The sequence below is a fragment of the Aquarana catesbeiana genome, linkage group LG01, assembly GCF_042186555.1.
Source record: "Aquarana catesbeiana isolate 2022-GZ linkage group LG01, ASM4218655v1, whole genome shotgun sequence".
In the NCBI taxonomy this organism is placed as follows: domain Eukaryota; kingdom Metazoa; phylum Chordata; class Amphibia; order Anura; family Ranidae; genus Aquarana; species Aquarana catesbeiana.
Window position 1 is genome coordinate 851527650 of NC_133324.1, and position 72089 is coordinate 851599738.

Sequence of the window (72089 nt, forward strand, 5' to 3'; positions counted from 1 at the left end):
TGGAGCAAAAGACAGCCATCCACAATCTATCATCCCGCCACAGCATCGGGATTGATTCCACACAGGAACGTGATGACTGGTGTATAATTGGGCAGCTCGTTTATGTCTTAAAACCCTTTTGGAATGTGACGGAAAACTTGAGTCAGAGCAATGCCAGCCTAGGACAGGTCATACCCTTGTTTACCTACCTCATAGATAAGATGGGATCGTCCCTAGAAAACAGTGAGCCTGTTTGTGGCAGCCCACTTCATGCCGATGTAGCGTCTTTCATCAGAAAGCTACAAGCTAACTTAAAAGATCGGCTAAATGACTGTGTCCGCAAAAGCCCTGAACTCATGCTGGCTTCCCTGTGTGATCCCAGGATCAAAGGTAAACTGGCACTCAGAGACAACAGCCTCTCCTACAGGAAAGAAAAATTGATTGAAAGGGTCCGGAATTTGCAGCAACAGAGATGTATGACGGATGAAGCCGGTTTAGAAGATTCACCTGCCATGTCTGCTATTCCAAGGCCTGGCACCATCACTCAAAAACAACAGAGTGGAGGATGTGCATGCTGGGTAGAGGCACTTGACAATCTGGTGGATGCAGGTCAAGCAGCAGGTAATCGAGAGGAGAGCAGTGCCTCTGAAATGGTCAGGGCCTACATATATGAAGCACCTTTGCTTCCTACAGAGTACCCTTTGACCTATTGGGATGGTAAGAAAAGTTTGTGGCCTGGTTTTTGCCTGGTTGCCCAGCAACTTCTATCCTGTCCTCCAACCACTGTGCAAAGTGAGAGAGTTTTCTCTATTACTGGAATATCCTTAACCCACACCATTCACAACTAACACCCCATTTGATGGAACAAAAAAAACTTTCCTCAAATTTAACCTCCCCATGGGTTACCCTACCCTACCCCGACCTGAATCATTGTTACCATGTGAAGATAGATGGGTCTAGAGTGACTTGAGTGTGCGTGATTGCATGAATGTATGTTGTGTGAATGGGCAGTGAAGATAGATGGGACTCAGAGGAACCATCCAAATGTTGAGGAAAATAATTTTTTTATTTTCTTACCACTTGACACAATAGCAGTTGTCTACTTGACTTTGGTGTGACCCCAAGATTTAAATAGAATTATATTGTTTTAAGCAATCCAAATTTTTCCCTTTATTCCTTCCATCACCCTTTTTTGTAATGAATGTTGTGTAGAGTGACTAGAGTGTGCGTGATTGCATGAATGAATGTTGTGTGAATGGAAAGTAGCAAGGGTTGAAGCCTTGACGTGGCGCTACTGCTCACGTGTTGCTATCTTTGTAAATACAAATAGCAACATGTGCTAATTTAACCATTTTTGTTTGATGGTCTGGAAATAAGAGACAATGATTAAAGATGACCTCAACAGCATGACAGTTCCTCTTGATGGAGAGACTGTCAACTCAAGGATCAGAATATGTTACCAACACAACATAGCACAAAGAAGCATACAGTTGGAAACGTGATTCTATGCAAGATAAATTAGTTGGTCATGGTCACTGCTGAGCTGCATCCAGATGCCCAGGACCCCTCCCATTTACCATCTCAGACCCTGGGGACACCAGGGCCCTCTCTGATCCTCCGCCTGTTTCATGACCATCTGCAATTGTCCAAAGTCACCAGTGTGAGTGAGTAATCTACCCTGCTGCCATGTTACTCAAGCCCTGGATATGATGACTGCCTGTCAGGTCACCTTGAGGCTAGATGACAGATGCACTCTGTAGGAATCGGAAGTGCACCGCTAGGTAGTGAACCCTAGGACTGACTGCTGTGGATTGAACAATTTTATAAGGAAAACCCACGCTAATGAGCAAAAAACGTGAATAAAAGTAAAATGTTTGAAATACAAAATGCAGCTGCAACAAAAAACTTCAAATATCAATAAAGTGTAAGGATCATATATAAACTAAAATTGTGCGCTAGCATAAATATATCATATATAGTGAAACAAATCTGCGACTGAAAAGTTTCTTAGAAACATACCAGAAGCTGTAGTATATATTAAAATAAACCACAGTGCAACAAAATAACAAATGGCAAATAATGATACATCTCTATGGAAGAAAATATATGAAAAAAAGAGTGAAAAAGTTCAAAGGTGCAATTGATATCCAGGCCGCTTGAAAAACGCACCATTCAGTTCGTAAAAAATAAAATTACAAGAAAAGGTATGTGAGAAGGGCAAGCCGTTCCTTTGGTGTATCTCATCAGATTGGAAAGGTGAAAGATGTAAGGACACTCCCCAGCCACCGGTAGTCCCAATGAGGATAGTTGCAGGAGAGCAGTAATGCATGTACTCTTACCAAACTTGTTGGACCTCCTATATAACGAGGTACGAGCTTGCAGATATAACCGTCTGCAGGGACAGATGGATATCGATGTCCTGGTCCCGCTCGCGAGCACCACCCGCTCAAAGATGTTATCTCTGCTTCAGCGCCAGGGGGGAGACTCGTTTCTCAGAGGTTCCATAGCAACTATTATTGACCCCTTATGTCAATAAGACGGTCAAACTGCACATAGATATACTCCAAAGCCTCCTTTTATCCAGTCCCACTGCAGAGTATTACGGGAACATCATACCCAATCATAGGGAAAAAAAAAAGCAAGGGAACCCCTAGCGTAATATGGTTTATTATAAAAAAAAAAAATTGCAATAAAAGGAGTGCACTTAAAAATCTTCGATGCCTTCCTTCCTGGCACCTGGATTTACCTCATTTTTGCACCATTCTCCAGCCCTTTGCAAATAAACTGTCTCCTGCTACAGCCAACTATTTCAAATATTGACTCGGATTAAACCCTGGGAGGTTCAGGAAGCAGGTCTACTGGATCACTAACACAGATCCCACTGGGAGCTAGAGCATAGATTCCCCAGGGTGTGGAGTCTAAAAGCCAGCAGGTGTTCACCAGAGCCCCTAGTGGTGAGGATGGACTGTGCTGCAGTCTGGCTCCAGGTCACGGCCCCCAGGGTCTCACAGCTCATGCTCACGGTAGACTACAGGAGAAGAGGAAAGAGGCAGCAGGCTGGAACAACAAGCAAGTAAGGGATAAGCCAAGGTCGGGGCCACAAGCAGACAAGGACAACAGAGTACACGCCAAGGTTCAGGGTCACAGGCAAACAGGGATGGTCAGGGACACGCCAAAGGTCAGGGTCACGAGCAGACAGGAATAGTAGAGAACAGGCCAAAGTCAGTTAACTGGAATCAGACGTAGGAAACACAGCCAGTACACACGAAAACTAACACACAATGGTTGATCAGCACTGCTGGTTTGCAGTGCACAGGTTAATATTGGGTTCCCTGATAGGAGCAGGGGTGGAGCCATGCTAGAGGAGAGCTTACAAAAGCAGTCAGGTGAGGGTCAGCTGGTCTCTAGAGATGAACACATGGAGACAGGTATGATGACAGACAAACTCTATTGCATAACCATGACACTGCCCTTTGAACTGTTGCCCCTTGTGATTGCGTTAGCCTGTGAACCTCTGTCCGGTTAACTGTTGCTCTCATGATTGCAAGCCTGCAACCTATGTCCTGTGAACTGTTGAGGACTGTATAGTAACCCCTGCTGTAACTATCTGCTGTGTATTCTGGCAGGGGGAAAGCTGAACGGCGTGACTGGACACAATACATGGGATTACCCTTTGCACATTGAAATAGTGTAGAGAGAAATCTCATCAATTTTCTAAGTTCAGCCTGATGGTTAAATGTAGAAAAACTACAATTATAAGGCCTCTAATAAGTTAGTAACAATATATGGACTAGTTCATTTAGATAAACATCACACAAATCTAACAAGGAAAGCAAAACTCAAGAAAACAATTATTTCTGAACAATTTTTGTTTATTTTTAACATAAACAAAACAAACAAAAAATTAAAATAAAAAAAAAAAAATTGAAGTACATTCTCCCCCAACCTGGTGACCAGTCGCTGTAGGGACATATTAATCCCAACCAACTGGTCACCAAGGTACCGCGTAGCCTCCAGGTGTCTCCTGAGGCTACGTTGACACCTCTCCAGAGCCACATAGTGACGGAGCTGCCGGCGATTGTGGGCCAAAGAGTGACACAGCCTCCAGGATAAGGCATATTATCTCTCTTGGACCTCCACAATGCGCTGCAGATAATCAGTCACATGTGGCTCTGGAGGGTTGGGGATGTGTACTTGTTCTGGAGCGGGTGGAGAAGGATGCACTGGGGAGGAGGCACCAATGGATGTGTCACTCTCCAGGTGGGGGGATGTTGATGAAGGGTGGAGGAGAACATGCCGTGTAAAAACCACTGGGGAGGAAGGACAGTCAGTCCGACCAGGCGCAGGCAGGTCCAAGCCTTCGTCCACAGGGTGCAGTTGAAGGATGAAGACTTCACCTGTGAAGAAAAGAAAATACATTAGATAGATAGATAATACAATACACATGGCTTCTACACCCTTAAATTATATAAAGGCAAAGATCTCCCATCCCTTGTAGACAATCCTGTAACATCTTGAGATGTTTTCACTTCCATACCAGTTTTCCATTTTTGATATTTAGTGAGATGCACCTAATCAATTTGTGTGTAGGAGATAGTGGTGTCTGTGTCAATTTGATGCTTCATACCAAGTTTGCAGAGCTGTGCAGGAAGGTGTAGTACTACTTTACTGTACTCTGACCGGGGTGGAGCTGAGTGTCCTCCCCGGCCAGAGTACAAAGGGATTCCCCTCTACACATCGAGCAGTGTAAAGGGGAATCTCCCAAAGATTTTATCCACTTGGTCGCACGGGCGGCTGGGGCGCCTGGAGAAAATCTTAAGGTGTAATGGACGCCTAAGTGCTAACTAATCTACCTCATCCAGACTGACTGACTTTGGCAAATATGGAAGATCAGTTGCACTTGCAGAAAAACATATCAGCTATACCAGCTTTTAACATTACACTCACCAAAGAGAAGCCATTCAAGCCATTGCATTTGGGATGACCTAATAAAAAGTTGTTTAATAAAATATAGCAGGCTACTTTTTAAAGTTGATAATTTTGTAAGGCCACTGATTGTTGAATAAGCCCCACTTCTGTTCTAGGCTAGGTAGGTTACTCACTCCTGGTCTAGGCTAGGGGGTATAACAGGAATAACATCATGAGAAAAGTGTTAATGCATGCATTAGGGGCATGCCAGAGATTGAACAAGTCCAGGGACTGCCAGTCAATAGCTGAAGATTCTTTTCTGACACACCCCCTCCAGCTGTGTTATTCACAATGATTAACAGTGATTGGCTCAGACTGGGAATCTGAACTGCAGCAAGAAGGTGGCGTGATCAGGGACATTGAGGAAATAACAAGCACAGGTCACGCTAACAGGAAGACTGGAATCAGCTGCAGAGGGGAACTAATATAATTAATAATTCCAGCTAAACCGAAGCCTTGCAGAATAAATCACAAGCTATTCTAGACAAGGTATGCCATCAGCATTTCATATTTAAAATACTATATTTGCCTGGAAAATACAAAAAAAGTTATGCTTACTCCCTGGATCTGCCGTGTCTGGCTGTTCTGCCGCATCCCCAGCAGCCTCTACAGGGCAGGTCTCCTACACCTCAGTAGCTGTTGATTAATGATAGAAAAGAACATTACAATCTGCAGTGTACAACAATCTCACACATTAGTACAAGAACATTGAAATATGTGATATGATCGCTCAGCAGATACCAGCAAGACTATACTAACTTACATGTGGGCATTGCTGCCTCAGGCTCCTCCTGAGTCTCCCCCTCTGACTGGATGACACCTATTTATAAAGGAGAAATGATGAATGTTAATAAGCATAAATAAATTTACTGTAGTGTAAATAAATAAAATTAATTATCCATTAGCATGGCAATACAGGGCAGGTCACTAATGTTTATCTACAGGGACATGCATTCACCATTTAGAAAAAATCATGAAAAAAAACCAAATCCGAGGCACTTACCTGTCCTGGTTCCAGCTGCGCCGGCGAGTGCTAAGTGCACCGCCACTGATCAGGCACCTCAGTTCAGAGCGGAGACGTTCTGTCAGATTACGTAAGTTACGCAATCGCTTGCGTTACCTGACAGAGCATCGCAGAGGCTCTACCTGTGACTGCATGAGCGAGAAGCAATGACACTGGAATCAACAATGGAAGGCTGGACAAATGGAAAAGGAACCACTGTATTAGTGTCACTACTACAGTACTTACTGCACGTTGATGATGTGGAGGACTCCTGCTCCTCCGCCCTCTGCCTTCGGCGGCGCTGGGCCTGGAGACAATCTTTAAATAAAATCAAACACATCATGGTAAATGACTATGTTGCGTCGCATGCTTGACAAAAAAATGTCCTGCACACAATGCAATGCTGCCACCAACCTTGATGAGCCAGCAGCTTTCTTATCTCATCCTCCCCTACAGCTGCTAAGAGCTCCTTCTCATGGGGGAGGAGAGGCACCTGCTTTCCTCTGCGCCCCCCCAACTGCCTGTGCTTACGCGCTATGGAACTGCAAAACAAAAAGAGAAGAGAAACGGGTTCCACAATTAAACTACAATTGTAATCTGAAAATGACATCAACACATGAAACACATGTAGAATGAACCCGTAGAATGAAACAAAGCAAATGGAATTTTTGGATTAGGCACATTTTTTCATGTAGCACAAGGTTTGCACATTTATTTATTAACCAAATTTATTGTAAGAAAAACGTATGCTTTTTTGGTGCACAATAAATAATAAAAGACAGGATTGGGATTGTGCTGAGTAAATGTCCATTGTCCACTCCAGTCCACCTTTCTATTACATGCTTGTGTGAACTGTGTATAGTGTAAAATTTCCTTTCTTGTTTCTTTTGCAAAGCATTAACCCACTTGCTAAACATATGGCGGGTCCGCAAGCTGGTTAAGTCCAGCCACCGTAACACTTTTTATATATATATATATATATATATATATATATATATATATATATATTTAACTTTTTTATTTTTAAATAACAAAAAATGTAAAACCCAGCGGTGATCTAATGCCACCAATAAAAGCTCTATATGTGGTGGGAGAAGAGCATAAATTTCATTTGGGTAGTACATTGCAGGAGCGTGCAGTTTAAAGCTGCAACGCGCTAAATAGCAGAATATGGCCTGGTCAGAAAGGGGGCATAACCTACAGGTGGTCAGGTCAAGTGGAACTTAAAAGCACTTACTGCTCAGTTTAGTGATAACTAACTAAGAACAAATAAAGGGCATGGAAATATTCCTCTTAAAATGATTGTGGCGATAATATATTTAACATGTGCAACTGCAAACTATGCTTTCATGTGTAGGCTAGGCACACCTATGCGCAAATTTGGTTTTTCACAGGAGGGAGGATAAATTGAAAATTATTTATTCCTTTTTAAAAAAAAAATTTCACTTAACTTTACTGACATCACATGTGATAGCAATAATATATGTTTATGTGTGTGTGTAAAATCAGTGCATTTTTTGAGCTTTTATCATTGTATAAATGACAATGGTCCCAAAATGGCATCAAAAGTGTCCGATGTGTCCGCCATAATGTCGCAGTCACAATAAAAATCGCTGATCGCCGTCATTACTAGTAAAAAGAATTATTAATAAAAATGCCATAAAACTGTCCCTATTTTGTAGACGCTATAACTTTTGCACAAACCAATAAATAAACGCTTATTGCAATTTTTGTTACCAAAAATATGTAGAAGAATACATATCGGCCTAAACTGAGAAAAAAATTTGTTTTTTATATATTTGTTGGGGATACTTATATAGCAAAAAGTAAATAAAAACTGCAGAGGTGATCAAATACCACCAAAAGAAAGCTCTATTTGTGGGAAAAAAAGGACATCAATTTTGTTTGGGAGCAACGTCACACCACCGCGCAATTGTCAGTTAAAGCGTTGCAGTGCCGAATCGCACAAAGTGGCACGGTCATTTGGCAGCCATACCTCTGGGGCTGAAGTGGTTAAAATGTAAAAAAAATAAATAATCAGACACGTTACTTACCGTTTTATGTCGCTGAATTTTTTGCGACAGGCAGTCGGGTCACGCTGATGGCGATAGGTCTCCTCGACCTTCTTTGTGATCTCCTCCCACTTCTCCCGCTTCCACTCCGAAGTGGTTTCCCTGGAGTGGGGGCCACACAGCTGCATCCAGCAAGGAAGCGTTTCCCTTACAAGGACCTGGGACTCAATGTGAGTCTACATAAGGTTACGCTTCCTGCTGGTTGCAGCTTGTGTCCCCCTCCTGCGCCCATTTTTGGTTGCTGCCTCCATAGATGGCCCAGGAACGTCCTCCTCCATGTTTTCATGGGTTGCTGGTGCTGCCATATCTAAGCCAGACACAGCGTCGGATTTTGCGGCCGCCATTGCACTTCCGATTGAGAAACGAATGTGAAAGTTTGGTTGGCTGACTGCTAGGGCAGAGTAGACCAATGAGCATGAACGATGAAGATTCGACACAGAAACGAAAACATGCAAACGTAAATCTTTGGCTTATGGTGTCTGTCGAAAGTTAGAAGATTTGACGGAGCAGCTAAACAAACTGTACAATGCTGCTATCGTACATTTCCGGTCAAATGCATCCCGGAAAATTCGACCGGAATGTACGATTGCGACGTCGTACAGTTTAGCTGCTCCGTCTAATCTACTTTGAACATTCAACAGACACCATAAGCCTTTAATGACAGATTTGACCATAATTCATTTCGATTTTCGGACGAATGCAAGTTTTTAACGAAAAACGAAATAAAGAAAAACGAATTTCGGGAGTAACTAAATAAATTTATTTTTCGGACGAAAACTAAATTTTGAAACGAAATATTTCAGTACGCACATGTCTACTCTTATACGATATACCACTGTATAATATGTGAGGCTATACTCAACACTTCATCAATCTCAAGAACAAAATTGCCCACAGAAAAATAAAATCCACTGCTGTTCCACCTCCAATCCTGATACCTATAGTTGGGATGTATCAGTGCCGGAAAGCGCTTTGTAAGACTTGCAAATTTGTAGAGCATGGCCAAAAAACCTTCTGTACCAAAGGAAAGACCTATCCGTTGCAGGAATTCTACAACTGTTCTTCTGAATATGTTGTGTATGGCCTTACCTGCCCATGCAACTTAATCTATGTGGGCCGAACCATCAGACCCCTCAGACAACGTTTTGGAGAACACAGAAGGTTTATCGAAGTGGCACGGACACACATAGTGTTCCCAAACACTTCGCCATGGCCCACCAAGGATACATCGCAGGTCTAAAAGTCTGGGTAATAGAACAAATTCCCAGATCCCTTCCAACAGCTGAACGATTCAAAAAGTTGTGCGCTACGAAACCTATTGGATCTACAGCCTTGAGGTCCTCTCACCAGGAGGCATCAACGAATGCATAGAAATAGCCACCATTCTTTGATTACCTCTATCCATCCAATATTCCTATAGAGGTTCCATATTATTTCCGTATTTACCTATTCCATTCTTTTTTTTTGTCCTTCTCATCCACATCGTTTTTTTTTTTTTTAACCTTCTCATCATTTTTTTTTATCACATGGGGATGGCGGGTACCCATAAGTATTTCTTACCCCTCCAATTCATATTTATCTGACATAAGATTCTTTTAACCTTATTATCATTTCTATTTACATATTGTATATGTTCTATTCACATATTATGTCAGCTAACCCACATATAGATATATATTTGTACACAGTCCTCTCCATCTGTTCTATCCATATATTTTTATATATTTTTATGTTCCCCTTTGCGATAACCTGTGACCAAGTGCTTCTAATTATTTTAAACATTTTTCATATTTTTTTTATATATTTTCTCACATAGTTTTTATATAGTCTACATTCATGTTTATATTCATGTACATTACAAATATCATCTCCGTATGTCCCGCCCCTCCGCCCATTAGCATTTTCACCATACTCCCACTCCGATGTACTACCCAATCATGGTGCATCATTTTTAACCACTCCCCCTCCTCCGCTCCTATATACTTTAACCTGGCACAGCCAATGTCCTTTAGCTTGAGAAAGGAGCGCGGCCGTTCACGTCATTGACAGCCCGCACGCTCATGAAATGCGTCGCAGTATGGTGATGTCATCCCCCCGCCTAGACACTTCCCTGCATTCCAAGCCTTGTGTTGAAGCAAGACTCTGCAGCTGTCACCCGAGCACCATCCAGCGGTGCCTGCAACACAGGACACTTCACCCAGCTGAGAGACTCCACCACAGCCGGCTGAACAACATCTAGCTGCAGACGTTGCAACACCTTGGGATGCACACAGATGGGCTAAAAGGGATCGACTACAACAAGGACAACCCAAAGGTTTTGGGACAATATTCCATGCCTTTTTAAAACTACGGAAATGTGAGTGCATTATATGAAATCGCTATTGTACATTAAACATGTTAAAATTCTGCACCCAGAGGCACCTCTTCTCCCTCTTTTTTCTTTCTAGTTTTTGGGAACATGGTCTCCTATGACAGCAGCCCTGAGAGTTGATTACCCCCGAACCCCAAACCCCCCCTTTTTTTCCCTCTCCTTTCCCGCCCCCCTCCCCTTCTCCCCCCAACTAATATTAATTTGTTTCCTTTAAGAACCTTATGGACTTTTTCCAATACCATTATATAAGACTGTGGACTTTGTTTAACGCCACCTAGCACATAATTCTCATAGGAAATATATTGCATTAGATATTTTGCGCCTTTTACTTGTTTAACACACCAGAAAGGCAGAGGGAGATTAGGGAAGTAAACAAATGGCTGAAGAGCTGGTGTAGTAAGAAGGGATTTGGGTTCCTGGAGGACTGGGCCGACTTCTCAGTCCATCACCAGTACTATAGAAGGGATGGACTGCACCAAAATTAGGAGGGTGCAGATCAGCTGGGAGTAAAGATGGCCAAAAAAATAGAGGGGTTTTTAAACTAGGCGATGGGGGGGAGGGCCCAGAGGTAGAGATGGTCAGCACAGAACATATTCCAGAGGGTAGTATTGGGGGCATTATTGGTAGGTTGACTAAAGCACATAAACCCAAGGTAAGTATAGAAACAAGTCCTAGTTGCAATCTCGGAACACCCAATAAGAGGATAGTATGCGACCGGTCTAAACTACGTGGCATGTTCATCAATGCCAGGAGCCACAAGATGGGTGAACTAGAGATACTGTTGTACAAGGAGAATTTGGATTTTGTGGGAATTTCAGAGACCTGGTTCAACAGCTATCATGATTGGCTGGCAACCATTCAAGAGTATACCTTATTGCAGGGATACAGAGGGTAAAATGGGGGAGGGGTATGCCTATATATCAAGAATAATGTACAAGTGAATGTGAGAAATTACATCACTAAGGGAGCTAGGGAGGAGGTGGAATCATTATGGGTAGAGCTCCAAAGGGATGAAGTTAAGGGGAAAATATTACTGGAAGTATGCTATAGGCCCCCTAACCTGAGCAAGGAGGGGGAGATGGATCTCCTAGCACCACGTATTTGTCTAAGGCTCACCAGTTCCTTAATGTCTTGCAGGACAAAATCACGATTCAGATGGAAGATGCACCAACTAGAAATCTATTGTTTACCAACAATACAGATCTACTGTTTACCAACAATACAGACCTGATCACGGATGTGGAAATACGGGGCAATTTAGGAAACAGCGATCACAGGTCAATTGGCTTCAGTATAAATCACACAAATAGGAAACATAAGGGGAATACAAAGACACTGAATTTCAAAAGAGCCAACTTCCCTAAACTATGAACTTTGTTAGAAGGCATGAATTGGGATAAAATCTTAGGAACAAAGAACACATAGGAGAGATGGGTGTGCTTTAAAGAGCATATTAAATAAGTGCATTAGCCAATGCATCCTATTGGGTAATACATTTAAAAAGAGCGAACAGGGGGCATGGCAGGCTGCAGAGAGAGATGGAAGTGTAAGAGCTGAGCTCCTCTTCCCACAGACAGACAGCAGCACACAGCAACTTTCCAGAGGGGGTTTTCACCCCAAAAACAGAGCAATCTGCACACCATAGCATTGGTGACCATGGCCAAGAAAAGAAAAGAACTCAGAAAGCCCCAGAAACTGACAGATTTTGTTACATGGCAGACACATGGAGATAGGCAAGATGGCGCCAGCCGTACATCCACCCCAGCCTATAACACACACTCCACCCCAGCTAACTCTGCATCTGTCAGCAAAATAATGGGTCCCCAGGCAGCCAGCAATCCTACCCTAATACCCCTCAGTCTGCAAGCCCAGCTAAAGCCAAATTCCGGATGGATGGCTTTGGATGCAGCCCCACATCTAGTCCCTGCACTGATTCTGGAGAGGACACTAGAGAGCTGCCTGACAGCATTGAGATGTGTCCAACGAATAATCAGCCAGTTATGGACACAGTACTAGAGGACGTGTTACTGTCCCTAAGGAGCTCATTCCAAACTGACATGATGTCCTGCATGCAAAAGTTCAATAAGGAGATACAGGCTGTAGAATCCAGAGTGGGGCACATTGAAAACAAGATGGGGGATTTTGCAGCCTCTGTAAATCATTTAGTAGATGCCCATGATGAAAAAGAGTAGGTAATAGAAGGGCTCAAAACTAAAATGGCTGACATGGAGGATAGAAATAGAAAGAATAACTTAAAAATCAGAGGGATCCCAGAGTCTATACAGCAAGGAGTACACCACTACTTTGTTTAAAGAAATCCTTCCTGAACTCACGGATCTAGATGTGATCATAGACAGGATCCATCGCCTGCCTAAACCTTTATACCTCCCCGACCAGATCCCTAGGGATGTAATACTATGGTTATTTTTACCACGCAAAAGAAAAATTAATGTCTGTAATGCGCACCAAGGAGCATATTCCCCCACAGTATCAAAATCTGCAATTTTTTGCAGATTTATCACAATACACCCTCCAGAAAAGAAGGAGCCTCACCACAATCACAAAAGCCCTCAGGATTCATAAGATCAACTATAGATGGGGCTTTCCCACAAAAATCACGATTACCAAAGAGGGTCATACCTTCACCATAGACTCACTGGAAAAAGGTCTATCTCTGCTCAAAGAATGGCAGATACTTCCAGAGCCTGTCAGCAGGCCTGACTCCCCTAGGAGTATTCTTCATGCGGATCCTGAATGGCAAATAGTCAAGGATAAGAATGCTAAAAGACACTGACCACCTAGAAAGCAAATAAGTATTCTCTTCAGTTCTATGGGGAGAGTAGCTTCTCTCGGCTCACAAACTCACCCCCTTGAAACCACTTGAGCAGCAAAATGCTGCATTCGGGTATGAAATACCCATGCTTGAATCACAATGTTCACTTGAAAAGCTTTAAAATGTTATTCAAAGTTCAAGTTTTAATGTTCATAGTCATTTTTGTTTTTCTTCTTACTATATTTTTCCAACACAGTCAGAACTTACAGATTCCTTTACAGCTCTCAGACGGAGCCACTACTGTTCCTCCCAGATCAACACCTCTAAAGAGACCTTGCCAGCATAGCCAGGCTATTAATAGAACTGGAAAGACGCCTGCACTTCAAAATGTGAGTACAACACTTCTCTGATCTGCACTAGCACTTAACAAAACAACCTATAACGGTTTTGACCACTTGAGGGAGCTCTCCACTAACAAAAGAACTTATATGCACACAGAATGTCAAACAACTAAACCTTCTTTGTCCACATGGTGGTGAAATTTCTTTCTATAAATACCAAAGGACTTAATCACCCTGTCAAGCGTAAGTCATTATGGAAGGAAGCCCAACAATTCAAAAGCGATGTCCCATGTGCACAGGAAACGCACTTCAATAGTTCCCCCCCCCCAAAATGCACAAATAGGCAGTTCCCCCATATTTTTACTGCAAACGCAGACTCAAAAAAAGAGGAGTTCTTATTGCAATAACTATTGTGAATCTTTACGCCCCGAACTCTAACCAAATACGCTTTGTTAACAAAACCTTTCGAAAGGTCATCAAAAAGAAGCTCTGGTGATATGTGGGGACTTCAACCTTATCCCAGACTCACACCTCGATTCCACCTCGAACCACCAAGCAAATCTGAAGGGAAGCTCCTAGCTTTGGATGCAGAGAAGGCGTTCGATTGGATACATTGGGGATATCTTGCTAAGGTATTGGAGAAGTTTGGATTCAGTGGCACTTTATTTTCTGCAATTATGGCATTATACTCCAAGCCCTCTGCCCAGGTTTACACCTCGAGGGTACTTTCCACTCCATTTAATATCACAAATGGAACTCGCCAGGGGTGGCCACTTTCACCATTAATATTCAACCTTCTCATAGAACCTCTGGTGAGTTACATACGCAACCACCCTCAAATTACAGGACATAGGTTTAGCAACTCAACACACACCGTTAGTCTATTCGCTGACGATGTTATACTCATGATCACAGACATGGAGACCTCATTAGCCTCGATACATCAAACACTCAAAATGTTCAATGGTATATCCTATTACAAAGTAAACGCCACTAAGTCATACATCCTTGGCATCAATATACCTCCTAAAACTAGGCACAAAATGGAACAGTTATATCCATACACGTGGAACACCACTGGTTTAAATTACTTAGGCATCACCTTAACACCCAAGACGGCGGAATTGTTCAAAGCAAATTACTCCACATTCATAGACAAACTACACTCCAGACTTCAAGATCTAGCAAAAACTGAACTATCCTGGTCCAGGAGACTAGCAGCCTTTAAAATGGTACTGCTACCACAATTTCTATATTTATTTACGACCATCCCTATTCCAGTCCCTAATACCTTCTTTATTAAAGCCCATTTCATGATCAACCGATATCTTTGCCAAGGGAGGAGGGTAAGATTTGCATTCTCCAAACTAATCAACACTAGGAATGCAGGAGGAGTGGGCTTAGTAGTACTCAAAGATTACTACACTGCCTCAATATTAGCACAAATCAAAACATGGTTCCCCCAAAGCCCCAATACTAGATGGAAAGAACTGTAAAATATACAACTTAAAGGAGGCTATCTATATCACTTTCTTCTTACCAGCCAACAATACAACCCTAGATACGCATCACTTTCTCCCACCATCACAGCATCACTTCATGCATGGAGAGCCTTATTAAACACTCCCTCTCAGGACTCTATTACCTCCATGCTATCAATGCCTACCTATAGCTTAGCACACATCATCCCTGACTTAAACGTCTCAAGCTGGGTGGAAAAGGGGATAGAAAGAATTGAAGATATAATGACTGGTCCAACTCCTAAAACCTTCAGGGCTATACAAATAGAATACAACCTAGCTAACTCAGAATATTACACATACCATAGGCTAACACATCTACTATGCTCCAACTTGGAAACAACTATTGAGATGCCAAGGAGGGTGCTCCAATACTACACAAACCCTACCACCAAGATTAAAGGTATATGGTTGTTCTATAATATACTGAAGAATAAGGATATACTTTTGAAAACGACTCATATGACTGCCTGGGAGAAGGACTTAGATACCTCTTACTCCCTGGAACAATGGCGAAAGGCACTACACATCAAGTATGCTGCTACAAAGAGTGTAAATCTATGGGAATTATCACAGAAAATCCTCTTCAGATGGTATCTGACACCCTATAGGATAGCTAAATTCTCCCCACAAAGTTCCAATACCTGTTAGAGAATCTGTGGTGCTGTGGGAACATTGTACCATGTACTCTGGTCTTGCCCTAATATAATCCCCTTTTGGAAGGGAGTTTATGGTACAATTTCACAAGTACTGAATATTAAAGTACCCGTGTCACTGGGAAATGCAATTTTATCCTTGGACATAGAGTTAATTCCACCAGTACAGGACCATAGCAGTACACATTCTTTTGAGTGCATGACTAACGATAATGTGCCATTTGAGAGATCGACTAACCCCGTCTCTCCATGAAGTAATAACTACGACTAACACTCATGTGTATGAGATGTTATATGCATCGACCCAAAACAATCATAAAGTCAAGAGGTATTGCCACTAGAAATTAGCAAAATATACAATTGGGGGGTACCATCATCCTGTATTGATATAACAGAGAAAGGAGATTGGACAAGGGCTACTCCAAAAATTGCCCTCAATCACCAGGAAGGGTTAGGACTATCACGGTACCCAAATATACGGTACAGCATTAGATAAAAATAGACTTTATTATACAAATACAGAAAAGTACAAATTATAACAAAGACAACAAAGCGATTGTTGCGAAAAATACATTGACAGTGACATTTAAATTGACATTTGGAAAACCCCCATGGATATGTTAAGGCACAATGATGTGGGTATAGACGTTGACCTCAACAGTTTCGTGGCCAATGCCACTTCCTCAGGAGTAGGGATGAGCCGAACATCCCCCAGTTCAGTTCGCACCAGAACATGCTAACAGGCAAAAAATTCATTTGAACACGCAAAGTCTATGGGACATGAACATGAATAATCAAAAGTGCTAATTTTAAAGGCTTATATACAAGTTATTGTCATAAAAAGTGTTTGGGGACCTGGGTCCTGCCCCAGGGGACATGGATCAATGCAAAAAAAAGTTTTAAAAATGTCCGTTTTTTCAGGAGCAGTGATTTTAAAAATGCTTAAAGTGAAACAATAAAAGTGTAATATTCCTTTACATTTCATACCTGGGGGGTGTCTATAGTATGCCTGTAAAGGGGCGCATGTTTCCCGTGTTTAGAACAGTCTGACAGCAAAATGACATTTCAAAGGAAAAAAAGTCATTTAAAACTACTCGCGGCTATTAATGAAATGCCTGTCCGACAATACACATAAAAGTTCATTGATAAAAATGGCATGGGAATTCCCCACAGGGGAACCCCGAACCAAAATTAAAAGAAAAGTGACGTGGGGAGTCCCCCTAAATTCCATACCAGGCCCTTCAGGTCTGGTATGGATATTAAGGGGAACCCCGGCCAAAATTTAAAAAAAAAATGGCGTGGGGTCCCCCTCAAAATCTATACCAGACCCTTCAGGTCTGGTATGGATTTTAAGGGGAACCCCATGCCAAAATTTAAAAAAAAAATGGCGGGTGGTCTCCCCAAAAATCCGTACCAGACCCAAGCACACAACCTGGCAGGCCGCAGGAAAAGATGGGGGGATGAGAGAGCGCCCCCCCTCCTGAACCATACCAGGCCACATGCCCTCAACATTGGGAGGGTGCTTTGGGGTAGCCCCCCAAAACACCTTGTCCCCATGTAAGCAGGGCAAAAGCTTCTCCGCAGGATATGAAAACCTTGCAAAAAGATCTTAACAAATTAATGAGGTGGGCAACTACATGGCAAATGAGGTTCAATGTAGAAAAATGTAAAATAATGCATTTGGGTGGCAAAAATATGAATGCAATCTATACACTGGGGGGAGACCCTCTAGGGGAATCTAGGATGGAAAAGGACATGGGGGTCCTAGTAGATGATACACTCAGCAATGGCATGTAATGCCAATCTGTTGCTAACAAAGCAAACAGAATATTGGCATGTATTAAAGAGGGGAACAACTCCATAAAACGATAATTCTCCCACTCTACAAGACTCTGCTCGGGCCGCACCTAGAGTATGCTGTCTAGTTCTGGGCACCAGTCCTCTGGAAGGATGTACTGGAAATGGAGCAAGGGTCTGGAGGATATTAGTTATGAGGAAAGGTTGCAAGCACTGAACTTATTCTCTCTGGAGTAGAGACGCTTGAGAGGGGATATGATTTCAATTTATAGATACAATACTAGTGACCCCATAATAAGGATAAAACTTTTTCGCAGAAGGGAGTTTAACAAGACGCATGGCCACTTATTAAAATTAGAAGAAAAGAGGTTTAACCTTAAACTACGTAGAGGGTTCTTTACTGTAAGAGCGGCAAGGATGTGGAATTCCCTTCCACGGGAGGTGGTCTCAGCAGGGAGCATCGATAGTTTCAAAAAACTATTAGATAAGCACCTGAACCACTGCAACATACAGGGATATACAATGTAATACTGACATATAATCACACACATAGGTTGGACTTGATGGACTTGTGTCTTTTTTCAACCTCACCTACTATGTAACTATGTAACTTAATTACTACAGTTTGTTCTCATATCATGACTGTCTCATCACATCCTGAACTGATGTAAACAATGAAACATTAAGTGTCTCAGCTAGTTGACTACAGGCGGAGACAGACCAGACCATAATTGCATACATGGCATGTTTGTTATATATTTGCAGTACAATAGGTTTGTTGCTAAAAAATGCTGGCCCCATACTACCACTGCAACCATGACAGGAAACGGTTCCAGTAATATTTTTTTTTTAAGATCATTATCTCACCAAAAATCTAGCCAGGGACCAGCACTCCAGTAAACATCCCAAAAGGCACCAAAACTTATAGAACATGCAGTATTCATGTGTAATATTTAAAGCAGTATCCAAAGAAAACTGTCTTTGCAAACTGACCTACCATTATTCGTGGATAAAAAATAAAATAAACTATGCCAATCTAGTAAATCATCTTTAGTTTCCCAAGATAAATGTATATGCGGGGTATGGAATTTAACAATGCAATTACAAAGGCAAGCCTCCTGCAAAAATTCTTCCCTTAGACATCACTCTGGAAGCAAATGACCGTTACCTTAGTGATGACTTTTTTGGGGGGCGGGGGGTAACTAAATTCCATTATAACTGCATCACTTGAGATACCCAAAAATCCTTGGTTGGACATGGAAAAACCTTTCCACTGCAGCAAAAGCAACACAGCAATGTGTCTCATCAACCACTGGAAAACTTTGAACAACTTTGACAAATGGAAGAATTAGCAGGCCCAATAATCAGGAAATCATCTGCATCATGTACCATGGCCCCTTCTGGGTGTTCATCCATTTAAGAAAGGAGGAAAATGATTCAAAATACAGGCAAGAAACTGAACAACCTATTGGAAGACATTGATCAAATTCAAATCCCCCCTCAATTGAAAAACCAAGAGATTTGAATGCCCCTGGCTATATAGGAAGCAATTTAAACCTGATTCTATGTCTGATTAGGCCAAGAGGGTTCCCTAAATAAAGGCTCAAATGATAATCACCGCCTGTTTTAAAGTAACAATAGGGACTGATGCTACTGTATACCATCCATGATTTGATCAGACAAACCCATTTTACGTCAGGGGTAGTGAATAATTGTATATTCATTAGGCTCTGCTTATGCCTTAGCCCTGGCAGTGAAAGGCAAAACTCCCTTTCCCTAATCACATTGTTTTTACTAATATATTTGCTCGGTTTATAGTGAACAACATCTGTTAAAGCAATCACAGATTTTAAATCATCAGTTCAAAACAACTCTAACCCAAATGTAGATTAGATGACTGATAGCAGCTATAACCTTCATGTCTACCTTCATGTCTAAATTTGCATGTTTGGGGAGATTGACACTAAGATGCATTGAAGGAAAAAAAGATTTAATTCTTAAAAGGTAAATTTGAAGCACTGCTCATGTGTTCTCTGGGGAGTCATAAAATTTAGCCAAAGACTAAATACGATACTTAGATCCCCATTTAATAGGTGGGAAGACTGTCAGTTTTGGTCTGAAAGAATTATCATAATGAAACAAAGCCAGTGACCTGTAAGGCTTGTAAGCCTCATGGACATTGTCCACATGCTGAAAAACTGAAATGAAGGTCGGGCCTGTTTTCACCTATCACACTTGCATAAATTAAATAAGCTTATAACCAACTAGCAAATGTCTCTATGTCTGGGTTCACCCTTTCTTTCTGACCAAAATCCTTCTGAAAATTATTATTTCTTTTAACACCAACTGATAGATAACACCAAACACAAAAGAGCAGTGTCAAAGGGTAATGCTTCTCTTTAACAACTTTCCACTTGAACCTGTGATGTCATAACTGTCTGATAAGATAGAGCTATACAAAGAAAGGGTATCCCCTAAAATGGACTTTTAAGGCACTAAAATGTCACCCAGTGGTCTGGATGCCAGGACAAGTCTCCATGTGGCTGTTCCCTACACACTAAGGGCTACACCCTCCTTTGGCTTCAGTATTGTCAGTTGTCCAATTCCCCCAGGTTAGCCCGGACATATTCAGCTCTTACTTGATGTGATACTATTATACGCTGTGAATACTAGCCATTTGAAACGGGCAGATTCTTGGAAACACAGTCCCGCTCATATTCTTTGTTTTTAATAACTTTATCGGAATGTTTCCCTTACGATATCTCCTCAAAATATATATACGATTGACCCTCTTATAGACATCCCTGAAGAAGGAGACATAGATACTCTGAAACTCGTCTGGTGAACTACGAGAAATTTACTGTCAAACGTGGTGATTTTGTACCTTGTACATAGTAATTTCAACCATTTCAATATATCTTATTTTTATTGTGTATACTATGTTTAATAAAATATGCTTTTTCTACAAACTATGTTAGTGCCTTGGAAGTCCATTTAGGGGATACCCTTTCTTTGTATAAAAAAAAAAAGGGGGTTCAACAAGGAACCCCCCGTCGGACTTTGAGGCACAGCACATCAAAGGGATCGTATTCAAAATAACAATATGATGAATTTTATTAAGTACATATACATTTGTGAAAAAGACATATCCACGCCACAAAAGAGCTCCACCAACCATCAGAGGGCTGTCTCTGTTTCCTTCCAGGGGATTTATACTAAATTTAATTGAAAGCTCCATCAGTGTACTCATACACTTCTACCTGGGCTGTTGAGTGGACATTTAATATGGACCTTTTCTAGCCCTCTGATGGTTGGTGGAGCTCTTTTGTGGCGTGGATACTTATCCCTTCGGCTTGTTGGCGCCTTTTATGTCTTCTTCGCTGAGAATGTACCTATAGCTAGGATTCATATGACAACAGCTGACGGTCACTTATTTCTATGACAAGTCCCCTGCACCTACAGCGGAAATATGTATTATATATTTTATAATCAACTACTAGGGCTTATGAGAGCTTTTCTGCAAGATAGTGAGACCTTTCTCCCTTTCTCATGCACTAACTGAAACCTGAATGTGTCCTGAAGAAGTTTTTAGAACAAAACGTGTAGACACATTGGGGCTCACATCATGTATATTTTTATATAGATGATTTTTATATATTTTTGTCAATGTCTTTTTCACAAATGTATATGTACTTAATAAAATGTATCATATTGTTATTTTGAATATGATCCTTTTGGTTTGCTGTGCCTCAAAGTCCGACCGGGGGTTCCTTGTTGAACCCTCCTTTTTTTTCTTTTGACAATTTAACCATACAGATGTGGCCATAGGAGTGTTTCTTTTTTGTTTTGTCCTTTCTTTGTATAGTCAATTCGGATGTGGCACCCTACAGAGACACCCTCATCGATACAATTATTGATAAGATAGAGCTATGGAAATGTCAGCAACTGGGGTAGCAGAAAAACTAAGATAAACTGGAGAGATTATCATGATCAGATTGTGTAGATACCCAAACAGCAGCAGGGGAGGAAGGTATGTGTAAAGATGGAGGAGAACCCATAGAACCTATAGTTGACAAAAGTAACCTAACAAAGGTGCCTACCCCCTATATTGCACACACCAAATGCAGAAGAAGGTCCCGATTCCTGTCCTGCAAGGGGTGCTTGGTCCTGAAGAGATGTGAAAGTGATAACTGCTTTCCTAATGCTGTTTCCCACTCAGCTAATCCTCTTCGAGTTCCTGGAACTGTGAGTGTTTTATGAGGAGTAATGAGTAATTAGTGCTCTCCTTGTGTTGTGATCATGCAATAAATTACACGTTTGGACGCTATCTACGCCGTTCCATGATGTGCTGGCAAATATTTTCATTGTGACTTGAACCAGTATCCAGCTGGTTGTTGCTGCAGCACCCATATCCGTGAGCTCACCCAGGAATGGGAAAGAAAAAACTGCGCTAGAAATCTAAACGTAAAGCTGCAGCTATACGTGAACCACACATATAAAGTAAATAGACAGAAAAAGCCGCGCTTAAAAAATATGTTAATAATCATTCAAATATTAGTAAAAAAAGTATAGTCCTTATGATAAATGTCCAACACCAATATATTGATTAGATAAATGGTGAAAAAATGGTGATGATTGATGATCAGTGGCTAATATCCAGGTATCACACTTCCTGTAGGATGGAATGCTTACCAGATAGCAAGCCGAATAAGACAAGTGGCTATAAACCCAGCCTGGGCCTTTAGGAAACCTTCCAGGATACGTCCTGGACAGAAAGCGCTCACAGACCAGATTGGATCCACGGAGGTTAAACCCAGAAAAATTTTTTAAATAACATAGCGTAATACTGACATGGATGGGTATTGATAAAATATAAAAATTAAAAAATAAAATTGACACTCCACCAGTGATAAATCATAAACTCATACAATATATAGTGCCATAAGCCCAAAAAGGGACAATGGAGTGAGTGACATCAAAATAAAAAAATCAGTGTTAAAGGGCTAGTGCAAAAAACATCCAAAAAAGCCGCTTACCAGAAAAAGCACCCAAAAGGGCATGTGAGAAAACACCAGATGATAGATGAAAAGGGATATGAAGCCGCTTACCAAATTGAATTAAAGATGAAACATATAACTATTAAGCAGAAGAAAGGATGCCAAGGTACAGATCTGAGGCCGCTTACCAGATGCAACAAAGATTGGAGCATATAATTCAAATGAAGGAAAGAGCCCAAGTGCTGTAAACCATATATTAGACCTGCTTACCAAACAGCAGGCTCTTTATTAGCAGATAGATTCAATCACAGGACCAGCTTACAAACACGGGGTTAGCGAGAATCCATTGTGCCATCCATGACTTGTGCTCCGCATTACATACATGTAAAAAAGGATGCCAAATAGCGTACAAACTAATTTATTGCGCATAGAGAAAAACTTACAGTGTAGTAGGATCAAATCGGCCGGCATACAAAACAAAAACAAAACTTCCGTCCTCTATGAGGCAGTGTGGTGATGTCAGCACGTCCCTTCCAAACGCGTTTCGTCATAGGCTTACGTTCTCAATAGGGAACGGGCAGCATGCTAAACCACCACTAAATATACTAGATCCAAGCCTCGCTCTGAGTGCCGTATATAAGAAACACAGGACGCCATCTTGGATATGGGCATGACGCATGTATGTTCCCATAGCGGAACGTCAAACAGAGTCCCGCCACGGAAAAACAGCAAAGTGTCATTTTAAATGTAAACAACCAAATAATTTATGTACTAGGAGAGGGGGAAAAGATGAAGGGGGACCACGATAACCCCAAAAAAAGGTTATAAATATCGCTCCAGCCCTCAACTATGCCTCCCTATCCAAACAGACAGTGAAGACTCAGAAATAGAACAACTATATTCGATATTTCCTGTTCCATAAATATCAACATTCGATATTGGCAATAATAGACAAAAATATATAAATATAAAATAATAATTAATATTAATTAAAATGAAAATCACAACAGATATAAAATGAAAAATAATATGAAAAATAATAATAAAAAATAGTATGAAACACCAATAAAATACATATACATATTTTAAAAAATTAATATAAAAAATGCTTTAGGCATTGTCAAGAACGAAGGCAAGTCAAATATCGAGCCTGCCACAAAAAGAAAAAAAAAGGAAGAAAGAAAATTCTTCCCAATATGGCAAATTTAACCCAAAAGGTTAATGAATAATAATGTACCAAAAAATGCATAGTACTCAAATATAAAATCTGAATAGTAGGACCAATACATATAATAGTGGAGTGCTGAACAGGCCTAAACTAATACTATATCCCTTCCTTGAATTATGTACTAACAGTACCTACCCAAGAAAGTCAAAAAAAAAAAAAAATATATAAAAAATAAATTTGAATAATAGGGCCAACACATGTATGGTAAAGGAGTGCTAATCAGGTCTGAATGGAAAAAGAAAATCAGGAATTGTCAATGAAAGCATTGACATCTACGTCAATATTAAGTCCATGTGGGGTATAAGTCTTGACTTTATGGATCCAGGACATTTCTGACCTGGAAATTTCCCGCACCATGGAACTACCACGCCAATGGGGTTTATATCTGTCTATCCCTAGGAAAAGGGTGTTAGAGGGGTCTCTATTGTGTACCAAACGATAATGTTTAGAGACTGAATGATTCTTAAATCCAGTCAAGATGTTAGTAACATGTTCATTAAGCCTAACTTGTAAGGGACGTTTGGTCCGCCCAATGTATTGCAAGCCACAAGGGCACTGCAATAAATAGATCACCCCAAAGGTGGAACAAGTGATGAATGGGTTAATAGAATGGGTCTGTCCTGTGCTGGTGGAAACAAAAGACTGGGTCCTCCTATTAGGGCAGTTGTTAAAAGAACAAACACGACATTTGTTACATTTATAAAAACCCGTTAATTGATCAAAAAACGTGGTCTTGTTAACCGGAGGGTCCAAAATGTTGGGAGCTAATCTATTTCTAAAAGAAGGGGCCCCTCTAAACACTATTTGCGGTTTAGATGGCAAGACCGGGTTCAAAATCCTATCGTTGGTGACAATATGCCAATGTTTGGAGACCAGTTGTCTCACCTTCTTGTGTTGAAGGGAATAGGTAGTGACAAAGGGTACTCCAAAATTTTGGCCTGAATTGTTAGTCTGTGACTTGTCACGCAATAGAATTTCTCTGTCCATGTCACATACTTCTTTGAGCACAGGCAACAACTTATCCTTAGTATAGCCCTTATCCAGGAACCTATCAGTGAGAATGTCACTCTATGCCAAAAACTTATCGGGATCCGAGCAATTCCTATGCAATCTCATATATTGAGTATTTTGGGTATTGAATTCAACCACGGCCTATGGTGACAGCTCTGCAACGAGATGTAGGAATTGCGATCGGTATCCTTAAAAAAAGTAGATGTGGACAAAACACCCCCCTTCAATGGACAAGGTAAGGTCCAGAAAGTGTATCTGAGTTTGACTCATCCCAAAATTCAGGTGAATCCCTCGATCGTTTACATTGAGAGAGGATATGAACTCATGAAGCTCTTGGCCATCACCATCCCAGAGGAGGAGGATGTCATCTATATATCTGGCCCACAGGATGAGATGAGGGCTCCTGTGAGCATAGATGACATCCTCCTCCCACTTGGCCATAAAAAGATTGGCCAAACTGGGGGCATACTTTGCCCCCATGGCCACGCCCAGACTTTGGCGATAGAACTTATTGGAAAACCAAAAATAATTGTGAGAGGCCGTGTAGCCAAGAAGCTCCATAATAAAAGAAATTTGGCTCACAGGAAGGCCAGAATCTTTAACCAGGGCTCCCTCTACCACGTCTAAACCCATATTGTGGGGAATGATGGTATATATGGAGGTGACATCCGCGGTCACCATCCATATACCAGGCCTAATATTTATATTCGAAAGAAGGTTCAGTACATGCCTTGTATCCTTAATATATGAGGGCATCTTCTGAACCAGGGGCTGAAGATAGAAATCAATGTAGGAATCAATGTAGGAATGTGTGTGATGGGAATATGAAGTATTTTTATGAGGAGTAGGGGCACTTAGGCTTTTTGCTCCTCTTCGAACAGGGGCTCTGTCTCTTTCTCCCAGTGATCTGGAGACCTTATCATTACCCTTCCCCAGCATTGAGAAGTGCATCTGAATTATGGTTCAGCTTTTAAGCAAGGCTTCTCCTGAACTGTTTGCTCTGTGTAACACTTTTCACAGTAGGCCATTCATTCTATCCTGTGGGCTTGTATGAGATGAGGGGAGCTGAAGATGACAGTTTGATTGAAGTTACCAGACCACAGATGTTGGCACCTATAAGGGAAAACAGTTCATCCCCATTGCTTGCTTGATTGGCTTTCAAATTTATTTTCTAAGCATTTTTTTCTTTTTTTTCTTTTTTTTAGTGCCCAGGATCAAAGCAGTGATTCACTTCTGGCAGTAGCTGTCTTCTATCAGTGACCAGGATGTGAGGTAGGGAGAAGAAAGATGTCCCAGGACCTGAAAAATAAACAGAGAAAGCCAGTAGAACGATTCAATACCTTTTATTGTGCTAATTCGATTAAAACTGTAAACCATGGAAGACCCTACAGGAAAGAAAGGAGGAGTTGGCTGTAGGGGGTGACAAGCCCCTAACTTGGTTAGCCCCATGTCCCTAGCATGACTTGAAGATCACAAGTATGCAGGTCTCCTGTTCTTCTTGCTGGCAGCTCATATGCCTTCCAGCATTTAGGGATGCTACTATAAGGGTAAACTATTTCAGCATAAGGCTTCAGTATCCATTTTTGTATGTTTTGGTTCTTAAAATGTAACAGAGAACTACATTTCAATGAAATATTTGTTATTTAATACAAAATTTTAAATACTTGCTAAAAGTACACCTCATCAAAAAAAAGATAAAAAAAGAAAGATAAGTTTAAAAATGTTAAAAAATTGAATTAAAAATTATTATTATATTTTTTTAACATACAGTTACCAGTCAGTATCCCTGGTCACCCCCAAACCAGTCATATAGTAATGTATATGGTAGAGAGCTGTGTGGGTGCCAACATCCAAACAGAGACAGAATACTCTCCAATGACTTATAAGGCACATCAGACCACAATATTCAAAAGACACATATAAAAAGCTATACATTTTATTAAAAAAATGATAAAAATGTAGATAGTGATAATGTAAGTAATTAAAGGAATAGCTTATACATATGTGCAGATAGCACAGAAAATGACTGCCAAGATCCTTGAACATGGGTTAAATATGTAGTGAGACATCCAACGCATTTTAAAATTACAGGATTCCGATCTTCATCAGGGATGCTTATATGGTACATGTATAGGTGTGCTACAATACAAAAACAGCTATAAGCATACAATACACATGTACATACATACATAAATAGAGCCAAAATGCAAGAAATGCATACATTGTATAAGTACTTACCAGGCCACTGGTGCTGCCTTGTGAGTGAATAAGCCAAAGAGGTATAAAAGCAAAACATTGTCATGCCAAATGTATGTGCCCAAGCATATGGTCACAGATGCTGCAGGCGGTCCGGAGGCCACTGGGGGCAACAGAAAAGGCGTAGCCACCTATAGATTCTGGTGAAACTATAATGAGAAGGCACTGTAAAAAAAAAAAAAAAAATATATATATATATATATATATATATATATATATATATATGCAAAATAAATAAAATATATATCAACAAAATTGCAGTGATGGAATAAACTTGTAAAAATGTTGGAGGATTGCAAAAAAGTACATACCAGGGAACATGGTGACCAGGGTATCCAGGATCAATGGTGACCATGCAGCTGAGCTTCCAGATGGCACTGAAGCCCAACAGGGTCTCCGCTTTCATAAAGGCAGCACAGGATTGGGAAAGAACCAATCACAGGCCAAGCTATCATATGGCCTAGAGGTGGTCAATGCCACTAGATGGAAGAGGGCCCGATGTGACGTCACGCCACGTTATCGGCCTATCAATGCGCATAGAAAGCAGTGGGTGGGGTGTGGGCTGGGCAGGCTCAGCCAATCAGAGGCCGTGAGGTGGGGACTTGAGGCCATGGACAGACCAGAGCCAGGACAGCTTGCACTGGGGGTGGAATCCGTTTGCTGCTAGCCAAGGATGGCTGCTGTGTCTATCTCAATTCCTAGAGGGGGAAAGGAGGACACAAGCAGCCTGCATGCGCCAGGTGGCATGGTGGACTAGAAGCAGAGAGAAATGACCGATGCTGGAGCACAGGACGGAAAGTATTCAGACCCCCTTAAATTTTTCACTCTTTGTTATATTTCAGCCATTTGCTAAAATCATTCAAGTTCATTTTTTTCCTCATTAATGTACACAGCACCCCGTATTGACAGAAAAACACAGAATTGTTGGCATTTTTGCAGATTTATTAAAAAAAAAAAAACTGAAATATCACATGGTCCTAAGTATTCAGACCCTTTGCTCAGTATTTAGTAGAAGCACCCTTTTGATCTAATACAGCCATAAGTCTTTTTGGGAAAGATGCAAAAAGTTTTTCACACCTGGATTTGGGGATTCTCTGCCATTTCTCCTTGCAGATCCTCTCCAGTTCTGTCAGGTTGGATGGTAAACATTGGTGGACAGCCATTTTTAGGTCTCTCCAGAGATGCTCAATTGGGTTTAAGTCAGGGCTCTGGCTGGGCCATTCAAGAACAGTCATGGAGTTGTTGTGAAGCCACTCCTTCGTTATTTTAGCTGTGTGCTTAGGGTCATTGTCTTGTTGGAAGGTAAACCTTCTGCCCAGTCTGAAGTCCTGAGCACTCTGGAGAAGGTTTTCGTCCAGGATATCCCTGTACTTGGCTGCATTCATCTTTCCCTCGATTGCAACCAGTCGTCCTGGCCCTGCAGCTGAAAAACACCCCCACAGCATGATGCTGCCACCACCATGCTTCACTGTTGGGACTATATTGGACAGGTGATGAGCAGTGCCTGGTTTTCTCCACACATACCGCTTAGAATTAAGGCCAAAAAGTTCTATCTTGGTCTCATCAGAACAGAGAATCTTATATAGAAAAATATATGAAAATTTTAAGGGGATCTGAATACTTTCCGTCCCCACAGTATATACAGTATATTACAAACAACATTTGCACACAATTACACTGTAGGCAATATAAGGATGCCTGCTGTGCTGGTTGAAATTCTATATAGATTATATAATTTATAAATAAATAAATACATGAATAATCCTGTGACAGACTCACCCAGAGGCTTTTGGAGGGGACTGAATGTCATCCTCTTGCCAACAAATTATGGGCCCTGGCATTTGGGGTACCCTTGAGGTGTTGTTACTTTGGCTGCGGGTCCTTGTCCCCCAGGACACACAGACTCTGGGGACCCTGTATTTGCCATATTAGCAATAGTGACTGAGTCATACTGCTGGGACTCATACTGTGAGGAGATGCTAATATCATCAACTGCACTCACCTGTCTGATGTCTGCTATAATGTGTTTAATGTAAATGAGTCTAGTCTGGCTTACCACAGCTTCTAAGGGTATTCAACTCATTGTTGTTTGTTCTAATTAACCCTGTGTTGATGTTTATGGTAATGTGTATTGAATAGTCAATGATTAGGAGACATAAAGTCTTAAACCCAAAGGTCATATCTCTTAGTCACCTAGGCTGCATAAAGGATTAGATAATTAGCTCATGTTAATTAGGTTAGGTTTTAGTCATCCTGATGTATATATTTGTGTGAGATCTCAAATAAAATATTAGTCCTGATGTACTCCAAGACTGGTGTTATCTAGTTCTTGGGGGTTCCTATAGCCAGATTCATTGGACTCATGTTCCAGGACTTAGGAAGCGATATACTGACGGAAGCACTCAAGCGGAGAGAGGGACGTTCCGTGACATTGGTGGTAAGCAGCGGGACACTTCCTGCAGTCTGGGACATCCAAACTTCCACCTGGATCCAAGGTCCAGATAGCAGGAGAGGAGAGGTACAGATACCAGCTGCCATGGAAGAGGAATTCAGAAGGAGGTTGAAAGAGATGCAGATACAGCACAGAGGACCAGTATCAGAGCAGGTCCTGCTGGGATGGTTTGATTCTATTCACTGAAAACTCTGGAAAGAAGTGCTAGCCCGTGAGCAGCAACACCAGGGAAAAGTTCTCCCCTCCATCCAAGAAAGGTATTGGTCGCAGTACAGATTGAGGGTGTGGTTTTTGGGAGAAAAAACGCACAAGGAGCAGACAGCTGAATTAAGCAGGCTGGTCTGGGCAGAGATTAAGCTGGATGAGAGCTATAGAGCCCTCCGGTGGCATGTATCCCGAGCATGTCCCTGGATAGCGGATGACAGCCCAACGGAAGGCCTGGGACTGTTGTATGTGAAGTTGACAGGGGACCTTAACTTTGGGAGTGATTTGGAGTGGCAGTTGGACAAAATCATGGATTTCAGAGAAGGGCTACTGAACATCTCGGAAGTGCACTGGGCACTGGAAGATATAGAGTTTCTGGCCGTTCAGGAATGGGAGCTGGAGATCGCCTACAGACGGCTGCTAGACATTGCTCAGTGCCAGGGCTGGGTTCCCTTTGCCTGGGACTATCAGGAAATACCATTTGACAACCCTGAAATCCTGGCTGTAGAGTCGGCAATGTGGCAGAGTAATAGTGTGCTTTGCCAACCTGCCCCTGCAGCTATGGAGGCGGAGGTCTTATGTCAGATGCAGCAAGTGCTGACTGACCTTGATGATCCTGTTTCTGCATGGGATGATCTTGGATGGAGGGATGTGCCTGTCCAGCAGCATGCCAGAGAATCAGCAGTGGAGAATCTGGAGATTGCCATCCCCAAAGCTGAAGTGCTGACAACAGGGCAGAGCTCTGCTAACCTCTGCCCAGCACTGATAGCATCTTCTAGGTTCCATGGACAGGAGCTGGTGAACCTCTATCCCCAGACACCAGTTGCAGAGACAGGGGATTTTATTTTCTGCTGAGGAAGAACATTCGGGTGAGCCCCCAGCAGAAGAGCTGGTATTAGGGCCAAACTTCACTGTGCTCCGCTCAGCACTGATAGCATCTTCTGAGTTCCACGGACAGGAGATGGTGAACCCCTATCCCCAGACACCAGTTATAGAGACAGGGGATTTAATAGACTTTTCTGCTGAGGAAGAACAACCTGATGAGCCTCTGGCAGAAGAGCTGGTATAAGGGCCAAACTTCACTGTGCTCTGCCCAGCACCAACAGCAGTATCTGTAGAGTTACAAGGAACTTCCCCAGCTGAAGTGCTGGTCACCAGACAGAGGGTGCAAGGGTGTTCTTTGTCCCTCCCCAACAGTTGGCCAGGGTGGAGGAAGCGGTCTTTCCTCCCCAGCAAAGATCCATGCACCTGGGAGACAATACCACAGACATGTCGTCCCAGCAGCCAGATGAGGGAATGAAACAGGAAGCAATCGACTCACCTCCCCAATGGCAGCTACACAGTTTGGGAGTGGAGGAATCCAGCCTCCTGCCCCAATGGTTAGCCGGAGCAGAGGGTGTGAAGTCCCCAGCAGAAGTGCTGGCAACAGGGCAGAGGTTGGTAGCAACCTCTGCCCAGCACCGGCAACAACTGTGGAGATCCAGGGAGCCAGGGCAGTCAGCCTCTCTCTCTGGCGACAAGCTGATGTAGTGGAGCTGCTACTCCCAGCTGAATTGCTGGCAACAGGGCAGAACGCTGCTGGCCTCTGCCTAGCACCTATAGTTTCTTCTCAGCTTCATGGAACTGGGATAGTGGGCCCCTCTGCCCAGCAACAGGCCAAGCCATGGAATGGTAAACACCACCCAGCTGAAGCACTGACAGCCGGACAGAGAGTCAATGACCTCTGCCCCACACCTACTGAGGTCAACTATTCCTTGCAGCCAAGAAAGGAGATCATGCGGACCGACTTTGTGAGTTCACCCTGCCTGACTAATGCATGTCCAGACCAGCTGGAGGTCTGGGACCTTGTTAGTCAACTTTTGATGGGGGAGAAATGTGACAGACTCACTCGGGACAGAGGCTTTTGGAGGGGACTGAATGTCATCCTCTTGCCAACAGATTATGGGCCCTGGCATTTGGGGTACCCATGAGGTGTTGTTACTTTGGCTTCGGGTCCTTGTCCCCCAGGACACACAGACTCTGGGGACCCTGAATTTGCCATATTAGCAATAGTGACTGAGTCATACTGTTGGGACTCATACTGTGAGGAGATGCTAATATCATCAACTGCACTCACCTGTCTGATGTCTGCTATAATGTGTTTAATGTAAATGAGTCTAGTCTGGCTTACCACAGCTTCAAAGGGTATTCAACTCATTGTTATTTGTTCTAATTAACCCTGTGTTGATGTTTATGGTAATGTGTATTGAATAGTCAATGATCTAGGAGACATAAAGTCTTAAACCCAAAGGTCATATCTCTTAGTCACCTAGGCTGCATAAAGGATTAGATAATTAGCTCATGTTAATTAGGTTAGATTTTAGTCATCCTGCTGTATATATTTGTGTTAGATCTCAAATAAAAGATTCCGCAGGGGGGCTTAGCGTTCCCGGACTGTCACAAATACTTAATTGCGGCCCAATTGGTCACTGCATTCTGGTGGCTTGTTCCAGATAGGTCCAACTCGGCTTGGGCCATTGAATCTGCGGTGTTGCGTTCTGTGGAGGCATTGTCAAATCTCCTTTTGTGGGGTCCAAAGGCTCCAAATGACCTAACCCCTTCCATGCGTACCACCCTTAGGGCCTGGAAGGAAGGCCTGACCTGCGAAAAGTATACTCTGACTGCTGTATCCCCAAATGCCCTGCTCTGGAACAATCCCAACCTACAGCACTTTCTCGAAATCCCGGACCCTGTGATGTGGGCCAAGTACCATATCAAGGCTCTCTCAGACATCACCTCAGACCTAACAATATTCTCCTTTGATCACTTAATGTCTCAACACAATGCCCCGTTCTCGCACAAATTCAGATATCTACAGTTGTCCCATGCTTTCAGGGCTCAGTTCCCTCTAGGTGAAAGGCAAATGGTGCAATCTGACCTATCGCAGATTTTGCGATTTGATTGTACTGAAAAACCCACCTCAGTGCTATATGCACATCTCCTCTGGGTCTCGTCTCCTGAACTGTCCAGACTCCATCAGCAATGGGGCCGGGATGTTCTGTGGATGGGGAGGATTGGGCGGATGGGTGGGACTTCCCATTTAAAATACTGGTTTCCTTGAGAGACCGCCTCATTCAATACAAGATTGTTCATAGAGCATATCTTACTCCCGCTTATGTGTACAAGATGAGGCCTTCTCTCTCCCCGGAATGCTGGCGTTGTGACCATGCCTCCGGGGACTTTATCCACATCTTTTGGTCCTGCCCGATAATTACAGGTTTCTGGTCACAGATTCTTTCAGAGGTGAATGACCTGCTAAGTATCTCTATTGATCCATCCCCAAGAATTTGCCTGCTGGGGCTGGTGGAGGACATGGTGCCCAGAGTGGCTGAGAGAACCTTGTTGGGTCTCCTGCTGTTCTATGCCAGGAAATCCATTGTCCTATGCTGGAAGTGAAAGACTCCTCCCTCTATAGGCTTATGGAAAACACTTGTTAACAATGTGATACCCCTTTACAGGGACACCTACACACACAGAGGCTGACCAAAAAAAATGACAGAGTCTGGAGTAAGTGGTTAGCAGACCCCTACTCTGCTGCAACAAATTAGGGGACCTCTCTGATGGGGACAAGGAGTTTTGTGGGGGACCCCAAAGCACCCTCCCCATGTTGAGGGCATGTGGCCTGGTACAGTTCTCGTCCCCCCCTTTCCTGCGGCCTTCCAGGTTGTGTGCTCAGATAAAGGTCTGGTGTGGATTATTGGGAGGATCCCCACGCCATTTTCTTTTTAATTTTAGCGCGGGGTTCCCCTTAAAATCCATAGCAGACCTGAAAGGCCTGGTATGGATTTTGATTTTGGGGGGACCCCTACAAATATTGTTTTTTAAATTTTGGCGCAGGGTTCCCCTTAATATCCATACCAGACACAAAAGGCCTGGTAATGGACTGGGGGGGACCCATGCTGTTTTTTTTAATGATTTTTATCTGTATTGCCGGGACCTGGCAATACATTACAGCCGCAAGCAATTTAATATTACATTTTTTGCTTTTTTCCAATTATGGCTCTCACAGCAGAGTGCGCTGTGATTGGCCAAAGCATGCAGGTCAGGTGCATACTTTGGCCAATCAGCAGCCCTCAATGCACTGCGATCTCGCAGTGCATTGACGGTCTCGCCGTTCATTATTGCGCGTTCCACGGGCGCTCGAATTTCCCGCACACGCCCCATAATGTTCGGTATTTGGCGAACGGGCGAACACCCGATGTTCAAGTCGAACTTACGTTTGATTCGTACATCGGGCTCATCCCTAATGATAAATGATTACAGGAATGGCCACAAGAAATATATAGTATACAAGAAATACTTTTATCTACAACTATAGTACAGACAGGACTTTCAATATAACCATAGAATAGAACATTGCTTTTCTCTATATTGTATAACCAGTTATACTTATGTTTATTAGGGAAATTGCGTAAATGTATTTTCTGCTCAACAATGTTCTCTCGGTAACCTAATTGTGAATATTGACATTTAAGTGCACTTACAGATTAATTTATTGTTTAGGACTTAGGAGGAGGTTACAAGATCTTTGATGCCTTTATCATGTCCTCTCTTGGGACTGATGTAAAATACATGCAAATAACAGCATAATATTTAATCTTAAGAATAGAATGGTAACAGCAAATTGAGTCTATGATGACAACTGAGATGTGTTTAAGTAGTAATGTATTTTTTTCGAAAACAGATTAGTTTACTAGATAATAACGCTTTAAACATTTCAGCAGACCTTATGTTATCTGAAAATATGAAAATATTTTTTACATAATAAAGATTTTGTATTTGCCATGTACTGTATACTTCTAGTGTTACGGACTGACTGCATGCTTGTAATGTGGTGGTTAACATCATGCTGTGACGGAGCCCTCTAGGAATAAAGGTGCACAATATTATATGTATTTTTTCTAACTATGTAAGTCATAGTATATTTTGTAGAGTATGTCAAACCCCAAAGCCAGTACTATTAAAACCCCTTCCCCTCTTGAATATGCTTAGTGCTTGAGTTAAGAAAGGATTTAATTGGTTAGTAGGGCCTCCATATATTATAAATTGTTTAGCAGTTAGCATTGATTTACAAATCAGCAGACCATGAATGTGATCCCATGCACTTTTCTTCTGCTAACTTGGGGACCTGTACTGACATATAAGAGTTGATTTACTAAAGGGGTAGAGCATGTTAAATTTTCACTTAGCTTGGTGAAAGCGGTCAATAGTAACTTTGCATTGAATATCCAATCAAGTGCAAGGAAAATTAAAAAAGAACATTGATTTTACTTGCACATGAATGGATGCTAAAAGTCAGCAGAGACTAAACTTTTTCAATAAACTAAGGAAAACTTATACTGCAACATGAAAATTCACTTTACTAAGTAATAGCCTATTTGTCTTAATAAACAGCTCCCACCCACTCATCCACAGTCCACTTACTGTGGATGGGTGGTACGGGCTGGCTGGATCATGTACATGTCAAACAAAACCAAAGAAAATTCCTACCTCAACTCACCAACCAGACTACAAAAATATGAATTATCCTGTCAAACAGATTGCATTAAAAACAGGGGTTTAGTTTGCACACATTTGCAAATACCTGTAGATGTTTAAGCTGCAGAGCCATGTCATGGCACCCCAGTATTGTCTGCAGTCCTAACTCTATAAACGTTTAAGAGCTTCCACTGTGGAAAAACATGCATAATAATGGATAGATAGTAGACAGGTAAGCCTGGAGGGAGTCCAACCCTCCTTAAGGCACAGGGATGCACTGGACACCCAGCATATAGCACAATTGTAGCAAAGGTGTCCAGTGCATCCCTCACCAGTATTCCAACAGTACAAACACATAGCCACTGCCCATAGCTATAACTGGCCTTTGTGGCAAGCACATGGAAGGGCAATGCATATCAAACAAAACCAAAGAGAATTCCCAGCTCAAATCACCAACCAGCCTGGATTATGTACATGTACGTCACCAACTTATGTGTGTGCAGCACTACCCTTCAGCAACATGACCCCTGTGTCCACCGAACACAGCGGATTGTAGCGGCCAGGGTATCATGTGATTGCTGTCCAGTCACATGATCACAATGTAAACACAACTGTTATGCATTTGTTTAATTCATAATAACTGTGCTTAGTATTGTGATGCTGTGAATGGCCCACAGCTATCACATGGTACCTGGGACAATCACAACACACTGTACCATGGGATAGCTGTGGGTCAATCTCAGCACAATAGTAATAGTAATAATAACTGTTGTAACCCATTCATGACAGTTCAAAACATTGCTGTTACAGTGATCATCACTGTAACAGCAATCAAAGTGTAAAAATAAATTCAATGATCACCCACCTCTTCCTCAGAGTAGTATATTGTCACTTTGGTGACACTGAACTACTCTGATGAAAGTGTAGAACAAAATAGTAAAAAAAAAGCTAAAAAAAGAAAAAAGTTAAAAAAAAATGTTAAAATATTGAATTAAAAATTATTATTTTTTTTAACATACTGCCACCAGTCAGTATCCCTGATCACCCCCACACCCATCATATGATGATGCTGTACTGCCCTGGTGATAGTAAATAAATGTGAAAACAATAAATAAATAAACAACTTCAAAAAACTTGCCATGCCTCTTTCAAAATACCTTAGACTGTCTACTTTCCAAAAAAGACTACTTTGGAGTAGGGATGAGCCGAACACCCCCCTGTTCGGTTCGCACCAGAACATGCGAACAGGAAAAAAGTTTGTTCGAACACGCGAACACCGTTAAAGTCTATGGGACACGAACATGAATAATCAAAAGTGCTAATTTTAAAGGCTTATATGCAAGTTATTGTCATAAAAAGTGTTTTGGGACCTGGGTCCTGCCCCAGGGGACATGGAACAATGCAAAAAAAAGTTTTAAAAACGGACGTTTTTTCAGGAGCAGTGATTTTAATAATGCTTAAAGTCAAACAATAAAAGTGTAATATCCCTTTAAATTTCGTAGCTGGGGGTGTCTATAGTATGCCTGTAAAGGGGCTCATGTTTCCTGTGTTTAGAACAGTCTGACAGCAAAATGACATTTTGAAGGAAAAAAGCCATTTAAAACTACTTGCGGCTATTGCATTGCCGGTCCGACAATACACATAGAAGTTCATTGATAAAAACGGCATGGGAATTCCCCACAGGGGAACCCCGAACCAAAATTTTAAAAAAAAATGTCGTGGGGGTCCCCCTAAATTCCATACCAGGCCCTTCAGGTCTGGTATGGATATTAAGGGGAACCCCGGCCAAAGTTAAAAAAAAAAATGATGTGGGGGTCCCCCTAAATTCCATACCAGACCCTTCAGGTCTGGTATGGATTTTAAGGGGAACCCTGCGCCAAAAAAAAACAAAAAATGGTGTGGAGTCCCCCAAGAATCCATACCAGACCCTTATCTGGGAGGGTGCTTTGGGGTAGCCCCCCAAAACACCTTGTCCCCATATTGATGAGGACAAGGGCCTCATCTCCACAACCCTGGCCGGTGATTGTGGGGGTCTGCGGATGGGGACTTTATCGGAATCTGGAAGCCCCCTTTAACAAGGGGACCCCCAGATCCCGGCCCCCCCTGTGTGAAATGGTAAGGGGGTACAAAAGTTCCCCTACCATTTCACTAAAAAACTGTCAAAAATGTTAAAAATGACAAGAGACAGTTTTTGACAATTCCTTTATTTAAATACTTCTTCTTTCTTCTATCTTCCTTCATCTTCTTCTTCTTCTTGTTCTTCTGGCTCTTCTGGTTCTTCCTCCGGCGTTCTTGTCCAGCATCTCCTCCGCGGCATCTTCTATCTTCTTCTCCTCGGGCCGCTCCGCACCCATGGCATGGGGGGAGGCTCCCGCTCTTCTCTTCATCTTCTTCTCTTCTTCTTCATCTTCTTCTTTTCTTCTTTTCTTCTCTTCTTCTCTTCTTCATTTTCTTCTCCGGGCCGCTCCGCATCCATGCTGGCATGGAGGGAGGCTCCTGCTGTTTGACTACCTGCAAAGTGGCACATCTGTACCGTGTATAGAACCTGCTGCAGCAAAATTGACATTAATAAAAAAAAAAATACATTTAAATTGATTTTCACTGCAAGCTTTCTTTATTTGGACAGGCTGGAATTTAGATGCTGGGCATGTGGGTGGCAGGGCGTGTATTTTTTTTTTTTCCGTTGCAGCAGCTGGAGCAGAGAAATTTGCCTGCTATACTCTACAGCTGGTTGCGTGCTGCTGGCAGATGCGTTGCAAGGACCTGTAACACCCTTTGCTATACCATCATCCCTGTCAGTGGATGCTGCTAAGAGGTCATGAGTAGGGATGGGCCAAACACCCCCCTGGTTCGGTTCGCACCAGAACATGCGAACAGGCAAAACATTTGTTCAAACACGCGAACCCTGTTAGAGTCTATGGGACACGAACATGAAAAATCAAAGGTGCTAATTTTAAAGGCTTATATGCATGGTATTGTCTTAAAAAGTGTTTGGGGATCCGGGTCCTGCCCCAGGGGACATGTATCAATGCAAAAAAAGTTTTAAAAATGGCAGTTTTTTCTGGAGCAGTGATTTTATTAATGCTTAAAGTGAAACAATAAAAGTGTAATATTCCTTAAAATGTTTTACCAGGGGGTGTCTATAGTATGCCTGTAAAGTGGTGCATGTTTCCCATGTTTACAACAGTCCAAGAGCAAAATGACATTTCTAAAGGAAAAAAAGTCATTTAAAAGTACTCGCGGCTATAATGAATTGTTGGTCCCGGCAATACACATAAAAGTTAATTGATAAAAAACGACATGGGATTCCCCCACAGGGGAACCTCAAACCAAAATTTAAAAAAGAAATGCGTGGGGGTCCCCTCAAATTTTATACCAGGCCCTTCAGGTCTGGTATGGATATTAAGGGGAACCCCATGCCAAAATTTAAAAAAAATGGTGTGGGAGCCCCCTCAGAATCCATACCAGACCTTTCGTGGGGTCCCCCCAAAAATCCATACCAGACCCTTATCCAAGCATGCAACCTAGCAGTCCACAGGAAAAGAGGGGGGACAAGAGAGCATCCCCCCTCCTGAACCGTACCAGGTCACATGCCCTCAACATTGGGAGGGTGCTTTGGGGTAGCCCCCAAAGCACCTTGTCCCCATGTTGATGGGGAGAAGGGCCTCATACCTACAACCCTTGCCCGGTGGTTGTGGGGGTCTGCGGGTGGGGGGCTTATCGGAATCTGGAAGCCCCCTTTAACAAGGGGACCCCCAGATCCCGGCCCCCCTGTGTGAAATGGTAACGGGGTACAAATGTACCCCTACCTGTGGGGGAATCCCATGCCGTTTTTATCAATGAACTTTTATGTGTATTGCCAGACTGACAATTCATTATAGCCACGAGTACTTTTAAATGACTTTTTTTCCTTTAGAAATGTCATTTTGCTCTTGGACTGTTGTAAACACAGGAAACATGCGCCACTTTACAGGCATACTATAGACACCCCCCAGGTATGAAATTTAAAGGAATATTACACTTTTATTGTTTCACTTTAAGCATTATTAAAATCACTGCTCCCAAAAAAATGGCATTTTCAAAACTTTTTTTGCATTGATACATGTCCCCTGGGGCAGGACCCAGTTCCCCAAACACTTTTTATGACAATACCATGCATATAAGCCTCTAAATTAGCACTTTTGATTTCTCCCATAGACTTTTAAAGGGTGTTCCGCGGCTTTCGAATATGCCGCAAACACCCCAAATTGTTCGCTATTCGGCGAACACCCGATGTTCGAGTCGAACATCGGGACCATCCCTAGTCATGAGATATAGTGTGGATAGACATGAAAGGTGAAGAGTGAGGAGGAAAAGAATTGTGTCCTTTGCATGTGACTTTCAGGTGCTCTTGCCAACGGGCTGAGTGATGGGAGTTTAAAGGCCTGGTCAAGAATGTGGTACCAAAATGACTAGTGTTTTTGCCACACTTGATCTGCTTGTCAGAGCCAGAGATTGCAAATTACAACAGTATGATCTGCTGCACATGTGCTGAAAAAGACCCACAGAGCTGAGCTCTGGGAAATGGGCTGGGAGAAAACAGCTCCACAATCAGGTGGCATAGGGTGTGTCAGGGATGCGCTGGCCATGGCATTGCTAGTGCTCAAGGGCGGACACTAATGCACATATGTGATTCCCTAAGTGCCCATTCTTTCAGGCTCACAAATGTGCGCATGTATATTTACGAATGTGTGCCAGCACCAATAAGCGTTGGCACCAAATGCCATATATAAAGGTAGCAAGTCCACTAGGACTTTGCTGTCTGATCTGCAGCTTGTACCCTGTATACCTGTTCCTGTGATCCTTATCTGATTCTTGTGTTTGAACTGGCTTACTCTGACTATGCTTGCCATCCATTATCCTGACCCCAGCTTTCCTTGTTGACTCTGCTTTCATCTCTCCGCTGCTTGATATCCTGTTGCTAAACCTTGCATGCATCCTGACCATTCTCTGCCTATCGTCTATGTCTGCATCTGATTGTCTGTTGTCTGACCACGCATTCTGTATCTCCTCTGCTCTGCATGCACCTGCCTGGTCCTGGTTTCCTGCTGCCACCAGCCTGGAATCCGATGACTTGCCAACGCCTGCCATTTAATCTGCTGGTTCACCCTGGTGACACATTCACCACACGGAAGATGATCCAGGCACCCATACACAGCCACGCTCTTGTGGCCACTGTTACAACATTGGTGGTCCCTGAGTTTGGGTTGTACAAGAAGCCTTCACTCTGCATGCCAGGCTCAACCATCAGGTACGTGACAGGGTGGCTGCTCTCTACTCTTCCATGATGCCTGTCTCTGGAGGACATCCTGCCTTGTTGTTTCTCCCCTCACTTTCCTCCTCTGCTCTATCTGGCACCCAAGTCACATCAGTAACCTCTTCATCAGCATCCCCTCTATCCTCAACATCACTGGAGCCAACTTGGCAATACGCTGTGGCTGGGGGAACATAACTGCCAATTTGATGTTTATGAGTGTTCCCATCACTCTGTTTGCTCATGTTAGTCCCTTCCTCTACCTCAGAACCAACATCTGAACCAAGTAATGTCTGTACATCCTCAAGCAGCAAGTGGTTGATGCTGTGTTCAAATAATTCAGCTGACTCCTCAATGCATGCTGGGGCTATAGCAGGAGTAGCTGTGGACAAGGAAGCAGAATAAGCCACTGTGGCAGCTGCGGTGGACCGTGTACTAGTTCCAGCTTGAAGGGTCATGGATGAGGAGGATGCGGATGGTTTAGTAAGCCAGTCCACCACCTCCTCTACATGCTGTTGCTTTAACTTCACTAAACAGAGACATAGGTGCCCTGCCTGAGGACAGACCACTTCCACCTTTGCCTGTGGACACAGACGCTGCTGGTCCCCTCATGGTGGCATGGGAACATCTGCCTCTCCTTGTTGACTTCCTGGACATGATTTTGGGGGCTTATTACCCACATTTAATAGAAACTGGGAAATGTGTGATTGGATGAACTTTATTGAATCAAAAGTGGTGTTTGGTGCACTTTAAATTGGGGACTGACGATGACAAAAATGTAAAAATTATAAAAAAATTAAAAAGAGGGAACACCAGTGTCACAGTCAGAAGAACTGCAGCTGACAATTAAAAAAAGGGGGCAGGCAAGGGACAAAAAAAAGGCAACCCCCCAAAAAAAACATGCACCAAATGTTATGCAATGCTGTGTTAAACACTGCACTACACTATACTGACACACTATACCAACACTACATTAACTAACACTCTACATTTAGATTCACAATAGGTGAACACACTAACTCGCTAGTAGCAAACTGAGCCTTGCTCTATCTATCTCCACTCCAACACTACACTGCAAAAGCTTCCTGTGGGAAGGAATCTTTTATAGTGTAGGGTGGGACAAAGTCATCATCATCATCACTTTTTCAAATCAGGGCTCTGACAGTGCTCTGTACCTTAATTGGCTGCATCCAATTGGGGTCCTAGAATGCACTGTGCAGCCCACAAATCCAGGTGTTCGCCGAACTTCACCCAACTCTATTTTGGGGTTATTTTTACTTTTCTGGCATTTTAAGGGCCTCAAGAAATGAGTGTATCAGTACATCAGCATTGATTAAATTTCAAATATACAGTATATACCATAGTTGGTAGATGCTATAACTTTTACACGAACCAATTAATATACACTTAGTGGGATTTTTTTTTTTTTACCAAAGCTGTGTAGCAGAATACATTTTGGCCTAAATTTATGAAGAAATTAGATTTTATTGGATATGTTGTATAACAAAAAGTAAAAAATATTGTTTGTTTTTATTTCAAAAATGTCTGTCTTTTTTAGTTCATAGAGCAAAAAATAATAAAAAAAATCTAGTGGTGATCAAATACCACAAAAGAAAGCTCTATTTGTGAGAAAAAAATGATATAAATGTAATTTGCATACTTTCATTGTTTTAAGAACCAAGGGCAGGATCTGCCTTCTCCACCTTTTACATGATATCTGCTAATAAACTCTGTTGGCACTTTGAAGTGCTCGGCTATAGGACTTTTTGTTTAAGAGAAGAAGAAGAAGAAAGAAGAAGAAAGAAAGAAGAAGGAAGAAAGAAGAAAGAGGAATTATTTTTTTAGGAGACACAAAGCAATAAGAAAACTTTCAATAAATTTGAGTATCCAATCTCTTCTCCTTCATGACAGATGGCGCACCCTCAGACCACAGGAAAAGGATTTTACCTTTTTTTCAGCCCCACGTAAAAAATACTACAGACTGGACTATCTGTTTCTCACTCAGAGAGATCTTCCTCTACTATCGAATGCGACAATCGAACCTATGACCATATCAGATCACCATCCGATCACAATAACACTGACCTTCCCTGACAAAATCACACATACCAATATTTGGAGACTAGATACTATGATACTGACAGACAAAACCAGAGTCTCAATTCTTATCAAATGTCTAAACGATTACTTTTCAGAAAATGACACACCAGAGACCTCCAGTCTAACCCAATGGGAAGCACACAAGTGTGTGATAAGAGGCAGACTTATCTCAATGGCAGCGACAATTAAAAAAGAAAAACAATGATATCTTGCGGGCCTATTTCATAAACTCAAGACACTAGAGGCCCACCACAAACAGACCTTGGCTCAACAATCCTACCAGGACCTCACAGGCAATCGCAAACTAATCCAGTAAGAACTGAATCCCAACACCAGGAAAAAATGTATGCTTTCGCACAAGCTTTTTTACGAATCAGGAAACAAAAGTGGGCATTTGCTTGACCAAGCATTGCATTTGAAGAAAGCTAAGACAACGATACATAAGATATGCTCCCCAACAGGTCAAACACACACAAGCAATACAGAGATTATAGCTATAGACAACTAAAAATTCTACACAAAACTATACAATATAGATAAGGCTAATACACCCACACCCTCTGATGAGAACTAAAATTGAAAAGTTCCTAGAACAGCACTGCCCCAAAAGGATTTCTCCAGAATCCTCCAACATACTAGAATGCTTGATTACGCAACAGGAACTTAAAGACACAATTAAAAGCCTGAAGGCCGGCAAAAGTCCAGGCCTCAACAGGAACTTAAAGATGTAATTAAAAGCCTGAAGGCTGGCAAATATCCAGGCCCTGATGGTCTATCCACTGTCTACTTCAAAACATTCTTTGACACGCTTAGCGCTCCCTTCTTGAAAGCTTTTAATACCCTATCAGCATACAGACCACTCATTCCAGGAAAGCACACATTACAGTCATACCCAAGGACAACAAAGATCCATCACAACCGGCAAACTATAGGCCTATCTCATTACTGAATGTGGATATTAAGATCCTCTCCAAAATTTTAGCCAATAGACTTCTTCCACTACTCCAATCAATCATCTCCCGAGACCAAGTAGGTTTTGTCCCTGGAAGGGAGGCCAGGGACAACACTATAAAAGCGATCAACCTGCACCACCTCATGACATCCTCCAAACAAGCAGGTTTTTTCCTCGCTTTAGATGCGGAGAAGGCATTCGACAGGGTGTCTTGGGACTATATGGCTGCTGTCTTAAAAGCCCTGGGAATAGGCCTGCACAAGTTCAATCTTATATTTTCCTTATATGCCCAACTTTCAGCCAGAATTAGAGTAAATAACACCCTGTCGAGTGCCTTCCCCATCCGCAATGGAACGAGGCAGGGGTGTCCTCTTTCCCCCATTCTATTTGTCCTCACACTTGAACCTCTCTTGTTTTCCATACGTCAAAACCCAGACATAAGAGGGGTATCCACTGGCCAAAGAGAATACAAATTAGCTGCTTACACGGACGACATACTCCTATCTCTCACATGTCCGGAGATCACACTCCCAGTCCTACTCAAAGAATTTCAAAAATTTGGCCTGATATCCAACCTCAAAACTAACTTTACTAAATCCTTTGCCCTTAACGTCTCCTTGCCCTCCCCCATAGTCGATCAATGCAAAACAAACTTCCCCTTTCAGTGGAAGCCAGAGGCGATCACCTATCTAGGCATACAACTACCCCCAAAACTAACCAACTTATATACAAAAAATAATTTACCAATACTAAACAAACTTACAGAAGACCTAAAAAAAAAATTGGAATAGGCCGGTGTTCTCGTGGTTCGGGAGAGCTGCAATTCTAAAAATGAATGCTCTTCCACGAATCCTATATATAATGCAGACTGATGATATCCACATAGGATGAAACATGTCAGGCTGGCCGATGCAAGTACACTGTGATTATTCTCTTTCTGTGATGATGTTCATTTTTTACCTGTAAGTAGACTACAATAAAAACGTGTGTTTTACCTTTACAGGCTTAACTATTGTTGCTTTCTTCCTAATGGGTTTTATCCTGCTGGTGATCGCACAAATTATCCATCTTCTTATGTGAGTCCTGATGTCCTTGACTATTTCCATGACCTGCCTGTCAATGATGGAGTGTGCCATTCAGATCTACTGTTAACCCTTTGCATCATATGATTACATCGCTTGTTTTCATATCTTTCTGGTAAGCAGATTGATAGCACGTGTGTGGTGTGGTGTGCCTTTCCTTTGCACACTGAAGTTTGGTGGAGGCTTCATGGCATCTTTACTCCTTATTGATTTTCTATGGACTCACATTTATTTGTAAATCTGTTTCAACTAAGCGCTGCGCTTTTGACTTTTTATAATGCAGACTGTCACGATCCACATGCCACTGACCTTCTTCAAATCCTACAAATACATCAGCTCCACCTTCCTTTGGGGGGGCCGCAAACCTAGAATTAAATATGCACAGTTAGCCTTACCCAAACATCTAGGAGGCATAGGTTTGCCAGACCCTACCAACTACTACAAAGCTGTACATATGACCAGAATACTAGATTGGAATCTTCACGGAACCACAAAAGATTGGTTAAACTGGAGGATTCTTTCACAAACCTCTCCCTAGCATCATTACCTTGGATTCTAGAATGTCACTTTCCCACCGAACTGAAGCTTCATCCTCTAATCAGACCAACAATTCAAAGCTTTCACATGACTTGCAAACGCTCCTCCATCTCGACAATTCAAGGCCCAATTACCCCACTCAGACTGAACCCGGATTTTCCCCCGGGCATACACACTAACTTCTTAACGCAACACTGGACTGACGGAAAGATCTTAGCCCACGACTTTTACAACCAAGAGAAAATCCTTTTAGCATCTCAACTCTCTTCTAGGTTTGACAAACCCCAGATACCAGACTGGACATATCTCATGATTACTCATTTCTTGAGAAGCCCAGAAAGGAAATTTTCCTGTTCTAGACAACTGACTCTCTTTGAACGCCTATGCTCCCAGAAAACACCGCAAACACACATGATATCAACTGCACACTCCCTTCTCTTCATAGACTGTACGTCTAATAATTCGACAATGGTCACTGCTTGGGAAAGAGACCTGTCTATATCTCTTTCGCCTGAACAATGGGAAAGAATTTATCTCAAATCCACAAGGGATCTATCAATGTGACTACTCAAGAGAATGGATTTTGAATCCAAACTCGCTGGTACCGCACACCCGCCTTACTGCATAAAATTAATCCTGTAATCCCAGAGGAATGCTGGAGATATACTGATCAACCAGGAACCCTACTTCACTTATGATGGGATTGTCCCTCTATCCAAATGTTCTGGACAGAAGTACACAAGATAATCACACGTGTCACCACCTACACTTTGGATAGAACCCCCGTTCAATTTCTACTACATCACTCAAGTTTATCACACAGAACATACCATAAATCGCTTGCGATGCACATGATTAATGCAGCAAAACAGTGCATTCCCACACACTGGAAATCCCAGACACCCCCCTCCATCAAAGAATGGCTCAACAAAATTAACAGAATCGCTGAAATGGAAGAATTAATACATATAGCGAGAGACTCCCCACACAAATTTAATAACAAATGGGCATGTTGGATACACTTTAGATCAACGTCAGACTACGCCCTCCTTTTCTCTCCAAACTACTAAAGATTTGACATAAACTGTCCTACCATTCCACAGTGTAAATATACGCACAACTCTACTACCTTTTCTCCTACAATCCCAAACGACTATGTGAATAGGCTCGACAGATACCCATGACATTGATCAGCTGGTATGGATCTAATGCGAGCCCCCTTCTGAGGAGGGAGGCAAGAGAGACACACAGCTACCTTCATGTCACTGAATACTCCCCAAATCTTAATCATTCTGATACCTTTCTTTCCCCCTTACTTCTCACCCCCTTTACCATACTCTCCACTTTCATAAACTCATGTCCTTAGTTCCCCCATCCTCGGATACACCTGAGTCATTCTCACCCCCCACACCTTCTCCACTTCCTACCCACCCACCATTCCCCTGAAGTTAATATATAACTTAAGATTAATGACCTGAACAGGATGCCATCGACAACACAACCCACTTATTTCCTATCCTGAACAAACTTAGACCGAACATCACAGCACCATAATATTGAGAGGAGAGACAAATGATGATACCTCCGGGATAATACATAGATACATAACTCGATCCACTCCTACTAAACCCCCAATTAAGGATTTTCCCATGAGACAAATCTAACAAGGGAACCCTTACTGACATTCAGTCTCAATAAGCCTCTAAATGAATATAAACATACTGTCAGTTAAAGTTACGCAATATTATTACAGTTACATGTGTGAACAATGTACTACTGTATGCCTGACTGCTTGTTTTCCCTGTTCATGTTCATACTGTTTAGGTGAAATATGTATGTTCACAACTGGTTTGTAACCTTACTTATGTGAAAATAATAAAAACCTTTTGAGAAAAAAAAGAAAACTTTCAGATATTCTAGGAGGTGTTTTACAACAGAGGAAGCTGTACGTCTAAGTTTACATGCAATCACAACAGTAATGGTGGAAAAGAGAATTTAGAAGTATAATCACCATTGTGATGTGCTCTCCACAGTGGTTGGTCTTTCATGAAAGCCACATGCTTTTGGACTGCCCAACTGCTGGCATGTGGGAAATATCAGTGAAGAACCTTACATCTATTCAAATATCATACGATTAACCACCTTTGCCTTATCAGATGCAGTCTTTCTGAGCTATTGAGTGTGGGAAACATATTCCCGTGGTGTATACATGAGCCCATGTGATTTTAGGGACCCCAGGGGAGTGTGGGGAAAGTAGTTGAAGGAGCTTGAGCCTGCATATGACCATGATGATAAAAAGGGCACTCTGCTACAGTCCACCCCACTTGAATTTGCTGTTCTTGGCAAGTTTGCAGACCATACAAAGTCATCATGTGCTAAGTGTTCAGAAGGTTTCCCAAAGTTAGGTCTCTGGAAACATCTCAAAAGTCTCAGTTCTAATTTCTGGGACAAGAGGCAATGTATCTTTTTTTGTTCCAGTGCATCGATGGATTGGGGGACCGAGGGCTCAACTGTAGAAACATGGAACTTAACTGGGTGACCAAAAGGGTGGGCAAGATTGTCAGGATCCATGACTTCTCCTAGTGGGTCTTGAAGATAGTGGGGAAACGCAAGAGGCAGCTCCTATTGAACTACTGGTAGCCAAAATGTTTGTGGCTCACAAACTTGAACAGTTTCTTCAAAACCTTCCTCCCCTATCAGCCTCTCTGTGGTTATGTGGATATCTCTGTGGATATCATAAAGTCACACAGAGTTTAGCTAAATGGCCACTCAAAGGGCCTATTTAAGTTAGGGGTCACAGTCACTCATGCAGACAGCAGAGGGAAAAAACAGCAAAGAGAAATAACACTTCTTTGGATTGAAGCTAGTACAAACTATAGACAGATATGCTTTGTTCATTTTTTATTTTAGAGGTTTAAAACCACTTTAATGCTCAATTTCTGTGACTTGTTTGTGGCTGCAGATACTCCTATACTGTACCTACCCATTATTGATAGGGGATATGGTCCTGATCTTCTCACATGATCCCTAACCATTGCACATAATGCTTATATTCTTGTACTTTCACTTTGACTTTTAGCACTGTACCATACTGCATTTTTTTACTAATATAAGGTAAAATGTCACTGTGACACCATGTAAAACACCATTGAGTCATTCAGAAACCAATCTACATCTCAGTGTGCTAATTCCTTTATTATAGAAGATAATCTAGTTGAGTACTCATAATTATAGCTACTCCACCAGCACTGTTTCCACCCTGTAGGTTTTCAGTCCTATGCATCATCTTTCTAATTAGTCTGTAGGGAGTCCTAATAGTGTAAGGCAACAGTTTTAATTGAGCTCATCATGAATTGACCATAAGAAATCACAAAACTCTCTGGCTATAAGGCAGGGGTTTTTCTTTTGAATGTCAAAGAGCTCATTTTAAACTGCAGCTATACTGTATGTACACTCTCAAATTTATAGTATTTACTAGATACATTAAGAAAAGATGATTAAGTGCACAGTGAATACATCACATATTTGACAAATATCATGTACCCCTAAATAGGGTAATAACCATATGTAAAAAGAAAATGTTCCACACAGATCAGTGCAATTAGTTAAAAGGATTACTTATTTGAAAAAGATTACTTATTTGATTTTTTTAGACCCCGCGGTGTATGCGCAAATGTTTATCAAACCAATATATTTGCACAAAATACACTAAAACCATTATTAGCAGATGAAAAAACACAGCTAATTTTACAAAATTCCTGCTAAATTCCTACTAAATATAAAAGCTTAACCTGTATGAAGTTAATAAATAAAAACCATTTGTAAATTTTAAATTATGCCTTTTTGTAAAATGGTGAAAATCCAACGTACCTAAAAATTTCTCTAAAAATCTGGAGGTTTTCATTTTTCACTTACAGCTTTCAGAATTTGTAAAAGACCCCTCAAACCATACATTTTCTAAAAGCACATGTCCAGTAGAACAGAAAGAAGGTGCTACTAATTTTAAGGCAGTGTGATATTTGCACAAATGTTTATCAAAACAATATTTTCGCTAGTGCATATAAACACAAAATAACTTACAAAATTCCTGCTAAATTGCTACTAAAACATTGTTCACATGTGGAATACTAAAGTGTATGCCCATGGGGAGCCATGTTTACCCACACAGGGATGCACAAGCATGTACAGGCAGTCCAATTTATGTCAATTGGGATGCAATTGCCGCACAGGCATAGCTGTGGTTCCCAATCTGACATCCATGTGGGTGTGGGTACATGACCCTGAACGTAGACAGTGTGAGCTCAGGGACATGCATGCGGACCTACATTGATGTAAAATTCGGAGCAACGGCTCTGTTCGTGCAGGTGCTACATCCCAAAAGACATCAATGTGATGGCCTGAACAGAGATGCACTAAACACCTGTGCGTCCCCGTAAAGGTACGCTGTGTATGCCCCGTGTGAACAAGGCCTTAGGCCCCTTTCACACAAGCAGATCGATCGAGTCTGCCTGTCCATTTTTGAGGAGGGCCCAATCAGACCAACCATTGTTCTCTATGGAGAGGCTGATGTAAATGGACATTTGTCTTTTTACACCCGCCTGCATCCGATCTAAGCCAGTGCGCTAAAAACAGATGGATGGGGATTTCATTCCCCATCCATCTAGCAGATCAAATGTTATGGGATTGAAATGGACAGGCGGTCCGATTCCATCCGACCGCCCCATAGAGAACAGCGGGCTGTGTCCGTGTCCTCTCTGCATCAGCGGACCTGTCATCCGCCTGCTCAGCAGGGATGAGCAGACAGATCCCCTGCTGAGCAGGTGGATCTGCTTGATAGAGTTCGATCCATGTGAAAGAGGTCTTACCAGGAGCGGCCAGTCCATTAGGGGTGCTGGGGTGCCGCCACCTTACAGGGTGCCAGAAGCATACATTTGTATGAGGTTTTTTTTTCAAGCCACATGATTAGAGACTGAGGCTCTAATTGGCTTGAAAAAGGTTGGGCTCGGGGCACAGAGTATTGCACCCCAAATCCACCCACTTGTGACAATAGCAAATTAATATTCGCTGTTGTCTTCTGGCTTCCCCTCCTGGCTAATCAGGATGGATCGGGTTGGCTAGGAGGAGAAGCCTTGGAGGAGTGAGTGCAGAGGGGCATCACCGTGGAGGGGTGAGGGCGGGTGGACCTGGGGGTTCTTACTATGTTCGTGTTTTTTAATTTTTTTAATTTTGTTTTTTAGTTTTTTGGGGGGAGGTCTTTGGTGAGATATCAGAGGTCTAAACAGACCCCTATATCTCTTTTTTTGAGACAGAGAAAGGGACTTGAGATAGTCCCTTTCTCTGTAGCACTTTACATGAATGCATGGAATCTGTATGAAGATTCTAATTATTTATAAAATGACAGTCTGATACATTATAACACTTGCGGTTACACTGATCGGCTGTCAGTGGATATAGCAACGATTGCTGCCTATATCCATTGTACAGGGGGGGTTGGTAAACACATGTTTATCAAGCCCCCCAGCCCCAACTTCACCCCCATCAGCACCGCTCCCCCCTTCCCCCTGCCGCGATCCCCAGCCTGACAGTTCAGTGCAGGGAATAGGTACAAGCGGCGGGAGGGAAGGAGAGATGCGCTCAGAGCAGGGATGGATTGGGGGTGCGGGGGCAGTACGGGGGGCTATATGACCAGCAGGGGGACACGTCTGGGTCCCCCCCAAGCTCCATGCAGCACCTGAAGCTGGTGGCAGTGGCAGAGGAGGGATGCCAGCTTATGATGGTGGCTGCGGGGGACCGGTTTGCAGGGAGGTTGGATCAGGTGTGGGGGGGGATCAGTGCAGGGGGGGTAGAAGTGGAGTGAAGGCGATAGGAAAGGAGAGGGGGCAGTTTTAGGTGGAAGGGAGCGGCAGGGGGTGGAGAAGCAGGGGGCAGGGATCATGGGTGGGGGGCGGTCACAAAGTCTGCTGGACAATTATGTTATTAGCTTATAGTCATTGAAGTGAGCATAAGCTTATAGGAGAGGGGGGAAATGAGGTCCATACGCCGTACTGACTTGGCCACCTGCGGGCACTTCTGTAGGTCCATACGGCGTATGGGCTTGGCAGTGAAAGGGTTAATGCTTCTTGGAACTGACTTATTTTTCTTGTTATTGTCCTTTGTTACTAATGAATGCTTGTTTAGAAAATCTTATATTTACCTCTGGGTCAAACATATTTTATGCACTTGATTTCGACTCTATAACATATTTTATTATTTTGAACCTGAATTACATGCTTATGCCCCATACACACGGTCGGATTTTCCGATGGAAAATGTCTGATCGGAGCGTGTTGTCGTGTGTGCGCTCCATCGGACATTTTCCATCGGATTTTCCGACACACAAAGTTTGAGAGCAGGCTATAAAATTTTCTGACAACAAAATCCGATCGCGTCAATTCCGACCGTGTTTGGCCAGTTCCGACGCAAGTGCCATGCATGCTCAGAAGAAATTCCGAGACGGAACAACTCGGTCTGGTAAAATTAGCGTTCGCAATGGATACAGCACTTTCGTCACGGTGCAATGTAAAAAATGGTTTAATACAGCGCACTCTCTTCTTCTTTATAATGTGAGAAGAATGAAGTAGTTTGGCTGCTCATATTCACACAGACTTCTCACAAACTTCTTTCTTTATTATTTATCGGGACTCTCTCAATAAATTTGGATTTGTCACATCTGACAAAATTATTTGTGGGTTGTTTTCTTTTTTTTTTTTTTTTTTTAAGGCTGTTTTTTTTTTTTTTTTAGGTTTGTATTTTTTTCAAGGCTGATCTTTGTTTTATTTTATTTTTAGTTTTACTCCATAATATTTTTGTGTGTGTTTTGTGTGTCAAGTTACCACAACACCATTCTTATATTATTTAATCTCAAGGAGATTGTTTGGTGTTGGTGTCCCTTGTTAATTTCACATTGTACTTTAGAAGTGTACCTGAATCCTCACAAACAAACTCCTTTTTGAAGGAAAAAACACATAGGAGAGTATAATTGAAACAAAAAATCCTTTATTAAGGGCTCAGAACCAAACAAAGAGGGAGGCAACGCTGGATAAACAGCAGAAATTGGCGAAGCCTTGGACCCCCAGGGCAGACATCTATTCTTTAACATCAAAATTAATGGCCTGAGGAGTCCATATCTAAGGGAGTGCAGTCTGGTCCAGAAGTCCCAGAGATCATGAAAGCAGCAGATGACATATGTGTCCCCAGGCTGTGGTACTACAAGAGGCTGCATCTTTTGCCAGACCAGACTGGACCCAGGGTCACCACTTTCTGGTCTTCTTTCCACACTTCCTTCCCGGCTGTGGCTTTGGTGTTGGAGATGTGGCAGAAGGAGGAGTAGAACCTGGAGGAGGAGGAGGAGGAGGAGGAGTAGGACCTGGAGGAGGAGGAGGACAAGTAGGACCTGGAGGAGGAGGAGGACCATGTGTGAGGTTACAAATGTGGGTAGCAGATGTTATTTGGCCCCTCAACCCCTTATTGAGAGCTTCCAACATTAAGGACTCACACAGGAGTTGTTGGCCCTCGTCCATCTGCAGCATTTTGCAGTCAGTTATGAAAGCAAAGTCCTCCTCCACAGTGTGGGGGGTTCTCAGGGCCTCTGTAGCCTTCCAAGAGAGGCCTATGGCAGCCTCTTCCAGGGTACTCCTCTTCCTGCCACTTTGTCTTTGTGGGTGTAGGGGAGGGACCTGGATATCAGGCAGCCTGCTTGGCCCGGCCACCTCCTGGCTGAGACTTCCCTGTGTATGAAAAAGGGACATGGTTTAAGTTTTTGCTTCATCAATCACAATCATAACTTAGTACTCCAAACTAACATCTATTTAACATCATTGATTGGACAACCAGAAATATTTAGAGGAATGCTATACCTGGCTCAAGCTGGGCTCCTCCACATGTTGCTGCCTGGAAGGCCCAGGTTGGGCATCAGAAGCCTCAGCTGGGGTGGAAGGAAGAGTGGAAGGAAGACTGGAGAGTGCTGGCCTGGGTTCAGTCTGACCTGCCAGAAAATGCAGCCTGTCATAGTACCACAGTCTGGGGACATAGATGTCATCTTCTGCTCCGGATCTCTGGGAATCCTGGACATTCTTGTGCTTCCTTAGATAAGTGCTCCTCAGGCCACCAATTAGAACCTTCAAATAGGTGATGTCTGCCGTGGGGACCACCGTCTTCACAAATTCCAGCAATTGATCCAGTGCTGCATTCCTTTTTGTTTGGTTCTTATAATGTGGGTGGTTTATCTGCCACAGACAAGGCAGCTCCCTGAACATATCAATGAAGCTTGCCATAAAGTCGTTATCTTTCAAGATATCCATTTTCACTGCAAGACACAACACAAGACAAACCCTAATGTCAGCCTAAAGTCTTCTAAACTTGTGCAAATACAGGCCTCAATCTAGAAGCAGTATAGGCCCAATGTTAAATCTTACCTTCGTTATCACGATCGGCACCTCCGATATTACTTCCTCCGCTCACAGATCGTACGTACTACGCACGCGTGTTACGCTTTATACACACTGCGCATGCATGTAACTCCGCCCGCCCCTGACGTTCTTTCTAGTCTATTCCCTGCCCCTTTTCATTCGGCGCAGTGGGGGAAGAGCACATGGCGGAGACACAGCAGGTGCATGCTAATTATAGCAACGAGGAGGAGGAGGAGACAAGCCCGGAGCCTGAAACGTCCCGATTCAGAAGGAGACAATTTAAGGCCTCAAATATGTCCTTTGGGGAGATGTTGGAGATGGTCGACATCCTGAAGAGGGCCGACAATGATGGAAAGTATGGACCTTACCCCAACCCCAATGTCCGAAAGGCTAAGATCATGGCAAAAGTGGTCAAGAGTCTGCACCGGAATTTCGGGGTACGTCGATCGAAAGATCAGCTCAGGAAGCGGTGGTCGGACCTAAAATTAAGAGAACACGAGCAGTACAGAAAAATCTGGAGAGTGCTGCAAAAAAGTAAGTAGTTGTCCTGTGTTCCTATTCTTTTTGTGTTTATTACATTTGTGCTGCTCCATGTGCTTTTAGGAACTGTTGTACAGTTTAAAATGGCAACTTTCATGTTCATGGGCACATTATTCGTTCGTATCAAACATTTTTCATGCGGCCCTTAAATTTTTTAGGGCCTACTTGTCTGAAAATAATTTGGTTGTGTAGATAGGTTTGTTACTAGAATGAAATGCAAACTAGATTCTATGTAAGGAGAGGACACTCAGCAGCTGTTTTCACATCTGGACGCTGGAGCACTAGTGTGGGACACAAGAACATCCTTTTTATTAGGGGGCCCACACAGGTGCTCCAGTGTATACTATAAGGGTGTCTCCATCTGTGAAGCTTGTACAAGACAGGTAAGTATTCAAGCTTGACAAAGGACACTCAAAATTCTACATCTTGGAACACTGCAAAAATAGACAATTGTACTCAACTTCTAAGCAATGTTTCATATTTATAGTTCTAACCTCAAATATCTGTGTGCTAAGTATACCCTTTTTTTTCACATAAGGGAGAAAAGACTCGGCGGACACCCCTCATCCGAGGAGACCAGAGATCCCCCACCTCTGAAAGAAGGGGAAATCCCCCAAAGACAAGAAGAGCAGGAGGAGGAAGAAGACGTGGTGGAACTAGTCACCACAACAGGTGAGTGTCTGCGACCACAGGCTCAGGTAAGAGATGGATGCCGGCATATTTATAATACCTGCTTTTTTTTTGTTTCTCTCTTTTTAGGTGATCGTGATTTTGTGGATCCAGATCCTTTCACCTCGGAAAGTGCCCAGATCCTGATGGGGGGGAAATGGGGTGTAATGTTGCATTGGAAAACATCACGAAAAACATCAATGATGTTATTAAAAAAAATAACAACATCATTGATGTTTTGGGGAGAGTTTAAAACCCCTCCAAAGCCCTTTCTTTTCTGGTGTGCTACAATGTTAAAATTTTTTAGCAAATTGTAGAAAAGCCAAATTTTGAAGAGGCACACAGTGTGTCAACATGTTCTATCTGCCATCACGGGAGATCAATGGACGCGTTTTGGGGGTGCAACCCCTTCCTCAATTATAAAGTAGCTGAGAGGAAGGGGTTGCTCCCCCAAAACACGCCCCTTGATCCCCCGTGATGGCAGCTAGCACATGTTGACATTCGTAAATTGGTGTGCATCTTCAAAATTTGTCTTTTCCTGGGGTGACTTCACCCCATCTGAGCGCAATATCAAACACAGTTCCTAAATACTCATGTCTGATATTGCCTTCAAGTTCTACCTAATGTGAACTTTGTAAGTTCAAGATTTGTGTCTTTCATGCCTGTTTTATCTTATATGGACATTTCTACTTTTTATAATGCCACCCAAAAAATTGTTATACAACAAACATGTTGGTTTGTTTTAAAAACCTTGTCAAAATGCACATGTGATTGTGCAGGTATTAAAAAGATTGTTAATCAAGAATGTGTGGATAATTGTTTTAACGCTACAACACTTTTGTGGTGCTCTAATTGCTGCTTTCTGTGACAATGGGTGTTATTTCATAAGGGCAAATCCACTTTGCACTACAAGTGCAGTTTCAAGTGCACATGTAGTGCAAAGTGTCTTTGCCTTTAGTAAATAACACCCAACAGTGCTTTGTATAAGGTTACACAATCACGCCATTTTCAGGACTCACCACATTTCTGTCAGGGTCAGCTAAAACAAACACAAGCAGTAAATGTCACCAGAGATTTCCTTATTTTTTTTGTTTATTTGATAAAGGTTTCACACATTGTCTGGCATATTTATAGCCCCCCTACCCACAAAGAACTCAAGGTATCTTAGCTGGACATCACGGGCACTCAGGGAGGGCAAGCCAGGACGGCCACTTTCAAGTGCCGTCAGGGTTGATTCATGTTGAATTCCGGCCTCAGGCCCAACTGAGCCAGCATAGTTGGCAGAATGTTTCTGTAAAAAGTTGTGTAGAACATAGCACGCCAGGATAATGTGATTCAGTTTGTACTCCGCCATATGTATGGGTGTAAGAAATAGGCGGAACTGGCTGGCCATGATTCCAAATGTGTTTCCAGCCGGTAATTAAAAACCCTCTGGTCCGGGGTGAGGGTCCTCATAGGGAATGGCCGCATAAGATGGTCCCCCAGCGCAAAAGCTTCATCCGCAATGAAGACGAATGGGAGTCCTTCCACATTGTCTTCTGGAGGTGGCAAGTCCAAGCTGCCATTCTGGAGATGCCTGTAAAACTCCATCTGAGTGATGACTCCACCATTGGACATCTGGCCATTCTTCCCCACGTCCACATACAGGAACTTGTAATTAGCCGACACCACCGCCAACATCACAATACTATTGAACCCCTTATAATTATAATAGTATGACCCCGAGTTGGGTGGTGGGACGATGTGGACATGTTTCCCATCAATTGCCCCTCCGCAGTTAGGAAAGTCCCACCGCTGGGCAAAGTGGGAGGCCACAGTCTGCCATTCCTGTGGCGTGGAAGGAAACTGTCGAGGAAAACAAAAAAAATTAGTCTTTTTGCACATTAAAACATGGAAAGCAGATTAGACACAAACCTTCTTGGCCAACATCAAGATAACATTTATTAAGGGGAATTTTTTAAGACCAAAGTATAGGGTACACCTATCATATTCCCCCCCCCCTCTCATGGGCCCTTTCTAACATTATAGGGGGGGGGGCTCTTGGACAGGTAACCCTTTCCACTTCATTGAGAGATGAATGCCTAAATAATGGGTGTTACTTTGGGCAGCCCCTCCTTAGTTACACTATTGGCAGCCCACTGGACAGGTAAGAAGTGTCATAATACAAAGATATAAATACACACTGTACACATTTGAGCACATTTGGAAATTCTGCTATTACCTATCATGAAAATAATAGTATACAAAAACTTTAAACAGTACCATTTGAAAGTATACAGGCAGGCCCTTGCACTACATGCTTTGGGGAATTCATCCATAAATCTGACCACAAAAGAGATGGGTATAGTGTGTATGAGTTTGGCAAAGTCAGCAGATAGATGATTGAGGATAGATAGAGAATTGGTATCAGCTGACTTAGCAGTTGGGGGGAAGGAGGGTTCCAAATGATTTGGGTACCCCCCAAAAAAGCCTCTGGCCCTCTGCCTGAATTTAAAGCACAAATCACATTTAAAAACATTTTAGGGAGTGTTTGGGGTAAAGCACTACTATGGAGCTGATAAAATACATTGTTAAGTGACTACATGAGGTGCATATAGGGCCAGGAGACCATGCTGGGGAGGTAAGTGAAGGCAAATATGTATGAAGGACAACAAAAATAATTACATAAAAATCCAGCATGCATGAGGACAAAGGGGACATTCACAGCATATTACAATCATGGTAATTAGGGAATGAGGAAAGAAATACAATATATTATCAAACATTAAATACAATAAAATGAGATATTAAAGGATAAATCTTACCTTAATATACTCCTTTTGCAGGACCTGTATGATGGCAGAACAGGTCTCTGGGATAATGATCCCCAGAGCCTGGGGGGAGATGCCTGTCGAGAACTTCAAGTCCTGCAGGCTTCTCGCCGTCGCCAAGTACCGCAGGGTGGCGACGAGCCTCTGCTCCGGAGTGATGGCTTGCCTCATGCAGGTATCCTGCCTGCTAATATAAGGGGTCAGCAAAGCCAACAAACGGTGAAATACAGGGTCTGTCATCCGGAGAAAGTTCCTGAAATCATCAGGATTATTCTCACGGATCTCATGGTGCAAAGTCATGTGACAGAACTGGTCACGCTGAAGCAACCAATTCTTGGTCCACGAACGCCTCCCCACCCTGTTCATGGACTGGACTTGTGTCAAGGTCAGGACCCCAACACCAAGCTCCCGCACAGCACGAACTCTACGAGGAGTATGTATACACAACATGGCTAGAAAACGGTCGGCTGCTCAGAACAAAGTAACAGAACGCACTGAAGAACAGCAAGGCCTGTGAAGAGCGACCTGAAAACAGTAACGAACGAACAAGAACACAATGACTAATCAAAGTCACGTGTAGCTTGCTTGCACGCACTGAAGAGCAGATACAAACCCACAAGCACAAACTGAACAGCAGAAAACGATCTGAAAACCACGAGTCTGAAAAAGCGCGAATCTTCTCTCACCAAACTTTTACTAGCACGAGATTAGCAAAAGGAGCCCAAAGGGTGCCGTGCTTGGTTCTGAACTGGCCTTTTCTAGTCTTGTCATACGTGGTTGACGTCACCGCGTTCTTGGCGATCGGAAATTCTTTGTGCGACCGTGTGTACGCAAAACAAATTTGAGCCAACATCCGTCTGAAAAAATCCTAGGATTTTGTTGTCAGAATGTCCGATCAATGTCCGACCGTGTGTACGGGGCATTAGAAGATTTGGTATCTAATCAGTGAAAGTTTTTTTCTCAAACTGAAATTATCTTACAAATGAATAAATCATTTTGAATATCTATTCCTTAAAGCAGATTTTCAAATCCAATATTATACTCAGAAGTACCAAATGAAAGCTTGAAGAACTTCCTATTGGACACCCTCTGAAGAGGAGGATTGGGGCTGTTCTGTGGAAAACCTTTGCACAGAGCAGAGCAGTGGTCCTTCTGAGTTTGCAGCACAAAAATCTTGGTCAAAATTTTGCCACTGAGTAAATAAAATTCAACAAAAATGCATACATTTCCCTACCAGGCATTACACATTTTTGTAAATGCTGATTAAATTGTATTTATTCATTTATTTATTACTGGACTTTTAGAAGATTTGTCAAATTCAATCCAAAGGTTCTAGTATGCATTTTAGGGGGACTGCAAGCATTTTTATTCATTCTTGCTGCAGGATACACTACAGCAAAAATGACATCTTCAAGAAAAAAAAAATAAAACCATTTAAATTTGGTGGCAAATGACATTCATTGCCAGCTTTTAAAAAAAAACAAGCACACAGAACCCTCAAAATATCCATCAACCATGCTATTTTTTATACCCCAATGGGCATTTTTAGTTTTACAGATTCAGCTATTATTGATTTCAATGGGGTTCTGTTTCAGCATCTGAACTTTTTTGAAGCTTGCCAAAACACTTCTGAACTGAACCTCATCACTATTCTGTAACACTAACATACAACATATTTGAGTATTGGAGTTGATTTACTAAAACGAAGTAAAAAGTGAAAATGTGCATGGTAGCCAATCAGCTTCTAACTTCAGCATGCTCAATTAAGCTTTGACAAAAAAAATGGAATCTGATTAGTTTCTATGAAGAGCTGCACCAGATTCTCTCCAATTTTAGTAAATCAACCTCATTGCATGCAATATCACTGGGTACTACTAACCTCTACTGTGCAAGAAAAAAAAAATGATTAGGATGATTTTTATTAAGGCTAAAGGCTACATTTTGTACTCAAGCCTATATTTTAATAGCATATCTTAACCTCAAGATCAAAAATGTATTGCTATCAGTCCTTGGATGTGATGGTTATATTTGTTTGCATTTTTTTTAAAACTTAGAGATCCTTTCAGTAACATACTTCTGACAGGTGACAACCCCTACCTATTGTACTGTATTTTTGGAGTAACAACATTGTCAGCCAAGAACTGGAAGTATCTTGTGACTACAGAACACCTCCTCCTCATCTAATTTCTATAACACAAGAGGATGTGTGATAATTGAACTGAGAACTGATAATGCTGCTTACTGATAATAATGTAGCAGAGGCAGGGTGTTTAGGAAGTGACAAGTTCACTAGATTTCTAGCTGGAGCAACAGGTATTTTTTTTGTACATGTATCCAACAGATAAAACTATTTGAACAGAATTAATTTAACAGACCAAAAGGGGTCAAATAGAAGAAGTTCATTGACTGGGATTGCTGACTATTGATGACTACTCCCTTTAAAAATGATAGTTCACTTGAAGGTCGTGATTAGTGATGAGATCCTGGTTCACTCAGGAACCAGGTTCAGACCAAACTTTGCTTGTTTGAGTATGTGTCCTCCCATCACCAGACTTTCAGCCCATTTGGCAGGTGCTGAGCATCAATTATAATAAGGGTTTTTTATGGCCTGGTATGGATTTTAAGGTGGAAACCCACACAAGAGTCAAGAAACAAATGTGGGGTTGCCTGCAAAAATCCACACCAGACCCTTATCTCCAGTATGCAGGTTTGCAGGTCAGGAAAGGGCTAAAGGAGTTTGCACCCCCCTTCCTGAACAATACCAGGCCACATGCCCTCAACATGGGTGGGGGATTTCCCCAATATGTAATTTACCAAATATGGTCATGTCCATATTTCTTCAATAATGTCACCTAGAAGACCATGGCCATTTGTTTATACTTACCTGTCACCTTTGTGTGAGAAGTCAAATCATGAGGGTGCGTGGTTTTTTGGGCAGGTCGGAGGGCATCATTCATCCTGATTGAAGTAGATCTGCATTGCTGGAAAATGGATGTACATCAATGGACATTTTCAGTTTCTTTTTTTAAATAAAGGGTCCGATATGTATTTTTAACCATATGCTTGCCCCTTCCTTTCCTGGCCCTTTTATTTTTTGGATTTTTTTTTTCACATGGGGTTCCCCTTAACTTAAGGCTTGATATGTTTTGTATCTATTTACTCAACACAATCCCATATTTTATAATTTACCAACAAGTCTTAAAATATCATATGATAAACAGTAAACTAGTGGAAGTATTGTGTGACAAAAAATTAAACTACTATCATTTTATTCTACAGGGCCTTCACTTTCATAAACTATGCAATTGTTTGGGTGTTTGAACTAATTTGCTAGCAAAATTACCATGTTTCTGAAAGATTACAAAATTACCCTGACAGAAAAGTGGTTAAAATTCACCTGTGTCCAGATTATGGAAGTTAAAATATAGCTTATAGAAAATATTGATGAGAGGGCACCAACCCACACATGTGTAAACAATTTCATGGTTGCTGACCCTTTAAAGTGCAGCCAGCACTTTATATATGTGCAAAAAGAAAGGTAGGCGCTAGCCCTTTAAAATCGTAAGTGTTAAAAACACATAAATAAATTAAAAAAAAAAAAAAAACTTACATCAAATGATGAAATACTGTTCACTGTTAAGACAAGTCTACATAGGAAACCAATATGAAGTCCAAAATATATATAAAGTCCCCATTCATCATACACTTTAAAGGCTGAGCCACTGACATCACTTCCAGGTCCAATACCTGACATCGCTTCCAGTTTCGTGGAATGCACACTGGCTCTGTGGTTATGAGTGGCGGTATGAGAGATAGGTCTCTCCAAGTAAGCTGTTTGTGTTGGTGCATCTGCTTGGCACCTGTTTATGTAAGTACATAGAGTTTATGATTTATACCTAACAACATTTACTACAGTATGAGTATTCTCTCTGAACTTTTGTCTGATGGTTCCTGGTGAATGAGAACTGACAGTGGCATTCATGAGCCGAGTGGTTTCAGCTATCCCACGTATAGTATTTGATATCTAGCAACTGAAGGCTGCTTTGTCAGCCATAGCAATCTGGTAAGTGAGGATTTCACCTACACGTGGTGGAGCAGAATGAAGAAGATTCTGTTTTCAAGAGCAAGGTGATTGGGGACTTTATATACTGTATATTTTGGACTTTATATTGATTTCCACATATTGACTTGTTTTAATTGTGAACAGTATTTTCACCATTTGATTTGAGGGTTTTTTTTTGGCATTTATTTATGTGTTTTAAACACATAACACATAACACTAGCGCCTACTTTTATATTTTTTGCACATTAAAATATAGCTAAAAGAAACTTTTTTTGTTTTGGATGGCGTGGAGAAGGATTAGAATACCTATAAGAATACCTATAAGTGCTGCTGGCTTCCCTCCTCTCCTTTCAGCTGCTGCAGGGGATGTTTCAGGTTGGAAAGCGGGCAAAGGGGCTAGTAAATATGTCATTTACTGCCCCTTCCTTTTCTAAATGAACACACTCACTCACTGTGTTCATTCATAACTGAAAGTGGACCTTCAGTAATTTTTTCAACTTTCCATCTATAAAATCTTCTTGTTGTTTTAACTTTGGATAGTAAAACATTTTTTTTCTGCCAGGTAAAACCTTATACAGCCCAATTCCTGTTTCTTGTCTGGTAAAAAGCTTAGGCTTATGACATCATGCACAGCTCTTTCTCTCACTCCTGTGAGAGTTTGCCAAGAAGAGAGGGGGTGAATCATAAGAGGGCCAATTAGAGCTGCAGGGCTGCAGAGCTGGAGGTGTGCCCATGTGTGTATGTGTAAATCTAGGAAGTGAACAGGCAGCAGCTTCAGCTGCCCACAGTTAAAATGATTGCAGTCAGACTCAGTGGAGGGAGATTTCTGCAGCATATTTGGCAAGTACAGAATCACAGTATATATAAAATAATATGCAAAGTGGTTTGATGGAAGCTTCAGAATGGCACAGATGTTTTTATTACAAATTATGTGAGCAGACTGCAGTTCCTCTTGAAGCACAGTAAACTGTGTTTACTATGCTTCAGCTTGTGAATCAACAGGAAACCGCTCAGAACAGAGCACTTCCCATTCATTCATAAATCCTGTATAAATCCTGTATAATAATTCACTGTCCAGTACAGCTGAGGCTGCAGAGAAAGGCATGTGTGCTTGAGCTTTGGGGTGCACACCCTAATGCAATAGGCTGCACACATCTATGGTGGCATTATTAAATCAGGTTAACATCCCATGAACATTGCAAGATTTTTCCTTAACAGTGGCTGGTCTAGAATGAGATTTTCTACTGATTGTGTTTTCTGTCTTTACTTCATCATCATGATTGTTAGACGTGCATAATTGCTTGATCTCTGTTGGCTTATTCAGAAAGATGTGTAATTCAAAAAAGGAAACAAGGGACAAAATGCTGGCATTCTAGGCTCAAGTCTGTCTTGCTTTTCACAGGTCTAAGCCTAGTACTTGCCACTGTTCAGCAACTGTGAGCTTCTAGGTTTACTGAGACTGCTTTATAGAATATTATATTATGGCATTGCTATATATTTCTCACTTTGCAGGAGACAGCAACACATCTACCAATTAATATAATCCTGCGCTCACTAGAATTACTAAAGTGTAGTTGAGTAGCATAGGGAGAGAAGAAAGAACATTCTGCTGTTCAGAAAAGCTAAAGTATAAATATTAGCTATACAGTTATGTCAAGAGGATGAGTACACTGTCACAGTAAAAGATATAATTTAACATTTAATAGTTTTGCAAATGAAAGATGGTTAAAATAAAAGATTAGCAGCAGACCGAACACAGAAATCTGGAATACAATAGTACGATTCAGCTGGCTAGCCTGAGAACAAATTAAATCAATGTATACTTTTTCAGTGATGTCAAAACTGTTATAATTTATATTTATGACGCTTTTCTTTCAAATATAAAACAGAAAAAACAAGAACATTCTTAATAATAGACTATAGAGTAGATAAAGAGTCAGCCAGTACAATTCATTACATTATAATACAAAAATATGTGTTCCCTTCTTCATTTGGAACAGTCTACTCTTTTGCCATGGAACAGATTTACTAAAACTGGTGCACTTAGAATCTGATGCATCTGTGCATGGTAGCCAATCGGCTTCTAACTTCATGTTGTTCAATTAATGCTTTTGCTATAAAACCTAGAAGCTGATTGGTTTCTATTGCACCAGATTTTGCACTCTCCAACTCTAGTAAATAATCTGGGATCAATGTTTATAATATGACATTTTCACTTGAAGGTAATTTATTCAGCGTGGCATGGCAAAGGGAAGAATTCAGCTTCACTGGTAAACATGATCTGCTGCAGACATGGCAGCCCAGTAAAACAAAGCTTTAAAAGAAGTATCTTAGATCCCTAAAGACATCATGGGGTTGATTTACTAACATCAAATAGGCTGTTCACTTTGCATGGGAAGTTGTACTTTGCAAAATATTTTGCCCAGAGCTTAGTGAATGTGGTGAAGTTTCATTTTGCAAAGAATCACCAATCACAGAAAACAAAACAAAAAAAAAACAGCATTTTCGCTTGAACATTATTGGATAATGGCAACATTTCACCTCATTCACTAAGCTCTGGGGCAAATTCTTTTTTTTTTATTTGCTTTCTTGCAATGTGCAACATCTGAAAAAGTGAATAGCCTATTTAACCTTTAGTAAATCAACCCCTATGAGTTTTAAAAGCATACATCTAGAGACTGAATTGTAATAATATGATCTAATGCAATCTTTAGTATGGAGCTTCACGCAAAGAACAAGTAGATCGGATCAAAATAGATAACTGCAAGGTGTTCCAAGAACAACAGAAAAGAGATTTCTATTGAGCAAGAACAGAATAAGATTATGTCAGCTTAATCTCTTTAAAGTATATGTTACCCTATTTTTTTACTATATGTGTGTTCACATATGAGTATTATATAATGCCTTCCATCTGAAGTACCTGGTTGATTCTGCTAGTCTCCCTTCTTCCTTGTTCTAAACTGACCATAACAGAAGCTGATTTTTGCTTGTGTGGTAGGTTTTCGTCCATAGGCTGGCTATTAGGTAGTTTTTTCAGCCATCACACCACACCCATTCACAGCCTGCCTCTGGGACACACCTCCTCCCAATCGCAGCCGGCCTCATCCCTTTCCCAAATATGCTCATGTATCTTGCTTCAGTCTGGACAGACTATGGAATATAGGCACAGTGTCTGCACAGTGTCCTGTAACCTCACCCCCCCCCCCACTATCAGGCTGAAGAGTCTTTTACCTTGTAAAAAAGGTATGAAAGTTAGTTTCTGAAAAAGAGAAAGTGTTTTTTGTGTCTGCATAGTTATAATTATATTAGAAAGTGTCTATACATGGCATGTTCACAACTACTTTAAGTTTGACTTCTCTTTGTTCTGGTAGAATACTAAAAGCCAGAAAAGAAACAAGGCTATTAAATCTAGTCAATATTATTTAATGATTGGCTGAAGCATGGGGAGTACAGATAGAGTGATATTACTAGGTGACACATTTTAGAACAAAGTATGCTTGCAAGGCATAGATTCTCTCAAACTTTGATTTGCTCTATTAACAGCTGGTGGGAGAATTGCACATACCAAATGGTGACTCTCATGAAACATATCTTCTTTTTTTTCACATGACTGCCAATCATATCTGAAAAAAAGCCTAAAAACAACTCTCTGTTGTCATAATTGTGGGCATAGACACTCCATTAGCTAAGGTTCTGATATTCTGTAGATCATTCCCCTTATTAGCACCAAATAGCTAGAAAAAAAAACAAAAACTCTGGGTGCATGTGTGGCCGGCAAGGAAGATAGCCGCCTAATCCAGAGATCCATTTGCCTTCACCTTAACCTCTGAAGCTGCCTACACACCAGGGCAAAATGTCCAAACATCATAAACCACCCGAGTCTCCTCAGCAGCTCATGGATTTCTATCCCGCCGCCGGCCAGTGGGACAGACAAGATAGGGCTAGCTGCATGCCTTGCGGTTCCTCCCGCTCTCAATCTGGCTCCCATGCTCAGCTCCACCACTGCAAAGAGAGCTTTCAGGACACAAGTGAGTTCTCTCCTCCCTCCAAACCTACCACACACAGTCCAACTAAATCAAGACAGAGTAGAGAGGATGACACTGCATCCTCAAAGTCTGGCTGACAACGGGGAAGACACACACAAAATGCAGCACAGGCCTTCCATAGAAACCTTTCCTGCTGATGATCACCCTATTTTAGAGCACACCATGCAAAATATGTTGCTCTCACTGAGGTGTACTCTGTTTAATGATTTTTTTTTTAGAAATGCTGGCTACACTTACTGATACCATACAAACCCATGCTGAAAAAATACAGCCCATTAAGAATAAAATGGCATATCTCTACACGGTGCACAATGACAGGGTAGATGCCTATACAGACCAGGACACCAAGATCCAAAGGCTGCAGTCTAAGATCGCTAATCTGGAAGAACGCTCAAGGTGGAATAACATTAAAGTTGATGTAAACTGGCCTCAGATGATACACATAGATAAAACAAATCCTCCTACATAAGTTTTACTTGCATATCTGCTGTCCTCAGCTTTATATATTCATTAGAATGTTCAGATTGTTAGGAGATTTTCTCTTCCTGTTCAGTACTGCAGTGAAGCCTGGGTATGCAGCCAAGACAGCTGATTGGAGAAAAGGCACACACACCCCTCTTCACATAGGTAGAACGTTTCGGAGATGTTCGTTGAATAATTCAGCTTTCTGGTAATCTATTTATAGCACCCTCCCCAACACAAAACTCAGGCTGCTTTTATCTCAGTTGACGGAGAACTTGTCAGAAGTTATCAGGCTGATAACATAAGAATGGAGCTGGAGACAGCTATGGGACATAGTGTTTTGAAGAGATATAAGAAAACACTGCAGATATATGTGCCCAGCTCAAATTTCATGAATCAGGTTTACATCCACTTTAAGTTTAGAGGAATTCCTGAGTCTGTTTCGTCTGCTGACCAGCACCTCATGAAAGCTCTTATACCTTTCCTCAGTGATTTGGAGCTATGCATTGACAGGGCCTACAGGATTCCAAAACCTGCCTTTCTGCCCGAGTTTGCCCCTAGAGACACTCTGGCGTGTAGTCCAGCTGGTGCATTCACAATCTCCAGCTCACCTGGAAATGGAATAGACTTGAGTTCTCCAGGTCTCCTCACCAGGAATATTACTGTCCCCTCAATACTTCCTAATACTTACACAAAGTATTGAACACATGAAGAAAGGGAGGTGCAAACAGGCATTGAAATCTTTTACAAGACACCAGCTGAAATCTATCAGTAATTAGAAAGCAATCCTGCCACTTGTCAGTGCAAATTAATATCAGCTGGTTCAGTCTCAACTGATGGCCTATAAAAAGGTGTCTCATTACCATGGTGTCACACAAGAAACATCTTCTGACGGGTAAAAAGAAAGAGCTCCCTCAAGACCTTTGCAACCTTATTGTTGCAAGACATACTGATGGCATTGGTTACAGAAGGATTTCCAAACTTCTGAATGTGCCAGTGAGCACTGTTGGGACCATAATCTGGAAGTGGAAAGAACATAATTTCACCTTAAACTGGCTAGGACCAAGTGCTCCTTGCAAGATTTCTGACAGAGGAATGAAAAAAAAATTATCAGAAGGGTTGTCCAAGAGCCAAGGACTACGTGTGGTAGAGCTTCAGAAAGACCTGGAATTAGCAGGTACAAGTTTTTCAAAGAAAACAATAAGTAATACACTCAACTGCCATTGCCTGTATGCACACTCACCACGCAAAATTCTGTTGCTAAAGAAAAAGCATGTTGCGCATGCACAACATTTAGACAAGTTTATGAAATACTGGAGAATATAGTCTGGTCAGATGAGACCAAAGTTGAACTCTTTGGATGCCATAATATACACAATGATTGGAAGTCAAATGACACTGCACATCACCCCAAAAACACCATACCAACAGTGAAGTTTAGAGGTGGGAACATCATGGTGTGGGACTGTTTTTCAATATACAGTACTGACAAACTTAATATCATTGAAGGAAGGATGCATAGAAAAAAAACATTCCTGATAAAAAATCTGCTGCCATCTACCATGATGATGAAGATGGGTGGACATTTCAGCAACACAATGATCACAAACACAAAGCCAAGGAACCTCTAAATTGGTTTGAAAGAAATAAAATAAAGCTGCTACAATGGTCCAGCCAATAACCTGACTTGAATTCAATAGAGAATCTATGGAAAGATCAGAGTTCATAGAAGAGGTGCATGGAACCTTCAAGATTTTAAGACTGTGTGGAAGAATGGACCAAAATCACACCTGAGCAATGCATGCAACTAGTTTCTCCATGCAGGAGGCATCTTGTAGCTGTCATTACCAATAATTTTGTACCAAGTATTAAATAAATTTCACTTAGTGTTTTCAATACTTTTTCCCTGTGTCATTCCATTTTATTACAGATAACTTAATATCTGAAATTATTTGTTTGGTTTCTTTGTATGTATGGATTGCATGGGTTGTTACTGATATGTGGCAAAAATTCCATGTCAATAGCACCTTTAGTAAAATATTTACCTAGAAAAATGGTGACGTGTTCAATACTTATTTTACCCACCATAAGAATCAAGATGGGTAAAATGTTATTATCTTTCATTGTTTTTTAAACGGTAAAACATTATATGCAAATTCTACATTATATTGTTATCACACATTTTACTGCACAAAAAAAAAATACTTTACCATTGTAAATATATAACCATGTTCTATTTCTTAGCAAGCAAACAACAAGTCTTTAAATTATTTCATTTTAGGGGCAGTAATTAAATCATAAAACATGTTTCTTAAGGAAATTATATTATTTAATAAAGTATCTGATATTCCAAATATTTCTTGTAAACTCCTGGGGAAACAAAACAATATACAGCTTTACTCAGGAACTCATTTAATTGTGGTTTTAGGGAAAAATGCTGTTTTCTTTAACCAGGGTAAAGAATACATTTTCCTTGGGGCATTTAGATTGCCATGGGGGACCTTTTTTTTTTTTTTTTTTCCCTACATCTGCACTAAAATACTAATGAGACCACAGGGATGTCTGCATTCCAAGCATGGTGGACGGGGCTACTATAGCCACAATTTCTAATAAGAGGTTGTTTTTTGCCTTTTTGTGTGTTTTACATTTGTTAAAGTAAAGTCATAAATAGCCTTAAGAGGTTTTTATATAGTTATTTAGTACATTTACTTACTTAAGAAGGAAAGTTTGTAGTATTGCAATACCAGGTATTATTTGTAAGGAAAATGTAATCTTTTACAAAGTTGTGTTCAAGCAAAACAAAACTGACACAACTTTCTCTTTGTGATTTATGTGCTGTTAAATCAATGATAAATCAATTAAGTAAATTTAAGATACGTTATACATCTTGGGCTAAGAATATTGTCTTATTGCAGCAGCCTTTCCACCTTTCTTTTAATATGAGCAATGCTAAAGTTATGAATGTTATAGGTATTGAGAATACTTTTATAACCTTTTATAATCTAATACAATTATAATCTTTAGAGGAGGTTCTCATAAACATAGTCATAAACAGGAAATTATAAATCTTAAATATGAGAACTATAATGATTTAAAGATTAACAAAAGTGATGGATAAACTTACATGCAAGCTAGAAAATGCATTAAAAGACTAATGCCCCGTACACACGGTCAGACATTGATCGGACATTCCGACAACAAAATCCTAGGATTTTTTTCCGACGAATGTTGGCCCAAACTCGTCTTGCATACACACGGTCACACAAAGTTGTCGGAAAATCCGATCGTTCTGAACACGGTGACATAAAACACGTACGTCGGGACTATAAACGGGGCAGTAGCCAATAGCTTTCATCTCTTTATTTATTCTGAGCATGTGTGGCACTTTGTGCATCGGATTTGTGTACACACGATCGGAATTTCCAACGGATTTTGTTGTCAGAAAATTTTACAGCAAGCTCTCAAACTTTGTGTTTTGGAAAATCCGATGCAAAATGTGTGATGGAGCCCACACACGGTCGGAATTTCCGACAACAAGGTCCTATCACACATTTTCCGTCGGAAAATCCAACTGTGCGTACAAGGCATTACTCCACAATTGGCAATTATTGCTATAAAACAATAGTTGTAAAAGTAAAACATTTTTTTCTTAGAGACAGTGGGGAAGGATTGAAACCCCTGTCAGGTTTTTGATGCAGTCTGTGATTCCATTGGAGGGATTATCCCTCCTTTTCCTCTTTCCATTTTCCAGGGTGTCCAAGTCTCATATCTGATGGTAGGTAATTTCTAGGTGTTCAAGGAGACCCTGTAAGAGAAACCAGTCTTCCTATAAGATTATATGCACATGTGTCATATTTCATGCATGTGATTTTCCTGTAAAAGCCCCCCTTCTGTAGACATTTAAAAGTCCTGAGACTTGGATTCAGTCCCACTACACTCAGAGCTGTCACACAAATGACACTCTATAGTGTTCCCCTTCACTTCTCCCCATGACAGCTGTATACAGATTATGTAGAGCAGTGAAAAGAGGGGCAGAGATGGTGGATAAGCACTGTGAGTAATTGGACACTACCATAAGATTAGATGGCTATTATGTGCAAGAAGGGAAGAGAAGTGCGCTAGGGAATTTTCTAGCAAGTTTAAAGGCAAATTACACATAGATAAAAAATAACTTATGAAAAGAGAAAACACTGCATGTGCAAACGCAACTCACTGCACTTATTCGGCAATGGCGAATCTGATGGAACTCCTGCCCATGTGTGGGAGTGACGTCATTTTGCCCAGACCAATACAGGCAGCCGGCGATCAAGACCCGGAAGCTGGTGACTCCAATTTTTCAGCTGTTAGCAATGAGTTCCAGGGATTAGGCATTGCTCTATTCAAGGTATGTATAGTTCAGCTCTAAGTTTTCCTCCCCTATCGACTCCAATGGATTTGAAATGTTAGGGAAATGAAAACTCTCAATTTTGCTCATCACTACAGCTGATCATAATAATAAAGGATATATACAGTATATATAGTATTGTGCAAAAGCTTTAGGCAGGTTTAAAAAATGCTGTAAATTTAAGAAAGCTTTCAGAAATAGAAGTGTTTATAGTTTAATATATCAAAAAGCAAAATGAGTAAAAAAAGTAAATGAACAGAAGAGAAATCCAAATCAAATCAATGTTTGGTGGGACCACCCTTTGCCTTTAAAACAACATCAGTTCTTCTAGGTACACTTGCACACATTTTTGAAGGAGCTCATCAAGTAGGTTGGAAAATTAACCACAGACCTCTGTGGATGTAGGCTGCCTCAAATCCTTCTGTCTCTTCATGTAATTCATGACGGACTCGATGATGTTGAGATCAGGGCTCTGTTCAGGGGCCATACCAGAACTTCCAGGACTCCTTGTCCTTCTTTACGCTGAAAATCATTCTTAATGACATTGGCTGTATGTTTGGGGTCATTATACTGTTGCCGAAAAAATGTGGGGTCGATCAAATGCCTCCCTGATGGTATGGCATGATGTATAAGTATCTGCCTGTTTTCTGCCTCTACAATACATGTATATACTGCAGTGCATCAGATATAGTGTACTTTTCAATTAGAATCGTTTTTATATTATTGGTGGTTTTTTTTATAGTGGTGTAAATACAGAGAGCACTATGGATACTCTTCTTTTTTCACATCAGGTATCCTTAGGGACATTTTTGTTCACTGTCACTACCATATTTGCATTAAATCATTATAAACTGGTTTATCAGTATATTTTGGGTGAAACAAAAATGTCAAGGACAACCATTTGATGTACAGTATGTCCTAACTATGAAACCAAGCATGCATATACAATAAGTAAATAGATATGATCTATACATGGATAATTACAATAAAATTAAATCAAGCAAATGCTTTTTAAATATGAAGGTATGTTTCATTTTTAGCTATTTAGATATGGCATGATATGATATCATGTGCTGTATATTAGCCGACTACATTTCAATACATTTAAAAGAACAGTCCATTTTAATGAAAGTCATTGACTGCTTCTAATTCACATATTGATGTGTGATAGAGAGCCAGCATTCCAATAAATATACTCAATACTACTTCATCTTTGTATTGCATTTTAACACAGTTCGATGAGAACTAAAAAGTGCTTACTTCTATGTGAATTAACTTTCCATTCCCTGTTGTAGATCAAATGGCAAGCTTTATTGACATTTGGCAAATGTACAGAAATAAATAGAGACTTAAACAACAAAGCTGGCTAGAGTTTTAATTATTTCTGTATCCATCACTTTTTCCTTATTAGAGATAGTGATGCCTGTAGCCCTTAATAGACATCATTTTATCAGCAAATCCTGTCATAAAACCCTGGAATTCCTCCCATGGGAAAAGTTAATCTTCAAAATAACCTTAGAAAAGATTGAATGAAGCATGAAAAATGATCAAATTAGCTG